Source organism: Drosophila melanogaster, chromosome 2R (assembly GCF_000001215.4).
Source record: "Drosophila melanogaster chromosome 2R".
Taxonomy (NCBI): domain Eukaryota; kingdom Metazoa; phylum Arthropoda; class Insecta; order Diptera; family Drosophilidae; genus Drosophila; species Drosophila melanogaster.
The window spans coordinates 915,541-987,629 of record NT_033778.4 but is presented as its reverse complement, the minus strand read 5'-3'; the positions used below and the strand labels follow the sequence as shown (position 1 = coordinate 987,629).

General features: G+C 37.4%; 1 protein-coding gene across 5 annotated transcripts; it reads left to right on the top strand.

The window, feature by feature from the left end:
- Positions 1–36,377: 36,377 nt before the first annotated feature.
- On the top strand, positions 36,378–62,994 carry CG40498 (uncharacterized protein). Of its 5 annotated transcripts, NM_001110874.3 has the most exons (9): positions 36,378–36,503; positions 37,684–37,759; positions 40,787–40,854; positions 58,338–58,579; positions 60,060–60,274; positions 60,333–60,444; positions 60,503–60,658; positions 60,728–60,895; positions 60,948–62,994. In NM_001110874.3, the coding sequence occupies exons 5-9, from the start codon at positions 60,068–60,070 to the stop codon at positions 61,109–61,111; spliced, it is 807 nt and encodes a 268-aa protein (NP_001104344.2). In that variant the 5' UTR covers positions 36,378–36,503; positions 37,684–37,759; positions 40,787–40,854; positions 58,338–58,579; positions 60,060–60,067; the 3' UTR covers positions 61,112–62,994. The 5 variants fall into 5 exon arrangements, with proteins under 5 accessions (NP_001104344.2, NP_001287634.1, NP_001104342.3 ...); NM_001300705.1 differs by lacking the exon at positions 40,787–40,854 and having other exon boundaries at positions 60,948–61,533; NM_001110872.5 differs by lacking the exons at positions 37,684–37,759; positions 40,787–40,854 and having other exon boundaries at positions 60,948–61,533.
- Positions 62,995–72,089: the final 9,095 nt, after the last annotated feature.

Below are 72,089 nucleotides of genomic sequence, written 5' to 3'. Positions count from 1 at the left end.
AAGGGTTTTGGGCTTACGCGAAGCGGGGCTTTAACAGTTTAAAGGTGGCACGACTTATCTCTTCGGAGGTTGAAGTGGCACTGATTGTGTAGTTTATAATGAGTATATATATGTATATATAGGATAAGTTTTTAATTGCTTAAATATATATTTTTGTTTTTAATATAAATTTATAAAAAACTAACTTAATATATTTGCAAGATAAATTTTAAGTCGTGGATTCGCATTCGAGATTCGCGGACGTGTTTCTTTCAAGCTACGAATAGCAAGTTCTAAAAACTACAACAGTATAGTGAAAGTTAAACACAAAGTGTAAAGTGCAGTTTGCACAACTAACAATTATTGACTATAGTAATTATTTACTAAAATAAATAATTATTCCATATTGTTCTGGTAATTGTTATATGTGGACTTAGAACAATGAATCAAAACGACATACGTTCTCAGCGACAATGTGAACAAGACGAGCGCCGGCTCTCTTTACAACGCAACAATGCATACTTTTCTTTCGTCTCACCGCAAATCGGTGATCGAGCACCCTCACCTTCAACTAACTCGAAACTTTTGCCCTCAGAGAACGTCAGACCGCGTTCTTGCTCTCCCTCTCTGCCTGCTTCGGCTCACAAGTCGTGGAGCGAAGAGACCGCCTCTCCTACCCCGCTCCTCTCGCAGCGCCAAACGACCGTCCCGGGTAACTGTAACACTGCAATAACGAGTGCAGTGACCTCACTGGCAACTGCCACTGCTACCACAACATCAACTTCGTCAGCGGCCCAACTAATTATCGCTGTGCCAGCTGTAAATAATTCAGCAGCACTGACCGTTTGCAACAACAATAATGCACGTAAAGAAGAATCAAAACAAAAGCAGAAGTCGATTTCGACTGTGCAGACTGGCATGGATCGCTACATCCAAATCAAGAGAAAGCTCAGCCCTCAAAACAATAAGGCAGGTAATCAACCCAAAATCAATCGAACCAACAACGGCAATGAAAACTCTGCAGTAAATAATTCAAACCGATATGCTATCTTGGCTGATTCTGCGACCGAACAACCCAACGAAAAAACGGTAGGGGAACCAAAAAAGACCAGGCCTCCACCAATTTTCATACGAGAACAAAGTACAAATGCACTTGTAAATAAACTCGTTGCTTTGATTGGTGACAGCAAATTCCACATTATCCCACTTAAAAAAGGAAATATTCATGAAATAAAACTACAGATCCAAATAGAAGCAGACCACCGTATAGTGACTAAATACCTAAATGATGCTGGTAAAAACTACTACACATACCAATTAAAAAGTTGCAAAGGGCTACAGGTAGTACTTAAGGGCATTGAAGCAACAGTGACACCAGCTGAGATAATTGAGGCTCTGAAGGCCAAAAACTTTTCTGCAAAGACAGCTATTAATATTTTAAACAAAGACAAAGTTCCGCAGCCACTATTCAAAATAGAACTCGAACCAGAGCTCCAGGCACTAAAGAAAAACGAAGTGCACCCAATATACAATTTACAGTACTTGCTACATCGGAGGATCACCGTGGAGGAGCCGCACAAACGTATCAATCCAGTTCAATGTACTAATTGCCAAGAATACGGCCACACCAAGGCATACTGCACCCTTAAGTCCGTATGTGTTGTCTGTAGCGAACCTCATACTACCGCAAACTGCCCCAAAAACAAGGACGATAAGTCTGTGAAGAAATGCAGTAACTGCGGGGAAAAACATACTGCAAACTACAGAGGCTGTGTGGTGTACAAAGAATTGAAGAGCCGCCTAAACAAACGTATTGCCACAGCACATACATACAACAAAGTCAATTTCTACTCTCCGCAACCGATTTTTCAACCACCCCTAACTGTCCCAAGCACTACTCCAACAATTTCTTTCGCTAGCGCCCTAAAATCCGGACTAGAAGTGCCCGCCCCACCGACAAGAACTGCTCATTCCGAACATACACCGACAAACATCCAACAAACACAACAAAGTGGCATCGAAGCTATGATGCTATCCCTACAGCAAAGCATGAAAGACTTTATGACGTTCATGCAAAATACTTTGCAAGAGCTCATGAAAAACCAAAATATCCTGATTCAACTTCTTGTATCTTCAAAATCCCCATAATGGCTTCCCTACGGATATCTCTGTGGAACGCAAATGGCGTTTCACGGCATACACAAGAGCTCACACAGTTCATTTACGAAAAAAACATCGACGTAATGCTACTATCAGAAACGCACCTCACAAATAAAAACAATTTTCATATACCAGGATACTTGTTCTATGGTACAAATCATCCAGATGGTAAAGCTCATGGAGGCACTGGAATACTCATCAGAAATCGCATAAAACACCACCACTTAAACAATTTTGACAAAAACTACTTACAATCTACGTCCATAGCCTTACAACTTAACAATGGTTCAACGACTCTAGCCGCAGTCTACTGCCCACCGCGCTTTCCAATCTCTGAGGATCAATTCATGGAATTCTTTAACACACTAGGTGACAGGTTCATCGCAGCGGGTTACTATAACGCCAAGCACACCCATTGGGGATCTCGACTTGTGACGCCAAAGGGTAAGCAATTGTACAATGCGCTTACGAAGCCAGAAAACAAGCTAGACTATGTATCCCCGGGTAAGCCTACATACTGGCCAGCAGACCCAAGAAAAATCCCAGACCTGATCGATTTTGCAATTACTAAACATGTCCCCCGCAACATGGTCACCGCCGAAGCACTAGCAGATTTATCATCAGATCACTCACCTGTTTTTCTAAATATGCTAACTCGCCCCCACATCGTCGACCCACCGTATAGACTCACAAATTTTAGAACAAACTGGCCAAGGTATCAAAAGTATGTCTGTTCACACATAGAACTAACGACGGCATTATCTACATAGGAGGATATAGACAAGTCAACGGAAACTCTTGAAAACATTTTAGTTTCGGCTGCAAAGGCTTCAACCCCGCCAGTGACGTATGCAAAACCAAACTACATCAAAACTAATCGCGAAATCGAGCGGCTGGTATTAGATAAACGACGCCTACGAAGGGATTGGCAGTCTAATAGATCACCAATTACAAAGCACATGCTTAAGATAGCCACACGCAGGCTTACCAATGCTCTCAAACAAGAGGAAAAAAACAGCCAACGTTCATATATCGAGCAACTCTCTCCCACCAGCACTAAGTACCCTCTTTGGAGAGCTCACAGAAACCTAAAGACTCCAATAGCGCCAATTATGCCACTACGAAGTCCCTCTGGCACCTGGTTTCGAAGTGATGAAGAAAGAGCCTGTGCTTTCGCTGACCATTTACAAAATGTATTCCGACCAAATCCCTCTACCAACACATTTATTCTCCCTCCTTTAATAGCAGCCAATCTAGATCCTCAAGAACCCTTTGAATTCCGACCATGTGAACTAGCAAAGGTTATCAAAGAGCAACTGAACCCAAGAAAATCGCCTGGCTACGACCTAATAACTCCAAGAATGCTCATTGAACTCCCAAAGTGTGCTATTCTTCACAGCTGCCTGTTGTTCAACGCAATCGCCAAGCTTGGATACTTCCCTCAAAAATGGAAAAAGTCGACCATAGTAATGATTCCAAAGCCAGGAAAAGATAAAACGCAGCCATCATCATATAGACCGATAAGCTTACTAACATGTCTTTCAAAGCTGTTTGAAAAAATGCTACTCCTTCGGATTAGCCCTCATCTTAGAATAAACAACACACTTCCAACACATCAATTTGGCTTTAGAGAAAAACATGGAACCATCGAACAGGTCAACCGAATCACGTCAGAAATTCGTACTGCTTTTGAACATCGAGAATACTGCACAGCCATTTTTCTAGACGTCGCGCAGGCATTTGACAGAGTGTGGCTCGATGGACTTTTGTTTAAAATAATCAAGCTGTTGCCCCAAAACACACATAAGCTACTGAAGTCATACCTATATAACAGAGTGTTTGCAATAAGATGCGATACAAGCACCTCACGCGATTGCGCAATCGAAGCTGGAGTGCCGCAAGGCAGTGTACTGGGTCCAATCTTATACACCCTGTATACGGCGGATTTCCCCATAGACTACAATCTAACAACCTCCACGTTCGCTGATGATACCGCGATACTCAGTCGCTCCAAATGCCCAATAAAAGCCACGGCACTCCTATCCCGACACTTAACATCTGTAGAACGATGGCTTGCCGACTGGAGAATTTCAATAAATGTTCAAAAATGCAAGCAGGTTACCTTTACCTTAAACAAACAAACATGCCCACCACTGGTCTTGAATAACATATGCATTCCACAAGCCGACGAGGTAACATATCTGGGTGTTCATCTGGACAGGCGGCTCACTTGGCGCAAACATATAGAAGCCAAATCGAAACATCTTAAACTTAAAGCAAGGAACCTCCACTGGCTCATAAATGCTCGCTCTCCACTTAGTCTGGAGTTCAAAGCTCTTCTATACAACTCCGTCTTAAAACCTATCTGGACTTATGGCTCCGAGCTGTGGGGCAACGCATCCAGAAGTAACATAGACATTATTCAGCGAGCACAGTCAAGAATTCTGAGAATTATCACTGGAGCGCCGTGGTACCTTCGGAACGAAAACATACACAGAGACCTAAAAATCAAATTAGTAATCGAAGTAATAGCTGAGAAAAAAACGAAGTATAACGAAAAGCTGACCACCCATACAAATCCCCTCGCAAGAAAACTAATCCGAGTATGCAGTCAAAGCCGGCTGCACCGCAACGACCTCCCAGCCCAGCAATAAACTTATTAGGGCATTAATGAAAAAAAAAAAACTATCACTAAGTGAAAGTTAATTAAGTTAGATTAAGATTTGAACACTTATTGTTAGTCTCTTAACACAAAGAGAAGATTCAATAAATAATAAAAAATTTTAAAAAAAAAAAAAAAAATTTTAAGTCGAATGATTAATTATTTTATGGAAATTTAGGTGTCTGTTAAAGAAATAAAAAAAAAAGAGAGTATAGTTGAATTATTGTATTTGTTTTTTTTTTTTTTTTGTAATGTTGCCTTATTGCAACCGCCTTATTGCGTTTTGTTTTCTTTTGTTTTGAATGTTGCCTTATTGCGTCTCCAGATAGGTTATACATTGAATACGTGCTCAAAGTTTTGCATACACAACACCTACAGTACAAGCCATCAGCAGCGCAGTTCAACATACCCCATCATACTCTTTTTTCTGTATGCGTACATATGTACATATATACTGAGTTGTAAGTGTACTGGTATTGTCTGATGGCAGTTGCAGACAGTTTCGGTTCTAACCTTCAAACCCGATTACAAATGCTCGAGCTAGTACAACGTCGGTCTGAAACACGTGTTTCAACACAGGCTAACTGGTTGCATCCAGCCGACCACAGAAGCTCGAACGCACACTCACACATTTGCACCGTAACTAACTGCAAGCCACATGACGCCACTTATGAACACATTAATTTTTTTTATTATATCCCCTTTTTTTGTTATGCATTTCTCTAATTTCATATATTTACGTGTGTATATGCACTACACTTCTTGCCCCACTTAAATACATTGTACATTTGAATTACACATATACACACCTATATATTTCTTTTCTTTTATTGTATACACATACGTATACATGTATGTACATAAGTAATATGCACAATTTATATTTTAATTCCTTTGTTCGGTTACTTTTTGATTATTATACTCGTAGTACGTGTATAATACTCGTAGCATGTGGAGTACGAGCCGGCTGCGCCAGTTACCAAATTGCCTTAGGTCGACACGGTGGGAGGCTACGATGTGCGTCCATACACTTATCTATGTACATATGAATCCTTCTTATATTTGCGGATAATTTTATCGGAATCGTTTAATTTAAACGATCGACTGTTCAAGTAGATGGTACAACTCACAATGATAAAGCTTTATTGAAAAACAATTATGTATGCTTCTATGGTTGCACACTAGAGCTTTTTATCCCGTTAGTCGATGCTCACAAAGTAGAGGCGAAAGCTTTTTTTTAGATTTTTATGTATGTCACTATTGATATTTTTCGGTGCATATGATCCCGTTCGTTGATATGAACAGAGTAGAGATGAGTTCGTGATGAAAGACAAGGTTGTCGCTGTTATGGTAACTCGTGCGAAAGAACAGCTGCAAGTACACTACAACAAATCATGACACAAACAGTATCCTGGTTTGAGAGACGGGGTATCGAGATAAATAAAGACAAAACTCAACAAGTCATATACCCAAAACGACAACCCAAAAACTTCTCAATTAAAAACAATGATAATCAAATATTATTACACCCATATGTCAAGTACCTTGGACTAACTATTGATTCAAAACTAACATGGAAACAGCACATTCTAAATAAAAGAAATGAAATAAAAAACAAATTTCGACAACTTAACTGGCTAATAGGAAAACACTCAAAACTATAATTACATAATAAAATAGCAATATGGACGAATGGAACAGAACTCTGGGGAACTGCCAGTAAATCCCACTTACAGCTAATTCAGCGAACGCAATCGAAAATGCTCAGAATAATCACAAAAGCCGAAAAAAAAGTACATTAGAAACGAAGATATGCGCAATGATTTAAACATAGAAACAGTCAACTATTAAAAAAAAGCAACAAATAACACACAAATAAACTACTTAGCCACCAATACTTAATGTATTAGCGTATCCTTGCACTGGAAAGGGCCGCTTCTTTTATTTTTCACTTCTAGTCAACCAATTACTTATTGTTATATTTAAAAAAAACTGATTTTAATTTAACGAAAAATAATAAAAAAAAAAAAATTATCTCCTTGCGTGTAGCATCAAACTTAACACTCTTCAATACTAGGCCCTTGCTTTTTTTAATGCTATATTTTTTAGGCATAAGAAGGTTCGTTGGGCTATGGATTATTGACCGCTCCTTGTCTGCGTTTGGAGTTGTCGCGGAGACGTAATTAAAGAACGCGTTGTTTCGTTGAAATGAGAGCTCGTAGAGTAAAATGGTATACTAGATTCGTTGAAAAGTATGTAGCATGTAGAAGGAAGCGTTTCCGACCATATATTCCTTATCAGAATCAATAGCCGAGGCGTTCTGACCCTGTCCGTCAGTCTGTCTGTCCATTCGTATAATCGAGATGTCAGGAACTACAGAAGCGAGATTAAGCATACAGTTGCCAGAGTTTTTCATATTTTCATCAGATTTGTAAATTTCTATTGATTAGTCTAAAAACTATTGCCAAAACAGCTACGCCCACACTCTTGCTAAATGTTTTAATATATTTTTTTTTCTATGTTCTCTAAGTTTGTAAATTTCTATCTATTATCTATTAAAAAACTTTTTCCCACGCCCACTCTTACGCCTACAAACCGACCAAAACTGACACACTTTTGCAAAATGCGGTTTAGGATGTGCCCATTCGAGCAGTCACCTGATCTGATGGGGCAGGGTGCATCGTCCGTTAGGTCAAGCTAAAGCTTTTCCCAGAATCACCTTTGCAGATCACTGACTTAACTGGCCCAGGCCCATGTCGTCTCTGCCAACGGACCATCTTCCGGCTGGAATGGGCTTAGGTTGTTATGGGGACAGGATGTATCGTCCGTTAGATCAAGTCAACGCTATTCCCATTGCCGACCACTGACTCCACTGACCCTTCTAACCACGCCAGATCCTTGTGTTCTCTTGATCCCTGGATCTCTGCGTTGCTCTATTATTCACTAGCAGTGGCTGACTCCTGCTGAGCGTTTTCACTGACCGTCACATTTTCATTGTCTGTTCCCACTGACCGTCACTTTCTCCGACGTTCTGACTGCCTCGATCTGCGATTGCCGGGGGATCACTTTATTTCCCCTTTCGGATGCAAGGTTTAACTAATGTCGGATTTGTGGGGAGTTATAGGATTTTTCACATTTCCCCCCTGTTTCCGGCGGTCCTCCGCTTTGGTGTCTCCTCGCATTGGCATATCTTCATCGTTTCTCCTCTCGTCGACCCTGCTCCCTTTGTTCTCAGCCTAACACAGTCTCAGTCTAGTAGACCCTGTCGTTTGCCGTCTCGACTCGGCATCTCGATCGTTTCGCCCTTCTCCACTTCCCATCTTCTGTTGCCGTATGCTCTCTGTCACCAGCTCCAATTTTAAACCTCCCGCCTTTTTTGTCTCCAAAAAACTCCTCCTTCGGGCTTTCCTCCTCTGGCCTGCAACAGAGCCTAACGCTTCTGCCATGCGGTCTGGGCGGCAGCCGCCTCCCGTGCCTCCACCAACTGCAGGAACTGCTGCAGGGTGGCGACCAGTTCTTCCAAAAATATGAACGCATCCGACGCTCCAAATCAGAAGCGAGACCTTCAAGCTAAACAAAACAAAAACAACTCCTACCTCTCATTCAGCCACATATCAAACTACACAAAAAATTATCAAAGCTTACACCCTCAAAGTGGTGGAAGAGCGCGATCTTGCTCTCCAGCATTGGAGAGACCCAAAAGTTACTCTCAGCACCGGAGAGCAGAATGCGTGCCAAATTCATCTGCGCGTACACCAACAACAACTTCCGCTATACCAAAGACGCTGAAATAACAAGATGCGTAACGGCCATACATTGGTTAGGCACTATGCAGCCACTTTTTTGGTGACGGCCAAAATTACTCTCTTTCCGCTCACTCCCGCTGAGAGCGTAAGAAATCTAAAAATATAATTTGCTTGCTTGTGTGAGGAAAAACAAGAGACGAGAACGCGTATATGTGTGCGTGTTGTGCTAGAAGACGATTTTCGGGCCGAAATCAATTCTGATCGAAGAAACGAATTTACATTGTATATATTAGGGCAGTTTTTGCCAATTCCGTAGCAATATGATAAAATAAAATAATTTTTAAAAATTCGCGCCCTGACTATTATAATTTTAAAGCTTTTTAATTTTGTTTGCTAAAATCGCCGAATTAGCTACCGTTTACACATTTATATTTTTGTTTAATTCTAATTTGTCTTTCATCTGACAATTTTTTAAAAGCGAAATATTTTTTTAAACACTTTTAATGTTAATGTTACATCATATTAAGTCAAATACAAACATACAGTTGTTAGTTGTTGTTATTTTTTATTATTACATAAATGATTATACATTATATTCTTATTTTATACATATACTCATTTTTAATTTTCGATATTAATATGAAGAAACATTATTTTATTAATATTCTCTGAACTAGATAGATAGCAGAACGGCCAGAAGCTGTTCTTTAGAAACTTTTTAAATGTTCAATTATGTTTAGAATACAAGCTTTATGCTGAAATTATTTCATTGCATTGTGAAATTGAAATTTGCTGACTGATGCAGTTTGATTGAAGCGCAATAAGTTGATCATGGCTTGGTCTCCAAGTGGAAGTGGTGTTTACTTTAAGTTTGGTTATTTATCGGGTGGTTAAGTGTTCGCGACAACTGGTGGCTAAGTGACAAAAACAAGGGCAAAGGCAGGCTAAGTGTTGTCGACACAGACAAGGGCAAAGGCAATGCTTCAGAGATTGGAATTTGAAATCTGTTTATAAATTTTATAAAATGACGCACCCGCTTCATTATGTATTTCGCTTAAAAGCTCCCTTAAGTCTGTTAAAAATTCTTTCTTAGTATTTGGTTTTTCTAATTCTAGCCGTTCATGTTTGGTTTCAAATATAATATATCTGAATTTTATTATTAATGAAGTAATCAAATACAAAGTGATTACAATTAATAATATAAATGAAATTAATATTTTCCAATTATAAATATAATAGGTTTAAAGTATTAATGTTGTCAAGAGTAAGTTCTAAGTTGTTGAATTTTATATAATCCGATATTTCCAGATTCTTAAAGTGGTTAGTGGTTATATATACCAGTATTTTGTTTTCTAATTTAGTGTATGAAATATTATTTATTCTACTTGTGCCGTTTAACTTTCATAAAATATGACCCGTCTAAATGATAATTGTTTGCAATATTATTTCTATTTATCTGAATGGCACCTTCTTGAATGATATCTATATTCTTATTTTGCCTCGTATTTATGTGCAAATTGATTTCTCTCCATTTAGTACGCGGGTAAAACAAGTTTTTTCTTTACTTAAAATACCATAGTTATTAAAAAGTTCGTTCTTAAAATAAGAACGTATTTAAAGTATTTTCACATTTTGCGACCTTATTGCTTATTAGTAATTTTCCATCATTTTGCGAAATGGAGCTGGCATAATAATAATAAATAATTAAGAGTTATTTATGTAGTACATCTGTGAATATGGAGAAATCATTAGATCCGCAATAATTACAGGCTTTTGTTGGTGATTTTGTTGAATTTCTTTAATGTCTTAAGTATTTAACATTTTTGTATTAAATACATAAATTTTTGTCAGTGTAATAGTATCAACTATATTTTCCAAGTCGAATGTTATCAATCGTCAATTCTAGATCAATATAAGTGGTTTTAAACTGATCGGAAAGTGATTTTATCTCATTAACAATTTGGAATTGATAATAAATTGTTGGTTATTGTTTTCAATTAAGTCGTTTATTTTATTCTGTATTGTATTTTATTCTGCATTGTAATTCCAAACAGTGCCGGCATATGAGATTCATAATTAAGAACATCCTTTTTGTCCTTAAACATGAAAAATTTGTGATTGGAGTAACCAATTGTTTCTGAAGTGGCTATCATTACGAATGGTATTAGAAGTAACAGGAAATGCATTTTCTGTAATTTTAAGAGAAATATAATATTTTTTTAAGCTTAATATTGTCTTTGTCAATAATTCTGTTTCTACTACTGATTATAGATTTGTTAATTAAGTTTTCCTTAACAACCTGTTTTTTATATCTTGTTTTTAGCTTATTTATTTCTCCACGTTCCTTTTCATAAACAACTTGCCCTACATGATATTATTTTTCCTTACGACCCTCATTATGTGTTTCTTACATTTTTTTTTTTTTTTTGAGTGTTCTTTAGAATTTTTGAAATGCTTTCGTGTTCAATTTTATTATAGAGAATTTCAAAAGGTTTTTGATTTGTTGTAGAATGAATGCTTTTGCGGCTATAATAATTATTTCTAAATAATCAATGATATTAAATTCTTCATTTATGCAACGAGCTAATTCTTGTAATGTTGAATGTGCCCTTTCAACTTGTCCGTTCAAAGTACTGTGTCTGGGGTCTGCGAAATGTAGAGTTAAACCACATCTATGTGCAAAGGATTTAAATTGAGCAGAGGTGAAGCTAGGTTCATTATCAGTCATAATTACTTCGGCTTGGGAAATTGTTGAAGTAATTCCATTACTTTATTCTCGATGTTTAGTTTATTTTAAATTTCTTTTATTACAAGTTAAGAAAATAAGATTTTACGCGTAATAAATATCGAGGTGTAAGTTTTCTCCTTTATTAGTTTAAATAGGAGCTTTAAATAGGGGCTAGGAGCAATAATATTATTTTTGATTGATTTGTTTAGTAATTTTCGTCTAGTCTTCTATGAGCTGGACTATGTGTTTGTTCTATCATTATTATCTTCATAATTCTCTACGTCTTGAAGAAATATTTTGGTAAAAAGGAATTTGTTAGTAAAATTATTTTTTAAAGATAATTGGATATGATAAAGTTCTTCTAATATGCAATGAATTCCTACCGTTCTGTTAGGTGGTAAATAATAATTTAATATTCCTACTAAATTTTCTAGTGTGTCATATTCGATTATATGTCGTGTTTTATCAAAAACTCCCAATGACTCATGTATTGTATAAATTAAGTATTTTAGGCCGGCGTAATCGCGCGCGGCTATTCGAGTCTGGGTGTCGGGCGGGGCCCGGCAATAAAAGACAAGGAGTTTATATTTCTTCTTTATTTCACAAGCCAAGCGAAGCTGTGGCGTTGGAGCACGAAATCAAACTAAAACTACGAATACAGAAATTCAAATTAGGAGCTAAGATGAAAACGAAACACATTGTTGCGGTTTCATATTCGTAGCGGCCATGCAAATAAACAAAGTTTGCCAGCTACGTAATGACGTCCGGCATAATGCTTACACTGCAGAAGCACAGGGATTTTTAAAGAGGGAATTTTGCTACCCGGGGTACTCTGTTCTGGACTCCGTTCTGGTTAACGTACAGGGCTCCGTTATTGACGGCACGTCGGGCGAAGGTAACAAGGTGCGTACCATGCACCCAGATTTCAATGCCGTTGTCCACTTGCAGCCTGCCGGCCCTGTCGTTGATGATGACGATCCCCTCATCCAGGCTGCTGGGTTATATTTCACAGTGCCCCGCGCCTCCGGCATGAAGTTCTCTTGCGCATGAGCTGCCTGATGATAGCTGGGAGAAGGTGATGCTGGCGTTTGCTAGCACCGAAATTGCGATTTCAACGATGGTTCGTTGTCGCAATAAATGGTCTTTGCCCTTGGGAAAAAGTTCATGAGCTGAAGCAGCGCTGTCTTCAGGTCTTCAATCGTTCTCGAGGCGATGGGTTGTACGACGGCAAATTTAGAAAACTTGTCGACGCAAGTGGGGAAAACCTTTTTGTCAGTTGAGAAAATGTCTATATGCAACATCTCCCCTGTGTGTGACGGTATCGGCGTTTTACAGAGTTCCTGTTTCTTCGGGTGCCTGTCATACTTGGCCCTCGCACAAGTTCTGCAATTCTGCACGATCTCGTTGGCCAGCAATACCTGCTTTACATTTTCCTGCGCTGATCTGTGCGCCCTATTGTGTTCAGCAGTTAAGATTTCCCTTCTTTCTTCAACTTTGAGTACGTCCACGACGCGGTTCCTGCAATGCCAGAACTTCGTGGCTGGGAATCTCCGCACTCCGCACTACGTGTAAATCGCAATAGAAAGCGTTTACGCCCCTTGGGACGATTATGTCTACCAGTTCGTCCAATACAGACTCCCTGCAGACGAAGTTGACGATGTGGCGCCTTTTTAATCCCGAACAGAATAAAGGTAGTCTTAGATGAAGGTAGTTCAATGAAACGTACGATTCATGTGCGCCCGAAAACTCGGGCAAGCATTTGACCGCATCCAATATCCTCGCAGCGGATATCATTGCTTATTTCCATGGGTGCATAGGCTTGCACATCTGGCGGCGTAACATGAGCTGCCGCCAACTGCTGAGACATTGCGTTGACTCTGTCAAGCAGGGCCTTATTTGCAGCTACTTGCTGAGCTAAGGCAGCGGTGACAGCTGCCTGTATAACGCTTTTCAATTGGGGTCTATCCATATTTTCTGGAGTGGCGGGCGCTAAAACTGAATGTCTTGGCGCTGGAAGACGAATAATATTATCGCAATCAGAGTCCGAATCACTAGACCGACGGCGGGGGCTTCTATAGCGACGGAATTGTGAAGTCATATGCTTCCAATATAAACAACGAAACCTCGAACACAATTCTTGAGAACAGAGGCAACGAAGTTGAAAAGTTTCACGGATCGTATTGCGTTGAACGACAAAACGAAACGAACAAGACAAAGTCAGACGGAAAAAAAATAGCTCCACGTGGACAGTTGGTTAAATTATATGTTTTAATTCCGAACACAGATTAGGTAACAAATGAATATGACTTCTTATTTTATTTGAAAATTACATTTAAGGTAAAGAGTTAATGTTCCGGTTTTAAGTGTGTTACTTCGTACCATCAAAATGCAAGTGACAATGCGTCGCAAAAACTTCTTTTGCCAAACGCCGAAACGGCGCTAGGAATCGGCTACAACGCCTCGCTATAACGGTCCTTTCAAAGCAAGAAATGTAAACTGACCAATCAACGCACAATTAGGGGCTGATGCAACATTTTCGTTATGGTGAAATCTATTCCTAGAATGTTCGAGACCATGTATGCTCAAAGTGTGTGTGTAACATATGTATGAGCTTATTTTATAAGCGAACGGTCGTGTTTTTTTGCCCCACGATTCTTATTTTGTGTTTGCCAAACCAACCGTGGTTTTTAATAATCTTCTTTAATTATCATATATTTTAAACATAATTATTAAAGATCCGTTCGCTTCGCGAGTCATTCTTTTGTGATTTGTGCAGTAGTTTAAACAAATATACAAAGTATTTTGCATTTTTCATCTTTGTGTTTTGTTTACTCTCCCTTTTGTGCGTTTTTCGCAGTGCTGTATGGTGTTGTTTTTTTGCGAGCACATAAAGTGCACTTTTCGCTCTCACTCTCTCTCTCTTTCGCTCTCCCATACAAAATCTAAATTTCTCAGCGTGCAGACTGCTCTCTTGCGGTTCTTTTAACAGCTCGCTTGAAAGTTTTGATTTTGTGTTTTCCTGCACAGATTTCAGATAAATATGGAAACCGTAAATGTTGTCTGCTTTTATAAAAATTGTTGCCTGGTTATAAAACCTGAGCAGCCAAAAATGACTTGTTGGTTATGTGATAGAATGGTGCATACTAAGTGCGCTGGTTTTAATGGCCGTACAAGTGATGACCTAGCAAAGGGTAAAAATCTAAATTACTGTTGTGATGCTTGCCGTGTGGTTGCGATCGAGATGAAATCGTTTGTGCGCCAAACTAAAGGTGGCTTGAAAGAACTGATCAACAGTTTTGGCGTAGCTAGAGATAGTTTTCGTCGAGCCGATGATCTTCTTTTCGCGCTTAATTCACAGTTTAATGGCCTTAAGCTATTAGATGAGTCTCGAAAGCGCAAAAAAGCCGCTGGTGGTAGGCTTACTAAGGCCCCGCAACCACGGGCAAATGATCAACAGGACTCCACAACTGATCAGCTGCCAATCGCAGCAAATCCGCATATGTTGCTAAGATCGGCAGCTAAAAAAGATGCGGAGCAATCCGATCAATCCGCTGTGGAGGGACCCCACCCTGTGATTGCTAAAAATTCCGAATTGTCTGCACTGGTTTCTCAACCAGTGATTCCACCTGTCTTGATTAGTTTACCACCACAAGGGAACATTGAGTCCGGACTACCGGCACAAGTTGCTCTTCAGAAATACAATCTGCAGGCCCAAAATCCCTCGCGGTGGTTCTACTAAAGAAACAAATTTTCGTTTCTCGGCTTTCCCCTGATCAAACATCGTCTGATGTATTGTCTTACATACAAGACAATACAAAAGCCGAAAATAAAAAAAAGTGGAAAAATTTAACTTCTTTTACGCTAGGGACATATCATCTTTCAAGATAACTGTCCCAAAAGAGCTTTTTTCGACCATATGTTCGGGTGATTTTTGGCCGGATAGCATGGTGGTAAAAGAGTTCAAAGTTAAGATCAAAAATAGGAAAAAGAGCCCGTGGGAATTAAACTTCCCTCACGTGGCCAGACCACTGCACCATCCGCCTCTTCATATTCTTCCTCTTCAAAAAACTAACAACGAATCTTACTATCTCCTATCAAAATGTTAGAGGCTTGCGTTGCAAATTAAGCAAATTGTATTGAGATAGTCTTTCATTTGCATCCCATTTAATAGTGCTCACAGAGACTTGGTTAAAGCCGGAGATACTTAACTCCGAAGTCTTCCCAGGTATGTACACTATATATAGGTTTAACCGTCCCTCCAGACCGGGAGGTGGAGTCTTAATTGCGGTTAGATCTACCCTCGCGTCGGAGGAGTTACTTTTGGAAGAATTCCGTAACTCGGAATTCTTATGTGTAAAGCTGTCTTTTTCCGACAGATCAGTGTATATTACGTGCTCGTATATTCCGCCATCTTCTGAATTCCCAGAATATCAGAATCATCTGTCCGCTATCCAGTCCATCTTAAATAAACTGTCTGACAGGGACCAATTCGGCTTATTGTTGTCGCAAGTTAATTATATTCAAAACTCTCTTGGTCGACTGTTGGATCTATGTTTTGTAACAAGTCCTGAAAGTGTGTTTCTGTCCAGGGTAGCACCTCTTATACAACCTGAAGATCCATATCATCCTACTTTCGAGGTGGCAATCGACATAGGTACGGTATTAAAAGTAAATTCAGAGAAGTCAACAAAGCGAATTCCCTGTTTTCGGAAGACAAATTTTCGGAGGCTAAACAATTTTATAGCTGGCTTTAATTGGTCCGATCTTTACTCCTGCAACATAATGGCGGATGCGATTAATATGTTTTATACCGCAATTAAATCATTTTTTGACTTTTGTGTTCCGATGTACTATCCGTCAATCTCTAAATCTCCTTGGTTTAATAAAGAGTTGACACACCTAAGAAATGTAAAGTCCCGACTCTATATAAAATTTAAAAATACCGGTTCTCAGTCCATCCTTTGTAAATATTTAAGCGCTCGGTTAAACTTTACCGTGCTTAATGCTCAGTGCTACAAAAATTATTTAAACCGTTGTAAGTTCCAGTTTGCACAAAATCCGAAACAGTTTTATAATTTCGTTAGCACTAAGCGAAAAACAAGTTCTTACCCCTCCTCGCTGTTTTTTGAAAACACTACGGTGACATCGGATCAGGCAATAGCAGATCTATTCGCCAAGTTTTTTCAAACAACATATTCAACTTTACCTCATTCCGAACAGCCATACTCTTATGCGTTATCTAAGTCGAATCTAATATTTTGCCCCACTATAAACGAAAGCTCACTGCTTAACGATCTTCAGCGTTTTAAACCGGTCTATTCGCCAGGTCCCGATGGAATCCCTGGCCGTGTGCTCAGATTCTGTGCGGAAGCCTTGTGCAAGCCTCTACTGAAACTTTTTCCTTATCTCTGGAATCTTCACAATTCCCTCATATATGGAAGGAGTTCTGTGTGATTCCTCTTCATAAAAAAGGTAGTAAAGCAATTACAGAGGAATCTCTAAATTGTCGGCTATCCCAAAACTTTTTGAAAATGTTATCACTCCTCATTTGCAGCACCTTTGTAAATCAATCATATCACCGTGTCAACACGGTTTTATGATCATTACCTTCTAATAAGAAAACTTGATCTTTTAGGTTTCCCTGTTGATCTGCTAAATTGGATTTCAAGCTATCTGAATGGCAGGACACAACAAGTCCTCTTTAAACATTCTTTATCTTCTATTCTCTGAGTCACATCCGGTGTCCCACAAGGGAGCCATCTTGGTCCGCTTCTTTTTTCATTATTCATTAACGACCTCCCCTTAATAAAAAAAACATTCGCGTGTACTTATGTACGCAGACAATGTAAAATTATGGCTCCAGCATAAAGAAATTTCATGCCATTTGGACTATCAATACGATCTAGATAGCTTTCAATTGTGGTGCCTTGATAACGTACTAAACATAAATGGCTTCAATTGTAAAGTTATGACATTTTGTCGTGTCAACCCAATACGCACGACTTACACTCTAAATGGTTGCCCTTTGGACAGAATAACTCGAGTTTGACAATTTTTTGACCATATTATTTCGACTATTGTCATTAAGGCCAGGGGTGGGCTTGGTTTTATGAAAAGATGGTCTAAGGAATTTGATGATCCTTACTTGACTAAAACCTTATTTATTTCGTTAGTCCGTCCGACTCTCGAGTGCGGATCACCTGTTTGGAGTCCACAATACGCAGTCCACTCGGACCGCATTCAATCGGTCCAAAAAAACTTCTTACTTTTTGCCTTGCGGCGCCTAAATTGGGATGCAAACCGTATATTACCTCCTTATTCCAGTAGACTACTTTTAATTAATTCCCTAGCTAACCGTATTACTATGCTTGGAACAGTCTTTATTTGTAAGCTTATTCGTAGGGATGTTGAGAGTCCCGACTTGATTAGTCAGCTTAACTTCTCGGTTCCAAGTAGATTCACTAGAAACTATATACCCCTTATCTTAAATCATTGTAGATCTAACTATGAGTTGCATGACCCTTACAGAGTTTTATGTTCTGATTATAATAGACATTATCCTATTATCTGTAATCTTGACTCTGCCGATCTTAAAGCAATCGAATTTAACTTTTTTATTACATAATTAGATCCTACTAATAGTAATATTTAATATAGTTATTTTACATTATATTCATTTTCTCGTTCCTGTTCTCTTTTTTATATCGCGTCTATATCTTCTCGCGAATCGAGCCGTACGATACACGGCAGCGCCCCTCGGTCGGTTGGGCGGGAGGTGTGGCCGTGGTACCCGTGCGAAAAAAATTCGGTAGCCCGGGGTCATGATGTTGATGATGTCTTCATGGTTAGATGTATTGAAGATGGCTTTTTGCAAGTCTCACATATTTACATGATGAATTCATATATATTTGTCCTTAAATTACAAACTTTGTGTGTTCTTACTCGCTATAAAGTTATACAGTTTGCTGTAACAATAATTTGTGTGTTATTAATAGGCACGGAATGAACTAATTTGTTAACTGATAAATGTCTAATGTAAACATATTTAATATATATTTAATTTAATCATTATTGATTAGTGTTTAGGGAAATTAAGTTGTAAACATTTTCTTATTTTGATTTCATTACTTTTTTTGTATTTATATATTAACATAGGAACTATTTTTAGTTTCGCACTAATAACGTTTCTGCAATTTTATTTAAGCGTAACATAGTCAAATCTATATTAGTGTTTATTTTAATCGTACATTCCAACATTTTTTCTTGTTATTTACATTATTTATTTCTTTAGCAACTTTAGTTTTCTGTTTATCGTATCCATGTATGTTTGTTATTATTCAGGTTATATTTGGAATTCTCTACTTGTGTCCTAGTTGGGTCTTAGTTTTAGATTTATGAATTTTTTCTCTTTTGTTTCTAGTAAAAGTAACGCCCTCATCAGTATTGACAGTCTGTTTTGAAAATCTAGGGGTGAGCTTATTGCGTCTATTTTCCTTACGTAATACTACGCCTTCTGTTTCTACCTGAATAGCTTCATTCCTTTCTTGATTTAACTTTCCAATGTTATAAACCTTGTTGTTTTGAACTAGTTCACATAGTTTAGGGTATATCGTCTTTTGGAATTCGATCAATTTTTTTAGATAGTCATGCTCATCGTCAAATCTAATGGTTTGCTGGAATACATGTGTACGCCCCGAAAACAGTTCATAAGGAGTCAGCTTAGTAGCCGAGTGTATAGCGTTATTATATGTGATGAAGGTTTCTGTTAGAATCTCCTCGTGGTCTATCTGTACCTTTTTCTTTTCTTCCAAAATGATTCGATACACTTCAGTGAGTTTAGAATGTACTCTTTCGACTGGGGCGGGGCATTACTAGAAGAATGTTGAAAGGACGTGACATGCCGCTCTATATTATATTGTTTGCAAAAATCCTTGAAAAGGTTTGAATTGTATTTAGCTTCTTGATCGTAAACAATTTTTTTAGGTATGCCGTTCGCTACTATGAATCGCCTAATAGCGTTCACAATATTTATTGCGTCTCTTGTAAGGATTGTGTATCCAAGGGCAAACTTACAAAATTTGTCAATGACAGTAACAACATATTTTCCGTTTATCGTATATAAGTCAGTGTGTAGTATATCTAAAGGCATGGTAGGTGTTTCAGTTGCTTGGAATTGGGGGGTGGCGGTTATATTTTAAGGTGTGACAGACATCGCAATTATTTATAGTCTGAGCAATTTTTGATTTCACATTTGGAAAATAGAATTTTCTTTTCATGTGAGCAACGGTTTCGTCTGTACCTCTATGATTATTATTTATGTGATATTTGTTAATTTGAAACTCTTGGTCCTGTGTTTCTAGTAAATCGGTTAAGAAGATAGTACATCTTAAAATGTTATAAATGTTATTGTTTGAAAAGTATTTTTTATAACTCTCTTGTATTTGTTGAAAGATATCGTCGGGTGCAAATATTGCAACAGTCCTGTTTGGCTTCAAGGTTTTCTTTAAAATATCTGTAATTCGTTGTTCTGTAAAAGACAGTTCAGAAATTACTTGTCTCGTTTTTCGTTTAAATATAAATTCAGTTTTAGATTCTATAGGAGCACCATATTTCAATATTACTTGGTATTTAAAATCGTTTAAGGGTTTTTTTGAGATATGGATGTGATCATCCATGTGTTCGTCTGCTGAGTGGACTGTATCTCCACACGTCCCTCTTATTGAGTTACTATCATTTATGTTCATGTCGATTTTTACCCTGCTCAATGTATCCGCTACCAAGTTTTGAGAACCTTTCTTATACAAAATTTCGTAATCATATTGTAATAATTGCATTCTCCATCTAACTATTTTGGAGATCGGTTCCTTAAAACTCATCAGTGCCTTATGATCAGTTACTATAACGAATTTTCTTCTAAACAAGTAAGGGCGAAAGTATTTAACAGTATTTATTGCTAACATTTCTTTCTCGACAGTGGCATAGTTACGTTCTGTATCGGACAATGTTCTACTTACAAAACAGACCGGCTTTTCCGAATCCAAGGGACCTTGTGATAGCACCGCTCCAAGGGCAACGTTACTTGCGTCTGTTGTTAAGATGAATCTTTTAGAAAGGTCTGGGTATCGTAGTAGGGGATCATTGCAAAGAAGGGTTTTGCATTTTTCGAATGCATCGATATATTTCTGGTCTATTGTAACAGACTTTAAATTTCCTTTTAATTGGACTGTAAGTGGTTTCGTTATTCTGGCCATATCTTTAATAAACTTCCTATAATAGCCTTGTAATCCTAAAAAGGATTTAATTTGTTTTTTAGAACGAGGCAAGGGAAATTTTTTAATGGCGATAATCTTGTCCGGATTTGGTTTAATACCTCAGTCCGTAACAATGTGTCCTAAAAATTCTGTCCCTTTCTTAAAAAATTTTGATTTCTGTGAATGGAGCTTTAATTTTTCGCAAATTATTTTACTGAATACTTCTTTTAAGTCTGATATGTGTTGTTGCAATGAACCAGAAAAAACTATGATGTCGTCGAGATTTCCCTTTCAAGTTACCTAAAACGATGTTCATTACCCTTTGGAATGTTGCAGGGGCATTTGTCAGACCAAATGGCATTCTGGTAAATTCGTAGTGTCGAAAAATATCTAGCTCTACCTATTTTATCAAGTACTTCGTTAATATTAGGGATGGGATATCTGTCTTTAACGGTTTTTTCGTTCAGTTTTCTATAGTCAATAACTAATCTCCATTTTTGTTCTCTTGTTTCGGATTTTTCGAAACCAACCAAACAGGAGAGCTCGAAGGTGAATGGCTTTCTCTAATTATGTTTTGTTCTAACATATTTTTCATTTGGTCATTGATCTCTTTTTGTTCTTGGTAGGAGTATCTAAAGGGTTTGGCATATATGGGTATGTCGTCTGTAGTTTCTTCTTTGTATTTGTTTGTATTTGAGAATGTTAATCTATCTGACGGGTCGTGAAAAACGAAGAGAAATTGCAAACATAGGTGTTTAAGTTGGTTTGCTTCTTCGTCAGAAAGGTGGTCCGTATTGACTCGTTCTTGAAATTTCGCGTCGTTTTTCATGTCCGTTGGGGGGTCTTAGTTGCACCAATGAAAGTTCAATTCTACATATTCCTCTTAAATAAATTGGGTTTTAAATAATGGAAATTCTAAACAAATCGTCTGATCCCGATCAGAATAGTTGACTATTTCTATCCATGCGATGTAATTGTCAGCTGTATCCTTGTTGCTGCTGTCCTTGTTGAATGTAAACATTATCTTCTAATTCTACGGAATCAAGTAAAAATGGTCCCTGTTCACATTCGACTGGTATCTGCACTATCATTCCCAAACTGGCTTCGATGTTAAATATATCCGTAGCATATTTCGTTCAATATGAATGGGGATAGTTGCCGCAGGGGTTTGTAAAATTAACATTTTAATATCTATATTTGCTTTTATAGTACATAAGTTGTCAAGACCTATCAAGTCGAAATATTCGTGAAATTTGAGGATTTAAAATATAAAAGTGTCTTTTAAATTAAATTCGGAAAATGCTGGATATTCGACCTTTTCGGTGACCTGAATTTCCTTTAATACACTTTTTATGACTGTATTTGTGCTTAAGGATTCTCTCTGCTGAAGCGGAACAAATTTAGGATCGATAAAGGAATTCGATGCCCCTGTATCGATTAAAAAACGTAACTTCCTACCAATCGGTGAACTAATCAAAATATTGGGCAGTGTCGATCCGTGTTTATCCTTATAATTCTTTAGGTACCCTGTCTGCTGTCTGAGGCTGGTCTTTGAAAATTTACAGTTTCCTCTAAAGTGTGAAGTATCTGTTGATTCTGTCTTAGGTGGCATAATTGCTCTAGAGAAATTATTATCCGTAACGATTCTCGGTTGAGTAAGGAAGAGCTCTATACTGTCCTCTGCCCTGCTGGTAGTCTGAAATACGATTATTATGTTGATTTGCTGGGTACCGTCGTCTCTCCTTCATGTACTCATCCCTCTCCTGAATGGCTATATCAAATGCTTCATCCAACGTATTTGGTCTAGAAGCTTTGACCACATTTCGGACTGGTACGGTTAGACCCTTAATAAAGGTTTTCAGGCAAATAGCCATATAGAAATTCTTTTTTTCTAGAATAGCTAAAGCTGGTAGTTCCTTTGAATCGGCCATGCATGTCAATACTCGTTTTAGATCCAAAATGGTATCATACAGTTTTGTTATTGGCAGCCTTCTAAAAGGAACCTCTTGTAGTTCCTCTATTAAGGTCAGTTCGTCCCTGTTATCTAATAACTTTCTTGTTAGATTCCTCTTAATTTCATCCCAGTGTAATGGGGTATTCAATCTATCTAACAATTCACTCGCTTTGCCCTCTATTTTATTCCTGATCGCTCCTAAATACATTTTCCCTCTTGGAGTTTGGTCTGTGTCTCTAAACATAAATAAAATCTCTTCCACGCTTTTTTTGAATCTCTTAAGTGCGTAAGGGTTTCCGTCGTAGGTCGGAAGGTACTTAATAACGTCTGGGAGCCCGGCAGGCAATTCATATATGCTGGACCCCGACGTATTTTGAGGAGCGTTACTCATTCTTGAGCTTGTGGTCATGTCTGTTGGGTTAGTTTCGGTTATGTTTCTTATAAGGGTGGGTATTTTGGTTGTCTGTCTAGTAGTCCGAGTTAAATTAGAAATAGTAGATTTAGTCTTATGCTTAAATTTTGTTGACATTTAATAATAGCGTATAATTATCTTAATATACAGTGTGGTTTGGTGTGTGATGAATGCTTTTATTATAGGTTCAATACAAATTTTTTCTTCGTCGAAGCGTCGTAGGTTGTTTCCCCAGGAATATGCAATCCGCTCCTGGTTATTGGCTCCGCCAATTATAGATGGACAGTTGGTTAAATTATATGTTTTAATTCCGAACACAGACTAGTTAACAAATGAATATGACTTCTTATTTTATTTGAAAATTACATTTAAGGTGTAGAGTTAATGTTCCGGTTTTAAGTGTGTCACTTCGTACCATTGCGTCGCAAAAACTTATTTTGCCTAACGCCGAAACTGCGCTAGGCATCGGCTACAACGCCACGCTATAACGGTCCTTTCAAAGCTACAAATGTAAACTGACCAATCAACCCACAATTAGAGGCTGATGCAACATTCTCGTTATGGTGAAATCTATTCCTAGAATGTTCGAGACCATGTATGATCAAAGTGTGTGTGTAACATGTGTATGAGCTTATTTTATAATATGTGTTTATTCATGTATGTGGACTACTGAGTTGTTGTTGTTGTGGCCCTTGATGCCGTTGTCATTCAGCGGAATCTGGACGGTTTCAGGGGAGTGGTGAATGTGTACTGGTAACTCGCGCGCATTTGATAAACTGCTTTTAATAAATGTGTTTTTATTTAAATTATCATTGCAGCCAAAAGCAAACTATTTCTCGTCAAGTGAATTCACCATTACTCTCATGAATCGTTGCGCGTGTTTAAACTTTTAGGCAAAGACACTTGTAAAAGACTACTTTCATATATTTATATCTAGTTTGCAGATTTAAAAACAGCTTTAAAAAAGGTGCCCACTTACATTTTTTGGGTTATTTGGTGTAGTGTGGTGTTCTGTTGTTGTGCTGTCACGGTCTACCGTGCTGCCGTCTCTGCTGTCCAGATAGTTTGCGCGCTGATCTGGCGATATGTCGCTGCCCGAAGAGCTCCAGCGGCTTCGGTGAACGATGTACTTTGAATTAGTAGAGCTATTGCGCACCTCAGTCAATTATGACAATTGAGGAGGTTGGTGTCACTGTCGCTGCCTATAGGGGCATAGGTAAGCAATCGTTGAACGGTTCTTGTTGCTGTGCGCAACCACTGAGAACACTGCACACTTTTGCTCGCAAGTACTTTAAGCTTTTAGTATTGTCACTGAGTGGCCGTAGACTGCTCACCTTATCACTTTGTTTTAGATCTGTTCTTTTTTATTTTCGAGTCGTGGTGTAATTACCACTGGTTGGGCGCCAATTAAGTATTCTAGGCCGGCGTAATCGCGCGGATTACAGGTTCTCCAGATGCCAATCTGCACTTAGGTGGATTTACAGGTAGTTTTCAGGTGCCAACTTCCCACGTAGTTATGACAAAAATCAATGTTCATTCCCAATTTCCCAAAAAAAATTAGAAGACCAACGTTATTTGCTTGTGTCCAAACTGGAACTGAATCTTACTTTATTTTCAAAACTAAAGGTAAGTTAAAAATGTATACAAGATTTCGTGTCTGTGTCTAAACATGTACCCATGAAAACGCTAGTACGGCAGTTCTCATTTCTGTTTATAAGAACTGTCGCAATGGACGTCCTGTCGAAGTGCTGTGTCGGCACTTGCAACATTGTAATACATTCCATTGCTCAAGTGAGCAATGAACTGTGTCTCGGCGGCTTGGCTGATGGTACCGAATCGCATATACTCTGTAATGCTGTATAGGTAAGTCCTCCCCTCCTGGAATGAAGTGACGGCCACATAGATGGAATGGCCGGAACGTAATTTAAGGGAAGTTCCACCGGGGTGATAATGGTGGTGCTTCTTCTTGTAAACATCATGATAAGTACTATGCATATGATCGAAAATGCAGACAGTATGTAGATCGTAAAGAGGTGGTTCGTGGTTGACGTCTTAATTACAATGATGTCGTCTTGACTTGCTAGGGTCTGTAGATGAAGTTTGTGCAGGTTAATATCTTCGAAAGTGTTGTTAATTTTTATCTGCACAAATGACTTTACGGAGAGTTTCGTTTCTAAGTCGAATTCCATCGCTGTGTCGTCGTAAGTCAGGCTGTTGATCTTGACCGTGCAGTTGTTGAAAGTTAATATAGCCATTGATAGAGAAGGGTTTTCTGAACGACGATGTGACATTGGTGTTAATAGTGTTTAAGATAATGATGTGGCGTGGTTCAATTCCTTTTATGATTTCTTGTTAACCTACGCCTTTTACATCGCATGTTGTTGTTTGGTTATGAAGGATACCTTTGAGACAGTGGACGTTTACCAGTGTTATATGGGTTCTAGCACCCTCACATATATATGTCCTGTGTATTTTTGGACATTTTTCCTCAAGACACAGAATTTCGTTGTTTCGATCGTATAGGATGTAATTGGCTACAATTTAGTTTTGTTCAATGGTAAAGGAACAATGCGTGTAAGTGAATACATTTGTGTGTTAAATATAGGTATCTTAACATGAATAATTATGTAGGAGTCGTTAATATAAGTTTCTAAAGCTAACAATCTATATAGGTGTTCATTAGATTCTATTGTAACATTTTGATTTGATATAAATTCATTTATAGATTTAATTATTCCTTCTGATAATATAAATTTGGGAATAATATTTAATTTAGTTAGCAAAATACTTTCTGCTATGTTGTTTATGTGGTTGTGTAAAACATATAGTAGGTGTATTTCATTATGCTCATCATTTAGTGTTTTGTATATATTGTTATTATAGTGCTTAATAAAATCGTTAATTATTACTTGTTCTTGATTAATGTGTTTTGTTATGATTTCAAATCTTAGGATAGCTTCTTTGTTAAATATTGTTTGCTTGTTAATTTTTTCTGTTATTTGGTTTTCGTTTTCCTTAACAACGTTAAACCTATTATCAATAGATTGGGCGTCATTTGCGTCCATATTTCCAAGTACAACTTTTGTAAGACCGAGACCGTTTACTAATCCTCTCTTTTCTCTTCTTTTAGGTAATAAGGCATTTATCTTGGTTCTTAACTGGTCTACTTTAGCTCTTAAACCATCTTTAATTTCGTCTGAAAATCTTACTTGCTCTAGGCGATAGCCTGTTTCAAAATGTTTAGTGTTTTCAAGAAGGTTTTTTGTATTAATCTTATGAAGTAAATGTTTATATGATTGGATGACCCTAGCATCTCCCAGATTTATTTTTGCGATTTTGTCATACTCCTTCAGCGTATAGTATTCAGCGAATTTTGATAACTTGTGCAGTTACGCAGCGAAGTCTGTAAAGATTACTATTTTGTTCTTTTCTTAATTTTTGATTTGTGAATTTTTTGGTTTTTGTGTGATATAAAGGTTAGGCTTTATCTTCCCCTTAACTGTATGTTTGGTGAATCGGGGTGTCAGTTTGTTTCTTCTATTTTCTTTTCCAAACACTGTATCTCCTTCTTATTGTAGGAGTTTGAATTTTCGAATTTTCTTTGTTCATAGAAACGATTAGTTTGATGGTCTTTAGGCATTCTTGCCGGTACGTTATTCTTTCTACGTGGAGAATTGTCTCTCACGTTCGAGGGGTATTGTCTATAGTCCCTCTTACTTCCGTAATCCCTTGTTTCGTAACTAGATCTTTGATAATTCTGATATGTTCTTGGGTATCCACCCCGAGAGTCCGATTGTCTTCTGTAGTCGATCTGCCTAGTTTCTTGTTTCCTTTTATTTTCCTAGTAGTAAATGTCCCTTTCTTTCATGACCCATTGAAGATTTGTAGGTCTCATAGACCTTACTGCTGGGCCAAGTGGACCTCTAATGCCCGTTAAGTAAATATTTAAACAAGTGTCTGTAAAAATTCCTTCTTTGATCTAATTAATATTGGTTCGAGTTCCATGGTATCTATTAATTTGAAGAAAACAGATTTAATTTCGCAAATTTTTTTAAACAGGGTTTGTATTGAAAGTTGAGAGTGAGCTAAGCCATGTAGCTCGGACATAAGGGTTTGTTCGTCTCGTTTGTCAGAACAGAATAAAATTAGTGCGTCTTAAATTTCGTCCCAATTAAGACCGGCTCCAGCTGCATGAATCGCATCATCAGCCTTATCTACGATCTTGTGTCTAATTGACCTTAAGAGACTACGTCCATAAGTTGTTTTATCTGTTTCTCTGATATCTATAAGAATTTCTTCCACATTGTTAATGAAATCGCTAAGGTTTTTAGGGTTGCCATCATAAGGCGGTAGAAAGCGGATAGGGTCCGGAATTTTAAGAGCCGAATACAAGTCTGCCTGGTTTGTTGGTACCACGGCTTGGTTGGATGATGCGGAGCTTTGTGTCGAGTTCAATGACGATGGAGAGGGTAAACCTATTTGGAGTTGATGTTCTTCGGTTTCTTCCCTAATATCCGTAAGGCTGGTGCTAGATCGGAGCTTGCTCCTAGTGCATGGGAAAATTTTTTTAACTTTCCCGATAGTAGAAATTGATGACAAAAGAAAAATATTTTTACTAACAGCAACTGTCTAATGGAACAAAACGGTCTTAGTTGACAAAAATTTAGTTTTTAATAAAATACTAAAAAACAATTTTTTTTAAATTTTTTAAATTAAAATTTTTAAATTTTAAATTTTTAAATTTAACGCTGTTACAGAACTGTATCTTACAGCACACCAAAGAAATATTATATTATTTAAAAATTAAAAATTTAGGATTAGTCCTAAGTTTACTTATTCATATTATAATTATTATTAATATTATTATCATAATTATTATTATTATTGTTATTATTATGTTCGTATATACTACATCTCCCTCCTTTTGAAAAATAACGTAATAATATGAAGTTATTTTCAAGTATATAATAAATTGTTTTTTTTTTCCGATGTATATTAATATTTGAAATGAATGAGTAAAGATATATTAAAAAAAGTTTTGTATTATAATGTTTTTATTAGTTTTTTATATGTGGTTGGCCAACCTAACAAAATGTATTATAAATTAAAAATTTTTAACCTATCTTTATGGACTATCTGTTTTTTATTTTTATTTCCTATAATTGTAATGTTGTCATTATCTCCTATTTCTGAAACTAAATATGGTCCTAAATGATTATTGTCAAGTTTATGACCCGTTTCGTTTTTAAGTAATATCTTATCTCCTATTTTTAATTCAAAATTACTAATATTTCTATCATATTTTATTTTTCTATCGGCTTTTGCCTTGTCTAACATATTTTTAGCTCTTCTATATGCTATTTCTAATCTTAGCTTAACTTCTTTTGAATAGTCATCCATGTTGTAAATAGGATCTATTCTGTCTATCCTGTTAAAATCTGTGAATTGTCTTGGTAATCTTCCAAATACTAATTCATATGGACAATAATCATGAACTACCGATGGTGTTGTGTTAAAACAATAAGTAAAATATTGTATCCATATATCCCAATCGGTTTTGTCAACAGATATATATGAGCGAACATACTCGCTGAAAGTTCTGTGACTTCGTTCTATTGTTCCTAATGTCTGGTGATGGTGTGCAGTTGAAGTAATGTTTTTTATCTTCATATATTTGCACAGGTCGTCTATAATTTGGTTTTTATATTCCGTTCCCATGTCCGTTATGATTGTTTTCATTGGACCGTAATTTAGAATAAAATTTTCGAATACAGCCTTAGCAACTGATCTTGCATTTTTATTTGGAATAGGTACCGTTACCAAATATTTTGTTAAATCGCAAATGATAGTAACAGCATACTCATTTCCGTTTTCTGATCTTGGCAGTGGACCAATGGTATCTATCAAAACTATATCAAATGCTGTTGCTGGCGTTTCTGTTATTGTCAACGGTGTTTTAGTATGTTTTGTAGTCTTGGCTTGTTGACATTTTAAACATGTTTTAACATATTTACTTATTGCCTTTGTCATTTGTGGCCAATAATAATAGCTTTTTATTTTCCTCAGGGTTCTAGAAATTCCTGAATGGCCTCCTTCTGACGGATCATCATGATATTTAGACAGTATTGCTTTTATTTGAACCTTATCATTTTTATCTATCTTAGTCACCTTGTTAAATATCGCTATTTTTAAGGTTTTTAGTATTTTATTGCCCTTTTCTTTAAAATTCTTTATAGTGACAAATTCGAAGATTTGTTCACTTGGTGACAATTGTGTTTGAATGATGCTATTTATTCTTGCTTCTTCATTAAGCCTTTGAAAGAATTGATCTAAATCGATTATTTCATTAGAATAAAAATTAGTCATATCAAAACGTGTTATAATTTGTTTTCCTCTTTTCAACAAACACTTATGCTTGTCTATTTTGAGTATAACATATTTTTTGGCATCAATGTTATTGATTACCTGATAGATATTGGGCATTTTTATATTTTCTTTCTCATTTGGTTCATGCAATTTTTCACCTGCGCAGGTATTTTTCTGTCTTGTTGTTGATCTTGTTGTTACCTTTAGTATCTGTCTATTTATTGCTTTAAGTTCTCCGATTGTTATTCGGGACAATGCGTCTGCGACATGATTATCTTTCCCCTTGAGATATTCTACTGTGAATTCAAACTCCTCCAAGTCTAGTCTCATTCTGGTTAATTTTGAACTGGGGTTTCTCATAGAAAAAAGATATGATAGTGGCCTATGGTCACTTTGTACTAAGAAATGTCTACCATATACGTATGGTCTGAAGTGATTTATTGCCCAGTGAATAGCTGCTAGCTCCTGCTCTGTAGTGGACTTATTACTTTCGCCTTTTGTAAAGCTTCTTGAAGCGTATGCCACTGGTAGCTGTTGACCGTTATGGTCTTGAGATAGTACCGCTCCACATGCTTGTTTACTAGCATCTGTGGTTATGCAAAATTGTTTGCTGAAATCAGGGTACTGAAGGAGTGTTGGTTTCATTAATTCCCTTTTGAGATATTCGAATGCATCATGGCATTCGCTTGTCCATTCAAATGGAACATTCTTTTTATAATTTTGGTTACCACCTCTTCCTCTGTTTCCACTATGGTAACCACCTCGGCCTCTGTAATTGTTATTGTATGAGTTATAATTTCCTCGGCCATTACCTCTGTTTTGGTAATTTCCTCGGTAATTATTACCTCGATAGTGTCCTTTATTATTATAGAATAATACACTATTTGAATTGTCGGTCATTTCTGTACTGCAGTGTATGTATTTTTCAATCACGCTATTCATTGTGTTGAAATTTCCAGCTTCCAATATGGTTTTGAGCTTATCGTGCCCACAATTCTTGGTCATTGCAGATATGGCTTCCTTTATAGCGAATTTGTCTGCATTGTTTGAATCTAAACCATCATCTATATAGGCTGCTCCGAGCAACCCACGTAGGTTTTCTATCTCTGTGGTATATTGCGCTGCAGTTTTGCCGCGCTGTTGTGTACTAAGCATTTTCGCTTTGATGACATCGGGCGATTCGCCTTTAACTGATGCTTTTAATACATTTATTATACCGATAATGGTCTTTTAATTTTCAACTTTGTGTGATAATGGACCAAGTATCTTTGTCTTGATTACCTCTACCGCTAGCATCTCCTGATCTCCTTTTGTCAGATCTATTAGCCGGATGGCCGTGAGGAATCTATTTAAGTTTAACTTTTTGCCGTCAAACTCAGGTATTGTGGACGAAATTTGTCGCACATATTCCCTTGATGTTGCGGCAGAGTCTGTCATTTTGGCTGTTTCCTGTATACTTGAAGTATTTGAATCTGAAAGTTCTTCTTCAAGTAATTCGGGTAATGTTATTACCGCTGGAATTGAAAGATCGTGGAGATCCTCTTCTTTTATTTCTATTTCCGATTCTCCTACACTTTCGATATCCTCACCGATCTCAGCCACTATAGGTGTGTTTAAAATCGTTGGAATTGTAATATTTAGGTTATGTCTGTACTTGACGTTTAACAAGTTCTCACGGAACCTGTTTAGAAATTTTACTGCTTGTGATAAATGATTTTTTGTTAATCTTTTCCTTTCTCTGTGAATTAATTGGCGTGCTTCATTAAAGCATCTTACCAATATCTGCGCATGCTTGTTGAGAGTGTCTTGTCGCACTTCTCTATTTGGTGTCATGCATTTATAAGACTTGTCGAAAGTCGTTTTAATTTCTTTAAGTTCGTTTTTTATTTCTTGCCAGTCCATTTAAAGAATAATATGGATTTATCTGTGCAATCGAACTTTATAAATTGTTGCCTCTCCTAAAAAGGTTTCTTCAGTAATCCTTTTTTTTTCATTCTTGTTTTCTGATATTAAAAATAAAAATTTTAGATCATCTTAATTCAAAATACATTTTGGGTGTTTTTTTTTTTTTTTTGAATATGTTTATATATATTAAAGTAAATTAATTAGATGAATATTAAAGTATTTCTTTATGCATTCATCTTTTTTTTTTCATTTTATTTTTAAATTTTATCCGAATTATTCTCTGCCCTGTTTATATAACGCTTCTTTATTATCTTGTTATGCTTAACATATAGCGTTAATATAAACTGAGCGACTGTTACGATCGTCATGATCAAAAGGAGTAACCACAGTGACTGAATGTCTTCTGTATGGTCGACTATTTTTAAGTTATTGACCACATTGGCCGTATTATCTTTTGTCTGACTATCGTCAGATCCAAACCAACCCATTTTTGTATATATTTAATTTACAATATAATTTTTTCTTATTTTTGGGTTGTGGATTATTTTACTTTAAAAATATGTTGTTTTCATTTTTTTTTTTTGTATATATATATTGTTACATTTTCCTGCCTAATTGGTGTATGGCTTTACGGGCCATTCTTCTCATCGGGCAGAAAAAGTTCCGCTCAATGTTACAATATTTTGTGTAATATTAATATGCAGCGCAGTGCATCGAGGGTGGTGTGCCACGCAGGGCAACAAAAAAAAATATTTTATTTTTCAGCTCCTACTTGCTTCAGCTGCACGTCGCTGGTGTTGGCGCGCTGACACTCCCTCGATGACGTAGTGAGCGGGCTGTTCACCACGTTGATGATGATGTCCTCATTTAGGGGTTATGTGCTGGGGCTGCAATGTCTGCACGTATTTTCACAATGTGGTGTGAACAGTGGTCCCTCGCAGTCGTTCGGGCAGCTTTTCTTAAAAGCAGGCAGGCTTTTCGGATGGGGAGTTGGAGTTTTGTTAATTGTTAACGATTTTATTTGTTTTTCTGAGGGATTTTTTTCTTAAGATATTCGACACAGTGGTCTAGCTCAGCTTGTAGTTTTTTAGCTTTCGACCATTGGGGCGGTGGAGTGCTCGTATATAATAGCCACTTTATGTGCGCTATTCTCTTTTTTGCTTTATTTCGAACTCCGCCCCTGTTTTTACCAATCGCACTAACACTCTACTCACTCAGATCGCTGTTTCTCCATAATTGCCGCCGTCTTGGTGGATAAGCATCGAATGCCAGGCATGCTGATCCGAAGATTGCAGGTTCGAGTCCTGTCACGGTCGCCATGTAGTTAAATAGGAGTCAAAACGCAATCGGTCATATTTATCTTTATTTGGTTTTTATTCAGCATGTGTACATTCTTGATCTATTCCTGATTCATAACTGAACTTGGTGTGGTCTACAGGCAGATCGCTCGTGACAGCCAAGTGCTGACACTAGCAAATTCTGCAATATGTATGTATGAAGTTCATACTCGATAACCAATGGGAGTCGAGTGCGACCCCTAAAGCGCACATGCTGAATTCGCATATTTAGGATTAGGATGGACCTAAGGATCTAGGGTGGTCCTAAGTTTACTTATTCATATTATAATTATTATTAATATTATTATCATAATTATTTTTATTATTGTTATTATTATGTTCGTATATACTACAGTAGTATAGTTTTGACTTCTTTCCTTGCTTTGTGTAAGTTAATGTGCTATCTGTATATTTGTTGTTGGTATTTGTTTAGTTTAAATTTTTAGGGTTTGAATCTTGATCCGATTACGCTTCAGTGACCTATTCGAAACAGCTCCGTGGCGTCCAGAGCGTCAACGCATAGTTTGACTAGCTTCAGTGACCTATTCCACAATGAACTATTTCGCGTCGTTATATGTGATTCACGTTTGTCAGTTGTCACTTGTTTTATATTCCAAAGATATATATATATATTTTTTTTTAAATTTCATATTCCTTGTTTTTTTTTTTTTTTTGTAATAAAATATAATTTCTTTTCCTGTTTTATTTAACTTTCATTAGTTTTTTTTAAATTTTTTTTTTGCCTTATTGCCTCTCGAACCACTGTACCATGTTGTACAGCGTGACGTAGCTGGTAATTATACATGTTCGCACAAACTGGTTGAGACAACCGTCAGAACAACCCCATCGTATGCTTCAGTGACCACTTCGAACCGATTTGTGTTGCGTGTCGAAACGTCGCTTGACTTCAAACAGCAAACCATTTCGCGTCCAGCATGTCGATGCGACTGCTATAGTGGTTGTGTGCCAACCGTTGGCGTCATCCCTGTTCGTATGCTACACCGAACACGTTGTAAAGGCCAGAAGACCACATCAAACCTGTTGTTCGGTAACAACAAGCTCTCAGCGACATGTGGTCGTATGGCCTGACGCTAAGTTGGCATGAACTGTACATATTGTTTCTTTCTTTTTTTTGTATGTTTTCATTTTGCCTGCATTTTGCATTTATTTGTTAGGAATTTGTACCATGTTATATTTGTTATATTTTATACAGAGCATTATCCCATTTGTAAGAAATTCAATATTATTATTTATTATTATATTTTTTGTATTCTTTCTTCTCATTCTTAGAACATCTTTCACATCACTTATTCTATATTGACTTATTATTTACTTACAAAACTATAGTTAATACGATGTTCATCCTGTCCATGTCCTTGGGAGCTCACGGTTCGTAATACGACTGCGCCAATTACAGGTTCTCCAGATGCCAATCTGCACTTAGGTGGATTTCCAGGTAGTTTTCAGGTGCCAACTTCCCACGTAGTTGAGGAGAAAAAACAATGTTCATTCCCAATTTCCCAAATAAATAAGAAGACCGACGTTATTTGCTTGTGTCCAAACTGGAACTGAATCTTACTTTATTTTCAAAACTAAAGCTAAGTTAAAAATGTATACAAGATTTCGTGTCTGTGTCTAAACATGTACCCAAGAAAACGCTAGTGCGGCAGTTCTCATTTCTGTGTATAAAAACTGTCGCAATGGACGTCCTGTCGAAGTGCTGTGTCGGCACTTGCAACATTGTAATACATTCCATTGCTCAAGTGAGCAATGAACTGTGTCTCGGCGGCTTGGCTGGTGGTACCGAATCGCATATACTCTGTAATGCGGTATCGGTAACTCGCGCGGCTATTCGAGTCTGGGTGTCGGGCGGAGCCGCGGCAATAAAAGACAAGGAGTTTATATTAATTCTTTATTTCACAAGCCAAGCGGAGCTGTGGCGTTGGAGCACGAAATCAAACTAAAACTACGAATACAGAAATTCAAATTAGGAGCTAAGATGAAAACGAAACACATTGTTGCGGTTTCATATTCGTAGCGACCATGCAAATAAACAAAGCATGCCAGCTACGTAACGAAGTCCGGCATAATGCTTACATTGCAGAATGCCGTCGTCGTCGTATTTCATGCGCTCGACATAGCGACTTTAACTTTAGTTAACTTATACCTCCCCGTTGTTAATAATAGTTGTTGCTGAAACTTATGGGTCTCATGTATTACATTTTCAAAACTGCTTTTAGCAGATTGCTGTGTATTTGGACTTGAGCTTTATTGGTCTACATCGCTGTTTGTAATATTATTTATTTATTATATTTATTTATTAAATATTTATAATATTTGTTATTTATTTTTATTCGAGATATGGCGTCAGCTACGACATTTCTTGTTCCGGGTTTATATATTATTTTTGGTATTTATTTCTCCTCGAATATCGGTTCGAAGAGGAAGTTGCATATATATTATAGAATGCTCCTCTTCATTTTTATTCATGAATTTATTTATGAAATCTTTTATTTGATTTGAAATTATTTTAGATTATGAATTTTTTCTTTGTCTGAAAGTTCATCGACGGCGTGTTCAGGATTTGTGGATCCCAAACCTTTTAGTTTTTTTGTTGACGGATAATTCAACGTCGGCCTGCTCAGGATTCTTTGATCCCAAGCTATTAGTTTTTTTGTTGACGGGTAATTCAACGTCGGCGTGCTCAGGCTTCTTTAATCCCAAGCTATATAAACTTCCTTCACCAATTACCGTTTCGGTTTTAAATACTTTTTGTTCATCAAAGTATTTTTTTATAATATATTCTTTTAATGGAAGAGCATTTTTTTTCCAATTAAACACAAATGGTTTTTTTTCCTCATTGTCATATTATTCGAGCTTTTCTTTTTTCCCATTACATTCCACGATACCCATTTCTACCCTATTTTAGCTTCCATTTTCCTTAGTAGATTATACCCAATTAATAAGTCGGATTCTAAATATTCTATTTATTACTTATTAATTGTTTATATATAGTAAAATTTTATAATTGAGTATCCATAAACTGTAGATACTCTCTTGTAAGTTGGCAATTCTTTTTTATTTTCATAAATTCTCCACGATGTGGCTCCTGTGTCAATTAATATTTTTAGTTGTATTTTTGCCGGCCAATTATTATTCTGATTAAAATTCTGATTGTGGTTCTGATTATTATTATTGGGTGCTGGCAAAGGCAATGACAAAAACAAAGGCAAAGAAAAAAAGCCGAATTGGAATACTATGTTTACGGGTTGGTTGCATATTCAAAATAAAATTGTGATTTTTATATATGATATTTTTATATTTTTGTTGTTTATAGCAACTGTTAAATACTAACTGAGAAAATGAAAATAAAAATATCACGTAAATACAAATTTCCGGCTTTAAAAGAACATTGCCACTTTAAACATTACTATTATTTTAGCTATAAACTGATGAAGAATAATTTTCTGCCCGAGATGATAAAATAATAATAATAATTTTAGTAAATAGTTGGTTAAACGAGAACGTTTTTCAAAAGCTTTCCCTATGAAAAAGCTTTATAGTCTAAGACACAAACCTGGCAAAGTATTGCATTTTAGTAGTTTTTAGTATTTTTTCTGTTATATTATTATTTTTCTGTTATATTATTCTTTAAAAAATGTAATTTTAGGCAGCGTCCCTTCTCTAGCAAATATAATTAAATATTTAATAGAAATCAAAAATTATGTTTGCTACAATTCACTGAAATTATATGAAATTATAGATATTATATCTAATATCTCATTCTAGTGCTTTACGAATTGCGCTACCAATTGTTAGAAATCATGCGCATACAGTCATCTTTTACAATGAAATCGATAAATAATGAAATATCTACAATGTATTTTCGTGTTAAATACTGAGAGGAAGGAACTTTAAGGACAATCTTATAATGAGTTTTCAGAAAAGATTTTGCAAATCATAATAATATATTTGAAGAATTTGCTGAAGTTGACGAGTAAAGGTGAGTTTTCCATTTTGTTTTAAGGGAATGACCCAAAAAATATGGGGAGTATGTGCAACCACTTTAAACATTCATATATATGTATACATATATATACAAATATATTTATAAACATACACAACAATTATAATCTTTTTGCTTATCTTACAACCAATATATGGATTTATTATGGTTACCTATATTCATATATATTTATATACCTATTGATATTAGTATAATTTTAAATTGTTTACTTATCTTGTAAACCATTAACGGATCTCTTATGGTTACCTGTTGAATTACTGAAACAACAACAAAAATCTGCGTGTAATTTATATCAGGATTATATTCATACGGCGAAATTTTGACATTTAAGTGCAGTGAAATAGTTTTTTAAAGAGATAAATAACAAGAGTCTGAGATATAGTAGATTTAAGTAAAAATTGTTAACATTCCAATAGTTCAGAGATTATTAAAAGTATAACAATTAGACTACTACTATACATACATACATATGTACATATATAAACAAAAGAGAGAAAGCTATAGTTGAGTTCCCCGACTATCAGATACCCTTTACTCAGCTAGTGTGAAAGCGTTACGCCTGGGCGTAACAATTTTGAAACAATAGAAATTTACTAAACTACTAAAATATTATACATATCAAAACATTTTAGAAAGAAGTGGGCATGGCAGTCATGGGCGGTTTGTGTAGTACCAACATTTAGAAACAAACTTACGCGTCTGTGCCTCTGGAACTCTCTTGTATAATTATATGGTTCAAGGCAATAAAAGCAGTGAATATTTAGAAAAAAAATTTAGCACGAATGGCAATTAATTTTTAAAATTGACTGCTACGTTCAAAAGATATTCCCAAGACATGATTTACAATAAAAAATATAATAGGAAAAAAAAACGTTGTCGTAAAAACCTTTGATCTGCGTTAAAAACCAAGATAGACGAAACTTTAGCTTTACTACTTATGGAGAAGCACACCAGCTTTTAAAAGCTGCATTTATATTGCGGAAACTATGGACTGAAAGATTTGGATGATTAAGTCCTGTCCTCATACCATTTTTAACCCTATATTAGTTCCAGTAAGAAGATTGCAAGGCAGTAAAATCTCAGTTTTAATACTATATATTTGACAATTTACCAAAACGGTTGGTTTATTATCTTTGTCTGTTTTCCTGTTTCCCAGCTTGAGCACAACGTCGCAGCTAAAATCCTGAAAATACATCACACAATCTGAAAAATCAAGCGGAATATCGATTAAGGTAAATGCTTATAAGGGTGTCGAAATTTTATAAGTGCGTCTATATATACACAGCTGGAGTAACTCTAGGACTAAAATCCTGGAAATAACGTATTCTTGGGAGTCTTAAGACTGTATACAACTAACGTTTTATAGTCTTGGGCATCTGAAGACTGTCTCCAAAAAAATATAGGGATATACGTGATATTACGTCTGTGGATCAGGTCTTGGAATATTTGATTGACAAAGTTCAGCTGCTGAATTTACGAAGCCAAAAAGGAAAGTCATTCTTCCTTTGCAAAGAGAAAAAGTTCTTAAATTGGAGACAGAATAATGCGGAATAATGATGATTTTATCAAAGACACTAGAATAGATGCGTAACGGCCATACATTGGTTTGGCACTATGCAGCCATTTTTTGGTGACGGCCAAAATTGCTCTCTTTCCGCTCGCTTACGCTGAGAGCGTAAGAAATCTAAAAATAGAATTTGCTACACACTAGGTGAGTAAAAACAAGAGACGAGAACGTGTATATGTGTGCGTACTTGTGTAAAGAGACGATTTTCTGGACGAAATCAATTCTGATCAAAGAAACGGAGTTTTGGCCAATTTCTCAGCAATAATATAAAATATAATAATTGTTAAAAATTTCAAAGTTTTTAAAATTCGCTTGTTAAAATCGCCGCTCGAATTAGCTACCGTTTACATATTTATATTTATGTTGATATTTAATTATGTGTGATAAGCGTAATAATCGGTACCCAGGGAACACCACGAGGAGGCCATTACAATTGTAATGGGGTTCTATATTTACGTATATGACCGAGTCGACTTGAAATATTTTAATTAATTATTAATTAATTAATTAATTAATTAAGTTATTATTCTAACTATGGTTTTTTAATATATATTGCTCGATTTTTCAGTCGTCAATTATTTAAATATCGCTCATATTTTTATTTATGAGATAGAATGCTGAGCATAGATTGCTTTTTTTCAGCTATCATAGTCCACTTACAATGCTTAAGAAGCAAAACTTTTATAGGTTTGTTCAACAGATCTGTTTTATGTGCATAACATGCATTATTTCATAAAACCCTAATGGGAAGGAACTACTTTCACTTGTGCACTTTATGCATTGCTAAACAAAAAATTTTTTTATACACATTTGTTTTTTATTATTTTTAAAAATATTTTCAAAAACTTTAATGTGTATTTTGCAAATATTAAAAAATAGATCAGATGCTGCCTTTAGTTTCCCGTAGTCCGAGTAGTTTTTTTCATTTATAAAAAGCTCTGATGGAGCTGTTAAATGCTCGGTTTCCTTTAAGATTACCGATCTGCATTTATCGCAACTTGATCCCTTTGCAATATATCCAACAAAATATCTGCTGGAATATTTTATATTTTCGTTTTAAATTTAAGTTTTCTTTCCTCAGCATTTTAATTCGAGTTTATCTCTCATCTGACAATATTTTAAAAGCCAAATATTTTTTTTCTAACACTTTTAATGTTTTCGCGTTTTTATGGCACTGCCGACAAACTTCAACAGGGTACTGTGAGCGGTGTCTTTTTCGTGGAGGCGATCCTACATCATTTAAATCAATGTCGGCATTATGGCAACTATTATATTGTATAAGATTGCGATCTGGAATTGTCCCTTTCTTTAAATATTTAACCCCTATATCATCTGTGGAGAAATGATCTTGGCATAAGAACCGTGATGAAGTGCTCGCTGACATTGTTCGATCCCTTTTAGGAAATCTAAACAATTCAAGAGCTGGGAAATCACGCCTAGATTTCCGACAGTGGGGTAAGCTGCACTCTTTCCCACTAAAGTATTTTCTTTTTTCTTGGCCATATCCATAAGGTTATGGGCCATTAAAATGTTTTTTTTTTCACTTACAATTTATAAATTTTGACTTAAACCTTTGTCGAAAAGCAGCAGCAAGTTGTATTAGCTCCTAAAATTACGAAAATACGTAAACACTATTATTACTATTATTCACTAACACTACTCTTCACTATTTATCGCAATTACTAATTATGCTTATTTCCGTACTTTACTATTGACTTTACTATGACTTTAGTTGAATATAAATTCGATTATATAGCGAAAAGATCAAAAAATAGATTAGCTCTGCGTATAGCCAACTTTAAGCAAACGGGATAAGAGAAATTAAAAGGAAAAACAAAAAAATTGCCGCGCTTTTCTTCCCACCCAAATTGGGCGCTTTTTAAAAATATTAAATTATTTTTATTTCATAAAAATAATACTCAGTAGAAAATAAAAATTTATAAAATAAAAAAAAAATATGAAAACTGTTTATTGCAAAAGTCCTATCAAAGACGCTAGAATTATTATTGGTCATATCTTGAGACACGAAGTGCGGACACAAGCACTCAACAATCATTAATGAAAAATATTCTAATATAAAGTCATTTTTTTAATTTATTTTTTGATAATATGTACATAGATTTGGCTATTTCTAATCTATTTTCAAATAATCATAACGTTAAGGCAATGCAAAACAATAGGCGCCAATTGATCAAAAATAATATAGATTTAGATTTAAAGTCTAAGAAATTCTAAGGTGAATGGCATATTTTGTCAAATTTACAATGCATGAGCATACGTGTGCACACGTACAGTTGTCTGCTAGCGTAGAAAAGAGCTATTTGCTGTAGCGCTCTCCGCTCTCTCGCTTTCCAACAAAATTTTGAGAGAGCCTGGAGCTAGAGCTACGGCGAAAAAATCGTTTGTCAAAAAAACGTATGGCGTTACGCATCTTGTTATTCTGGTGTCTTTGGTTTTATGTAGGCAACAGAAGCTCGTAGACTGACATTATTCTTTTTGACTACAACGACTACAATGGCTTTGTTGATGCTGAATTTCTGCTCAACTAGTTTTTTATTATGAGACCAACGGCCACACGTCTCGCACAACCGACCGAGGGGAGCTGCTGTAAAGAAAGGAAGTACATCGTTATCTATGCAGATCAGCTCGTTAGTATCTAAGCTCACCATTCTCACACTCTTTCTCTTTCTAGAACTCTCGCACCTACACCTTTGGCTTAGAGTTCTGCTGTTCGCTATGCAATTAATTCAATTCACTTTCGTAAGTTGTGATGCGTATATGCCATCAATGCAGAAACACGTCCGCTCAAATCAATAAAATCTTATCGTTCGAATTAACTACACAGAAAACGTCTTCATTGCTCGAAAATAGCTTTTAAAAAAAGCTCATTAGCTCAGCAGTAAGATTTAGTTATGTATTAAAAAAGTAAGAATTGATTGCTTTAAGAGCTGCAAAGAGTCAATATTCCAGATAATATGATACAGTCTCTTATAGTCAAAACATTACACTGTGAAGGGGTCATGCAAGTCATACATCTACAATGATTTAAGATTAGGGATTACAGAAGTTTAGCCGAACAATTAAACGTTTTTTTTGAACCGATTCAATGGTTTTGGTCACGTAAGGATGATCAAATTTCTTTGACCACCTTTTTTAGAATACCAAGCACACCCCTGGCATTTTTGGCACTAGTCAAAATATTGTCTGGTAAGTTTAGTTGAGAGTCCAAAACAACACCAATGTCATCAACCCGTGTTATTCTGTCCAAAGAGCCCCCACTTAGAGTGGGTTCCCACGACAAAAGGTCATAACTTAAAACTTGGAGCCATTTAATTTTAGTAAGTTATTACGGCACTATATTTAAAAGCTGATTAGATCGGATTGTAAGTCCAAATGGACAAAAAATTGTCCTTATACTGGAGATACAAATTAACATCCTCCGGGTACATAAGTACACGCGTACTTAGTGTTAGATCTTTAATAGAAGCGGACAAAGGTGGCTCTCTTATGAGCCACCGGATGTGATTCGTTGCGTAACTTAACTTACGATCCAACTTAAGATCCAATTTAGAGGATCAACAGGAACACCTAATAATCTATTTTGCCTACTAGACGATAATGATTGACTGAGTCAAATGTTTTACTAAAGTCACTGTAGATGACATCTGTTTGAAGATTATTTTTTAAACTCTGTATTACAAAGGAAGTTAGCCCCAAAAGGTTAGTAGTTGCTGCAAATGAGGAGTGATAACATTTTCAAAAAGCTTAGGGATAGCCGACAATTTAGAGATTCCTCTGTAATTGCTTGTATCCAATTTGCTACCTTTTTTATGAAGAGGACTCCTTCCATATATGAAAGAACTGTGTAGATCAAGATGCTGGCACAAGGCTTTAGAGTGCGAAAAAATATTAAATTCGACTTTAAGACAGCGTAAGAATATGGCTATTCGGAATGAGGTAACGTAGAATATTTTGTTTAAAAAAGCTTGAAAAATAGATTGGCTATTTCCCGATTCGATGTTACCGTATTATTTTTAAGAAATGGCAAGGGTAAGAAATTTGTTTCGGATCCAGTACGAACTGGAACTTACAATGGCTTCAATAATTCTTGAAACACTGAGCATTAAGCACGCAAAAATTTAACCGAGCAAATTCATATTTAGAAATGATGACTGAGAACTGGTATTTTTAAATTTAGTATAAAGTCAGGACTTTAAATTTCCTAGGTGTGTCAACGGATAGTACACCGGTATAAAATATATTTATGGCAGGAGTATTAAGTTGAGTCATTATATTGCAGGATTAAAGAGCGGACCAATTAAAACCAGCTATAACATTATTTAGCCACAGAAAGTTTGCTTTGCGAATACTTTAAATTCGTTTCTCTTTTATTACGGCACCTATGCGAATTGCCACCTCGAAAGTAGGATGATATTGATCTTCATGTAGAGTAAGAGATGCTCCTCTGGACCGAAACACATTTTTAGGACAGGTTACAAGACATAGATCCAATAATCTATCAAGAGAGTTTCAAATATAATTACTTTGCGACAACGATAAGTCTAGCAAGACGTTAATAAAGTCATGTTGTGCTATAGGTAGATGGATATTCGATTTTTTTTCTGTGGACCACGTGGTACCAGGTATTTTAAAATCACCATCACTCCAATTGCTTCCTATCGGAAAGCCTATTTCAGACGGATTGTATAGCGGATTTGGATATTCTGGGAATTAAGAAGACGGTGGAATGTAAGAGCACGTAATGTAAAAAGATCTATCGGAACTATTTACATTACCGGTCCTCTTCAAAAATGACCCCATCTTATCTCATTTAGACTGCACCTCCCCGTCTGGAGGGGGGACGATCATGCATGTATACTGTGTACATACCTGGGCAAGCTTTATAGTTACGTATCTTCGGCTTTAACCAAGTCTCTGCCTTTGTCTTGTATGTATATACGACAATACATCAGATGTTGTTTTATCAGTGAAAAGGCGAGACTCGAAAACTTGTTTCTTTAGTGGAACCACCGTGAGGGGTTATGGCACTGCAGATTGTATTTCTGAACGGCCATCTTGTGACGGTAGCTAATAGGACGGATGGAATCACTAGTTGAGAAACCAGTGCAGACAAATCAAATCTCTAACAATCCCAAGCCGGACTCCCTCCACAACGGATTGATTGGATTGCTCTAAATCTTTTTTGATTGCCGATCTTAGCAACATTTGATGAATTGCTGCGATTGACTGATAAGCTGTGGAGTCCTTATCAATAGCGGCTTTCTTGCGCTTCGGGGATTCCTTTAATAGCTTAAGGAGATCAAACTGTGAATTTAGCGCGGAAGGAGATCATCGGCTCGACGAAAACTATCTCTTGCTACGCCAAAACTGTTGATTAGTCCTTTCAAGCCACCTTTAGTTTGGCGCATAAAGGATTTCATCTCGTTCTCTCGTAAGAAAGCAAAGAATTTATTCTTTAAGCATTTGAATTTGAAACATTAATGTGCTAGTATCCCTTTGAGCGTATCCTTCATATTTTGGGCTGTTTATTAAATTTCTATTGGCCAGATTGATTTTATTTACTTTCCAATGATAACCCTATTAAGAATGACCTGGTTATTGTTGTTAGTTAAAGCTAAATTTATTTTTTCTTGAATTATTTGAAAATCTCTGCTATCTGGGGATCCAGGCTGTCTGGTTTATTTTATTAATTGTATTATCATTTTCCTTTATGTCAATAATGTGGATTAATCGAAAGATCCCAGTTTGAACCTTGGCTAGCCCTGTAGTCAGTGTCACAATGTCAGAATTAGTGTAGTTTGTTATTAGTACGTCCGCAGCGCACACAGTCAGAAGGGCTCTGTAAGTGACGGTGTTTAATTTAACTTAATTTAAAATTATTCTCCCGCTTTCTGGTAGTACTGTAGTGTTTCTGTTTTCCTTGAAAATTTCTTTTTTGTATCTGGCTGACAACTTGGTGCCTAATCTTTTATTGTTTTGTATGAATATTTCTTGTCCAGGACAGTAGTTTTTTATCTGATTCCTACTTTTATTATGGTGAGCTAAATCTTTTTCCTGCGTGAGCTTGATTTTGTCCGTAATTTTCTGTCTTTTGTGTCTGTAGTAGTTTAGGGTCAAGAGATACTTTTCTGCCAACGAATAAATCGACCGGTTTTCTGTTTGTGGTTGAGTGTATTGAATAATTATATTTGACAACTGATCTCTCTATAAGGTCGTTTAATGAACTGTGTAATTTCTCGGCTTTTTGGCATTTAATAATTTCTGAAAGAGTTAAATGAAAGCGTTCGATCTGACCGTTGGCTGAGCTGTTGTAGGGTGGTGCTTTATAGACCTTTATATTGAACTGGTCCTGTAGCATCCGCATTATGGGACCTGATCCAAGGCACTTTTCGTTATCTATTATCACTACTTCAGGAATACTGAAGTTTATTAATATTTCTTTCAGGGGTTGTTTAATGTCTTGGGTTGCTCGTGAATTGACTATTTTAGCTTGTGCGAATTTAGAAAATTTATCTATTGCTGTGAGGTCTACTTGTTTACATGTGAGATAAAAGTCGACGTGAATAATTTGCCCTGGGTATTGTGGTATAGGTGTGCTTTGTAGCTCTGGCTTATTTGGGTGTCTTTCCTATTTTTGTTCTTTGCAGGTTTGACAATTCTTCGTTATTTTTGTGATTTTAGCCCTAATTTGTGGAAAATATACTTTTTCTAACAGCTGCTATTTGTTTTCTCTGCTATTGCGGTGTGGTGTCCTGTGTTCCGATATAATAGCGTTTTCTTGGTCATTTTCGTCGGTCAGATCTGTAACCATTTTATTAGAGAATCTGGTTTCGTAATTATTAAATAGTGGATAAATTTCTTGTAGTTTCCCTAAGGTTTCCTCGTCGGTGTAGATTCCATTTATGACGGACCGATTGAGTCTTTCTTTTAGAATTTGTAGAATGTTGTCTAAATTGAGTATTGGTTCTGTAATAGTGTGTCTGTGATAAGTTGGAAAAAACAATTTCCCATATGTAAGATTTATTTCCTAAAGATAGCAGTATTTGATTTTTAAAAACATTTATTGGTTCTTCCGCCATAGGTATTAGTTTTTCGGGAGAGCTGAAGCTACTGTGCACGGTCTCTGTCATAGCATTTAGTTCCCCATGCGTTTGCAATGGAGGTCTACTCAATGCATCGGCAACCACGTTTGCCTTGCCAGGTGTGTGCAAAAGTTCGTGGTTGTATTCTTCTAAAATTGCTTTCCATCTTTTCATTTGATCGTTACGGCTTTTTGGATTGGTTGGGTGTGTGAGAGACTCGTGATCTGTGAATATCTTTATTTTGGTCGGACCATACAATAAATTTCGAAGAGGTTGTATTGTCCAAATTATGGCCAGCATTTCTTTTTTGTTCGGTGCTTAACTTTCTTCTGCCTTACTTAAAGTTCTAGAAATAAACATTATTGGTTTGTCCTCCCGAGCTAATACGGCTCCTATGGCATAATCGGAGGCATCGGTGGTCAATTGGAATTCTTTACTATAATCTGGATAAGCCAGCATGACTTCTTCGGAAGCTAGAGTTTGTTTTAGTTTATTGAATGCTTCCCTAGCGTTTACGTACAGGTAGATTAGCGTTCTGTTTGAGGCATTTTTTGAAATACGGCCTCGACCCTCTTCCCCTCTTAAAAGGGCTGTAAGGGGCTTTGCGAGTTTCGCATGATCTCTGATAAAGCGACGGTAAAACCATGAGAGTCCTAAAAGGAACGAAGATCTATGAGGGTCTTTGCCTAGGGAAATTCTACGATAGCCCTGACTTTTTCGGGATTCTTTTTTATTCCAGTATCGGCCAATAAAAACCCTAAGAATTCCACTTCTTTTTTGAAGAATCCGCATTTGTCAAGCTGGATTCGCATATTTGCTTCTTCTAGAATATTAAATATTATCTTTATGTCTTTTAGATGGTTTTCCTCATTTTTGCTAAAGATGATGATGTCATCGATGTATACGAAACACCTAATTCCTATATGTTCTCTAAGGATATCGCTCAGCGTCCGTTGAAAAAATGAAGGAGAGTTTTTGAGGCCAAACGGTAATCTGGTAAACTCGTATTTTCCCTGGTTAACTGAGGATTATTGGATTTCCTTAGTCCATTTCCATCCATTTCCGTCCATTTTTTTTTGGGACAATCCATATTGGGGAATTGTATAGAGATCGTGAGGGTCTAATTATGTCGTTTGCGAGTAGCTCCTGTATTTGTTTTTCTACTTCTGGTCTATTGGGCTCTCGTTTGTACTCCTTACAGTGGCTTCTACTCTTCTTGTGTACGTTAGTTTTTCGTCCGGGTCTCCAAAAAGATTTTTAAACTTTGAGCAAATAGTTCTTAAATGTTTCTTTTGAGCTTCTGTAGCGTGTTCTACTTGAGTATCTAATTTGTTGACTTCGCGTGAGGTTTTCTTTTATTTTAATTATTTTTTTATTCTGTATTGAAATATACCCCTTTTCCATATTAATTTTGGCTTTTACTTCGCGCCGTGTATTGTTTCCGATAATGGTATCGATGGTCTTTAAGGAGGGTAGTATAGAAAATTTAATAAAAGTATTTTTTTGGGTCGAAAGGATTGGCGATTGTATGGTGTGTTATAAGAATTTTTCCTTTTTAACAAAAAAGGGTTGGTTGTTTTTGATTGGTTTGTTAGCTAATCTTGGTTGGATGTAATTTTTATAATTTTCTATCAGAATGTTGCTCATCTCTCCATTACCTGCTTTAGATTGGATGTAGGGTAACGAAGAGTTCTACTCTACTACTCTAAAAAATGTAATTCAGTATGTTCTGCCTCGTCTGTATCCTGATCGAAATCTGAGATTTCTGAATAGGTGTTCATTCTGTCTCTTTCCTACTGTCCAAATCTGGGTCTCTTAATGTAGTTAACTTGTTTTGTCTGCATCTTCTATCTATGTCCATAGGCTCTGGCCTAGGTTGCGGCTTTGGGCCGGTGGTCTTGGTGGCAGTGTTGGTAGGTTGCCATAGTGTTTTTGGTAATTCCTTCCATATTGTTGCTGTGGTACATAATGAGTTAGTCTAGGGGTCTGTGGAACATAAGCCAAGTGTGGAATGAATGGTTGTCGACCTGGGTTTGAGAATTGTTGTACGGATTTTCTTGGTAGGGGTGGTCCTGTACCAGGGCCTTCGAATTTTCTTAAATGGGTTTGGCTATTATTTGCGTAGTTGGTCCTAAATTTTTGGTTTTCCAACTTCTCGCATGGCTGAAGTGCTGATGGGAGATCTGCGGGCTCTTTGGTTCCCAACAGTCGGGGCAAGTCGGCAAACACTTTACTATATCTGGGATTCGTTTTAGTTCACTCATATTAACATTATTGATATATCAAACCTGATCAAGTAGTGGTGCAGTGCCTGAGTTTAATTTTTGGTTCCAAATTCTCTCTACTATTTCCTATTTCCTATTTTCCCTGCATATCGGCTACGTTAAGGGCTTGGTTTACTTTGGGGCCTGTGTTAATATTGAGTAGGGCAGGCCTAATTAGATTCTTTGGTTTTGCCATTATTATTTATAAAATATTTTTTTCTTAATATTTTCTTGTTATTGTTTTCAGAAAATTTTTTTTCTGTATTTTCTTGTAAAGATTTTGTATGTTTTTAATTTTTGTTAGAAAATTTTATATTTTAGAGTATTTCTCATATAGATTTTTGTGTGTTTTACAAATATTTTTTTTCTTTAATTTTGTTTTATATTTTTAGATTAGTTCTCATATAGATTTTTGTATGTTAAAAAATTTATATTTTCACGTTTCGTATAGATTTTGTATGTTTTTCAGTTGTATTTTCTCTTATTTCTTAACTTGCTTAACTTACAGTACAAAATACATCCTGAACCGGTTATTTGGTATTCTTCCTTTTTGCTCCTGGGGCTACTGGGGTACCTTCGTAACACTCCCGTCCAGTCGTCTGCGCAATAGCCTTCAGGCCGATGTAAGTGAGTCCTTTCTTTGCAGGATCCGTCCCACGGTGATCTTGGCAATTTGGGTGCTCTTACAGATTTGTTGTTTTTATCGTTCGGGAACCGGGGCAGCCTATGGGGTGCTCTTACAGGTTTGCGTTTTCGCTTATCGTAATCAGGGCAGCCTATGGGGTGGACTTACTGAATTTTTTTTACGACGAAAGATTTTTTTCGCGGCAGGACCCTTTTTTATATTGGGCGCCAGTTAAAGCAAACGTTTGTTTTCACGAGAAGATATTTAGAATCTAAATTTAAAGTACAAAATTGGGTGGTATTTATACCCCCCAGCACCGTCGCTGCTTCTGCTAGCGTCAGTGCCAACTCCGTTGCTGACTCTGCCATCGTCGCTCCCACGGAAGCGCTCAAGACGCTGATCTTGCATTTATTGGCTACTGCAGGTGCACGGTTACACGCCGGATGTGCGTGTAAGCCTTCGCAGATTGTTGTTGTGAATTCTTTTGGTGTTAACTATTTGTGTAAGTACTTCATTTATCTCGAGAGTTAAGTATCTATCTGATATGGTTATTTTATACAGTTTACGGTTATCAATATCAATGGAATCTTTGCGTCAGGAGAAATCTACCTTTTCTCCTGACGCAAAAAAAATTCTAAAATGTTTTTATTTCCTAGTATACTTTTGTAAGCTGATACTGTACCAGTACTGGAAAACCGCTGTAAATAATCTTCAATCAATGTGAAACGTTCGAGAAGTGGAGAGAAAAATTAATTTTTAAAAAGAAATGCCTAATGAGCTCAAGGTGGACCAAGTAAGGATCCTAATACGGGCAAGAAATTTGGCTACCTCAAGTACCAAAGCACCCGAGCTGAGCTAGTGCAGCGGCTCATAGAGCATGATCAATTAGACGACATAGAGTTGCCAGAAGCATTTAGGCTCTCGATTCATCAAGAAGATGTCACAGGCACAGAAGATTTCACAATTGAAAAGGGAAATGACGGAACTGAAAAATATAATGACGCAGTTAGTGAGCATGCAAGCGCGAAACGCAGCGGTAACGGCTCGAGCTAACCAACAACCAAATCAGCAGCTGGATCAGAACAGGATGGTAGACACAGAAGTTATCAGCAACGATCGTAGCCATGATAGGTTACCAACAACTTTATGAGACTAGCATCGGTCAAGTAGATCGCACTTTGCCTGATTTTCATCCCAGCAATGTTAACTCCATCTCTTCGTCGATCGTGTCATCAAAGGTAGTTGATGCACACCGGTGCGATGAAAAATGTCTACTGCTCGCTATATACTCACGGCTTAGTCCAACCAAGATGTTGTTTGATTCCTCACCAATTCTTTACAACACGTGGAACGTCTTTGCGAATGCTATTCGAGTCGAATTTGGATCAAGCTCTGACGAGGCTGATGTGTACTTGTATATGGCTAGTGCAAGAAGACTATTTAAAGCAACAATAAATGAATACTGTTAATGCAATTATTCTTCTAAATTTCCAAATCGAAAATGAGAGAGATAAATAATGCAAACTGTTTTCTGAGATGTTTTCTCTGCTATATTGCAAGGCATAGGAAAAACTAGCATCGTCTAAGCAAACATTATTGTTGAAAGGGGTTAGGTGGTATCTCAAGCTCCTCATCTAGTATCTGAGCCAAAGAAGGAAATGGTATGCAAAATGGTGGACTAGCTGTTGGAGCAAGACACCCACATCAGAGTATGCGAGCCCAGTGGTACTCAAGAAGCTTAACGGCGGTGATCAAATGTGTGTCGATTACCCCAATTGCCTGAATAAGCTAATCAAGAAGGAAAATTCCCCAGTGCCAAAACGATTCAAATACTTTTCTTCCCTGGATTTCAACGGTGGATACTATCAGATTCAGGTAGCACCTGAAAGCAGAAAGTTCACGGCATTTATTGCCACAGATGGATTGTTCAAGTTTAAGCGACTACCGTTTGGTTTGAAGAACGCTCCTTCTGTCTTTAATCGACTCATGGCAGAGTTGCAGAAACGGAGATAAAGATAATAAATTGATAAAGAAATGTATTGTTTCCGATAATGGTATCGATGGTCTTTAAGGAGGGTAGTATAGAAAATTTAATAAAAGTATTTTTTAGGTCGAAAGGATTGGCGATTGTATGGTGTGTTATAAGAATTTTTCCTTTTTAACAAAAAAGGGTTGGTTGTTTTTGATTGGTTTGTTAGCTAATCTTGGTTGGATGTAATTTTTATAATTTTCTATCAGAATGTTGCTCATCTCTCCATTACCTGCTTTAGATTGGATGTAGGGTAACGAAGAGTTCTACTCTACTACTCTAAAAAATGTAATTCAGTATGTTCTGCCTCGTCTGTATCCTGATCGAAATCTGAGATTTCTGAATAGGTGTTCATTCTGTCTCTTTCCTACTGTCCAAATCTGGGTCTCTTAATGTAGTTAACTTGTTTTGTCTGCATCTTCTATCTATGTCCATAGGCTCTGGCCTAGGTTGCGGCTTTGGGCCGGTGGTCTTGGTGGCAGTGTTGGTAGGTTGCCATAGTGTTTTTGGTAATTCCTTCCATATTGTTGCTGTGGTACATAATGAGTTAGTCTAGGGGTCTGTGGAACATAAGCCAAGTGTGGAATGAATGGTTGTCGACCTGGGTTTGAGAATTGTTGTACGGATTTTCTTGGTAGGGGTGGTCCTGTACCAGGGCCTTCGAATTTTCTTAAATGGGTTTGGCTATTATTTGCGTAGTTGGTCCTAAATTTTTGGTTTTCCAACTTCTCGCATGGCTGAAGTGCTGATGGGAGATCTGCGGGCTCTTTGGTTCCCAACAGTCGGGGCAAGTCGGCAAACACTTTACTATATCTGGGATTCGTTTTAGTTCACTCATATTAACATTATTGATATATCAAACCTGATCAAGTAGTGGTGCAGTGCCTGAGTTTAATTTTTGGTTCCAAATTCTCTCTACTATTTCCTATTTCCTATTTTCCCTGCATATCGGCTACGTTAAGGGCTTGGTTTACTTTGGGGCCTGTGTTAATATTGAGTAGGGCAGGCCTAATTAGATTCTTTGGTTTTGCCATTATTATTTATAAAATATTTTTTTCTTAATATTTTCTTGTTATTGTTTTCAGAAAATTTTTTTTCTGTATTTTCTTGTAAAGATTTTGTATGTTTTTAATTTTTGTTAGAAAATTTTATATTTTAGAGTATTTCTCATATAGATTTTTGTGTGTTTTACAAATATTTTTTTCTTTAATTTTGTTTTATATTTTTAGATTAGTTCTCATATAGATTTTTGTATGTTAAAAAATTTATATTTTCACGTTTCGTATAGATTTTGTATGTTTTTCAGTTGTATTTTCTCTTATTTCTTAACTTGCTTAACTTACAGTACAAAATACATCCTGAACCGGTTATTTGGTATTCTTCCTTTTTGCTCCTGGGGCTACTGGGGTACCTTCGTAACACTCCCGTCCAGTCGTCTGCGCAATAGCCTTCAGGCCGATGTAAGTGAGTCCTTTCTTTGCAGGATCCGTCCCACGGTGATCTTGGCAATTTGGGTGCTCTTACAGATTTGTTGTTTTTATCGTTCGGGAACCGGGGCAGCCTATGGGGTGCTCTTACAGGTTTGCGTTTTCGCTTATCGTAATCAGGGCAGCCTATGGGGTGGACTTACTGAATTTTTTTTACGACGAAAGATTTTTTTCGCGGCAGGACCCTTTTTTATATTGGGCGCCAGTTAAAGCAAACGTTTGTTTTCACGAGAAGATATTTAGAATCTAAATTTAAAGTACAAAATTGGGTGGTATTTATACCCCCCAGCACCGTCGCTGCTTCTGCTAGCGTCAGTGCCAACTCCGTTGCTGACTCTGCCATCGTCGCTCCCACGGAAGCGCTCAAGACGCTGATCTTGCATTTATTGGCTACTGCAGGTGCACGGTTACACGCCGGATGTGCGTGTAAGCCTTCGCAGATTGTTGTTGTGAATTCTTTTGGTGTTAACTATTTGTGTAAGTACTTCATTTATCTCGAGAGTTAAGTATCTATCTGATATGGTTATTTTATACAGTTTACGGTTATCAATATCAATGGAATCTTTGCGTCAGGAGAAATCTACCTTTTCTCCTGACGCAAAAAAAATTCTAAAATGTTTTTATTTCCTAGTATACTTTTGTAAGCTGATACTGTACCAGTACTGGAAAACCGCTGTAAATAATCTTCAATCAATGTGAAACGTTCGAGAAGTGGAGAGAAAAATTAATTTTTAAAAAGAAATGCCTAATGAGCTCAAGGTGGACCAAGTAAGGATCCTAATACGGGCAAGAAATTTGGCTACCTCAAGTACCAAAGCACCCGAGCTGAGCTAGTGCAGCGGCTCATAGAGCATGATCAATTAGACGACATAGAGTTGCCAGAAGCATTTAGGCTCTCGATTCATCAAGAAGATGTCACAGGCACAGAAGATTTCACAATTGAAAAGGGAAATGACGGAACTGAAAAATATAATGACGCAGTTAGTGAGCATGCAAGCGCGAAACGCAGCGGTAACGGCTCGAGCTAACCAACAACCAAATCAGCAGCTGGATCAGAACAGGATGGTAGACACAGAAGTTATCAGCAACGATCGTAGCCATGATAGGTTACCAACAACTTTATGAGACTAGCATCGGTCAAGTAGATCGCACTTTGCCTGATTTTCATCCCAGCAATGTTAACTCCATCTCTTCGTCGATCGTGTCATCAAAGGTAGTTGATGCACACCGGTGCGATGAAAAATGTCTACTGCTCGCTATATACTCACGGCTTAGTCCAACCAAGATGTTGTTTGATTCCTCACCAATTCTTTACAACACGTGGAACGTCTTTGCGAATGCTATTCGAGTCGAATTTGGATCAAGCCCTGACGAGGCTGATGTGTACTTGTATATGGCTAGTGCAAGAAGACTATTTAAAGCAACAATAAATGAATACTGTTAATGCAATTATTCTTCTAAATTTCCAAATCGAAAATGAGAGAGATAAATAATGCAAACTGTTTTCTGAGATGTTTTCTCTGCTATATTGCAAGGCATAGGAAAAACTAGCATCGTCTAAGCAAACATTATTGTTGAAGGGGGTTAGGTGGTATCTCAAGCTCCTCATATAGTATCTGAGCCAAAGAAGGAAATGGTATGCAAAATGGTGGACTAGCTGTTGGAGCAAGACACCCACATCAGAGTATGCGAGCCCAGTGGTACTCAAGAAGCTTAACGGCGGTGATCAAATGTGTGTCGGTTACCCCAATTGCCTGAATAAGCTAATCAAGAAGGAAAATTCCCCAGTGCCAAAAAGATTCAAATACTTTTCTTCCCTGGATTTCAACGGTGGATACTATCAGATTCAGGTAGCACCTGAAAGCAGAAAGTTCACGGCATTTATTGCCACAGATGGATTGTTCAAGTTTAAGCGACTACCGTTTGGTTTGAAGAACGCTCCTTCTGTCTTTAATCGACTCATGGCAGAGTTGCAGAAACGGAGATAAAGATAATAAATGGATAAAGAAATTAAAAAGAATTTCATACGAATGTTCCCGAAGCCAACCAATGTCACTGAAGTGAGAAAATTTATAGGCCTCAGCCCATATTTCCGAAAACTTAAATGTTGGCTGGACACATGAGCCTTAAGACAATTTCTCGAATTAAAAATCTGTTTTGGTTTCCTCGAATGCGAAACTTTGTAAAGAGCTACATAAAAGCAAGCGTTGGCTTGCACTTTATCAAACTCTAGGCGGACGACAAGAGGGTCAGTAACATTACGATGAAATCAATCCGATCCCTTTCTCCACTATACACATGGACCATTTGGGACCTTTTTCGAAGAGTTCCCGATGAAATGAGCATATTCTAATGATTGTCGATCCATTCACCGAATTTACTGTCGTACGAGAATCATGCCAGATAGAATCATTACTGATCACCTTTTCTTCGAAGGATTTTGAAAAATATTGCAAAGCGAATATTGTGAAGCACATACTCAATGTAGTAAAAACACCAAGAGTTTCAGCTCTTTTATGGTTATGAGCCACGGGATATTCTTAGAAATATCATGACAAACATAATTCAAAGTCAGGACTAAAAGATGCTAACAGATGTAGATCTGCCTAAACTTAGAGCGTCGTAACAATCAACGATCATCAAGCTCCAGCCAGGAAACGTCACGAGGCCAGTTTAACCAATCGTTCATCGCCTTGCTGGTAGAAAATGAGCCGTTCAGCACTGAGACGTCACGAAAACTTGAGCCTTTCTACAAGAGACCTTTTATTATCACGAAGTTGATGCCAAACGACAGATATCTACTAGAAGACATCCCAAATTCCACACGGAAACCAAGACCGACCACCGATGCCAATGCCAAAATACATTTTTTAATTTTCTTATAAGTCCTGTCCATCGATTTGACAAAATCTTTAACGCCTCCAAACCGTAAAAAAATGGCACTTTAAAAAAATTAAAATTTTCATATACATGTATATATGTATATTATTGCCAGTAAAAATGTTGAAATTTCACTGTTCCTTGTTTTTTGTTCTCCTGTTTTTTTTTTGCTAGTTTTAATTTTATCATTGAATTCGTTTAAACTATCGTTGCCCAATTTGGCATCACAGCAAATAAGTTGCACTCTTTCTAAAACTCTTTTCGTCGAAATTGTATGCTACATTTTTGTCGCTTTACCCCATCTGGTCAAATACCAGGGTGTTTCTTAACATGTTCGAATCGAGGTCTACTTATATAATTGACCATTCTGGGCCGTACACTGAAATCCATATCCATAAGTTCTCTATAATTAATAAAATGAATGAATCTGAAAAAATGCATAACTTGTATCGAAGTAACAATAAATAACATATCATACTATGAATTTGTTAATAGTAATTAATCAATTAATAGTAATGGAGTCTTGTTGGTAGAATTGGTGCCTGTCTATTATGAATTGGATGCTTCGAGAAGCTTCGATGTGAAGGCCAGGGGGTCTGATTCCTTAAGTTTCTTGTTTATCCTATGATTTTGGCGTGTATGCTCTAAATCTTTGATTTTCTAGTTTTAGGCAAAGGTGTAGCGCTGAAGGAAAATCTACGGGCTTTCTAAAAAGCCAAGGCGATTCGCCTTGAAACCCTAGGTCAAAAATGCCCAAAACCTTGTATCAACGATTTCATTTATGATAAAGGGTTATGATAAACGGTTTTCTGAAAATCTTCCACTGATTGGTTATCAGATTGAATTATCATGGTCAGTTCGTACTCTAAAGTGTTTATGTCACATTCGTCCGGGTAGCGGAGATTTAAACATTTCGAAATTTGCTGGCCACTCTAACGGCGTATAATAGGACTCTAATGCCATGTCGGCATCATGATGCAAATGCTACCCAGGAAAGCACTGCACGAATCTAAAATGCAGTCTACTCCCTTCCATGAGTTAAATTCGGACGTATATAAGACTTACAGCTTATTGATGTCAGCTTAGCTAGGTAATTAATAATTGGTTATAAATTAATACAAAAACCTTGAGAGGATTATTTAATTGACGTCCAGGAACCGCAACCAGAACATAACGATTAGTAATTTAGCGGCTTGCAATTAAATTTGCAACAACCGACCTTTCGCGAGTGCAGCAAACTATCTTTTCGTTCAAACAATTCCGACAAATCAAACTTTGCTTGGTCTTTTTTAGCACTGGTCTGCAAAGATCCCCAGTATTCAGAACGACAAACCAGATCGGCGGAGGGAGCCACATCTATGTGGGATCTGAACTAGGCGGGCTTTCTGGATCTGGTCAAAGCTATATGGCAACCCACAGTCAGATCGCTATATAAAATGCCAAGCAAAGCACTTGTGCATGATATAACGCGGTAGTAGTTGTGTAGATGGCACAGATAAATAAAGAAGTAGAGAGAACAAGTGACAAAAAATAACTTTGTAAAGCCAAATATATATACGTTTTATGTTTAAAGATATCCTAATAAACTATTGTACGCGAACATTAATAAATTCCTAGATCTATAAAACTATCTATAACACTGAGAGATTACATAACCAATAATATAAGATCACAACGGTGACTTATGTAAATCCCACTTTACGATTCCCCAAAGGGATCTTTTAAAGTATATGGAAAACCCATGTATTGGGCATAAAACAAACAAAACTAAAATAACAACATTTTATCACAACAACCAGGGTTACCGATTGGTGCCCTTTGGCGATCATCTTGTAATCGCATGTACTGATGGGAGCGGAAGCGTTTGAGAAACAAACCCACAAACCGCCAAAAACTGCCCCGCTCACACATTTCAGAAAAATTTCTTTGTCTTTTTAATTTTTGTATTATTCTTGTCAGTTTCTACGTGCAAAGCAACTTTTTTCCATGCCTACTCTAACGCCCACAAACCGCTCAGAACTGCAACGCGCATACTTTTAAAAAACGTTTTGACTTCTCTTCGTTATATTGTTTGCCTATACAATTTCGACTACTATATATACATATGTATATAAAAAATTAAAATCTGCTATAGCTGACAGTTGACAGTAAGGATATGGTACACCAGTCGAAAGGGTGCAAAAAATAAAAGGATTGGATACCGACATAAAAAAACAAGAGCGAATGTTATAGTCGAGTTCCACGCTTATCAGATACCTGTTACTCACTGTTACCACGTACTCAGCGAATTAATTAATGTTAATGCTTAATGCTATGTTTATTTTGTACTGTATATTGTTGACGCACAAATCACGTCGGGATCACCACTAATAGCTATTTTTGAAAGACGAGGTTTATTTATCGATTTCGAACGATATTGGGCTTAGCAAAAGAGATTCCGCACCGATGCGATATGTATAGGTAACGAAAAGCGAATAATAATGAGCGACTTAATTGCAGAGCGAATAGCTGAACGATAAGCCAAGGGCGTAGGTGCGAAACTAATAGAGTGATCGTGAGAGAGGGGAGCTTAGATAACGAAGATATTGCTCCACAGCAGAGGTGAGGTGCCGCAGAGTTTAACTGTCTTCAAAATTTAAATTTAAACATTGCTAGCTTCCCGATAACTTTAATCTCCCATTTTACTCTCTAATTTTTTTTACTCCTGTGAGCCCTAGGTCACAAGCCGTACAAAACTCTCACGCCCACACTTGTGAAAATTGTATTTAATTTATTGTTTTCCCTAAATTCTATGGATATTTGAGAAAAGTTTTAAAATGTTATATTAATATTAAGAAAAAATATAATGTACTCAGCCCGTTACTCAGCTAATGAAAGGGGTAAAAGGTAATTAAAATTTATTTACCATAGCGATGGAAATGTGTTAAGTATAATAATAGGAATTGGCTAGACAATTAATTAAAGAAAATAAAATCAAAAAATTTTCAAAAATGTCATAAAATATTGGGGATTAAAATAACAGTGGGTGGTAAAGTTCTGAAACAAACTTTCACAGCGTTGGCGTCATTAGAATCTGAATGTCTACATTAATATAATATCACTTTTTTATACTCCAAGATTGAAGGTTCTTCTAAGTCATTAGAATAGATGTATGTATACGGAGGGATTTTGGGTCACACTTTTATGATTAAATGACTTCTTGGTTTTGCTTTTAATTTTGGCATTTTCCCACTTTTTTGTGACAGTGACAGTTTTACGAGAAACGAGCTACATTGCTCACTTTTAGTTATTAATGTGAACGATGGATTCGGTCGAGGAACGCAACTATTAACTTTCTGTTAAAAAAAAACTGGCATTAACCCCCTTAACTGCAATAGAAATGAAAAAGGCGAATAATTTATATAATGACTTACGAAACCACCCAGAAAGGTTCTTTAGCTATGAGCGGATGTCTATTTCGACTTTTGATTATATTGTTAATTAGTCGTTTGACCAAATTTTGTTAAACACCCCTTACTGCCTTGTCAAAAATTGAATTATAGCACAGAATACAACAAGCGAGCAAGTTGAGGAGATAAAGCAGGTTGCAAACTGCTTTCTCGCTTTAGCTCGCAACTCGCTTTGCTCTCACTCTGACATCTTTCGAGCGATTGCACTTAAATATGCACGCAGTGGTTTATCGCTCGTTCTCGGCCAATATTATCACTTCGCTTCTCGCGGGCACTTTGCCGTCATCCTAATAGCTAAGCAGAGGGTATATTGATTTCAGTCAAAAGTTTGCAAAGCACTTAAGGTGACATATGTAACATACATATGCCGAGACTCAAACTTTTTAAAGATTTTTTTCTATTACAGGTAGCATATGAATCGGGACAGGTCGGATGGAACTACAATATCACATGGCTGCCCTAGGCATATTTTTTAGCAAAAGACCAGCTAATTATATCTGTATATACGTAGTTAAGGAAATTGCATAGCTGAAGTGCCGTACAGCATAATTCTGATATTGAAGTAGTTAGCTTACTAACTAAATAAATTGACGATATGGAACGGCGGGCATTACCAATGTTATAGACGCGTGGAAGCCAACAACGATTGTGATTACCTTCACTTTCTTTTTTTCCTGAGTTTTAGTTCTTTGGTTTCAGTTTATTGGGAATGAGAAAATCTTTCGTTTCCATTTTTGATTAATTTTTGTAGGTTATAGATTCGTTTAAAAGTATGTAACAAGCAGAAGGAATCGTTTGCGACCATATAAGTATATACAATATATTATTAATAAGGATAAATGGCCGAGTCGGCATGCCCATGTCTGTCTGTCTGTCCGTATGAACGACGAGATCTCAGGAACTATAGAAGCTAAAGAGTTCAGATAATGCATAAAGTTGCCAGAGACATAGACGCTTGTTGATTCATTTTGCCACACCCACAAATCGCCCAAACCTGCCACGCTCACACTTTACAAACATTTGTTGATCTTTTTTCATTTTTGTATTGTTTGTCATTTTTGTCTTGTCGGCTTCTACCTGCAAAGAAACTTTTTTCCCACAAACCGAACAGAACTGCCACGCGCAGCGTTTTGAAAAATGTTTTGATCAATATCCGATCTGGCCTTGTCCGTCTGTACGTTTGTCTGTCTCTCCGATTGTCCGTATAAACGTCTCGAGGTTGAGAGGTTGAGATTCAGCATACAGATTCTAGAGCCATACATTTTGTTAACCCATGTTGCCACGCGCACTATAACGCCCATAAACCGCCCAAAATTCCACGCCCACACTTGTTATAGTTGAAATGTGTTCTGATATTTTTTCATATTTTTATTAGTTTTTTAAATTTTTTACGGACTTACCGAAAAACTTTTTGCCCAGCCCACTCTAACGCCACCAACCGCCCAACACTGATACGCCCACACTTTTGAAAAATGTTTTGATATTTTTTCATTTATTTATTATCTGTGTAAATTTCTATAGATTTCTCCAAATTAGTAACAGGTATCTGATAGTTGGGGAAGTCGCCTATAGCATTATCTCTTTTTTTGTTAACAGTGGTAGTTTGAGTTTAATAATTTGCATAACAAAATACTTTTGTACGTTAAAAATTAAAAAAAAAAAAAAACAAGACTATAATATTCCTGTTTGTTAGATAGTAGAACAGATTTGTGAGGTTTGTGGATGGACGTTTATCGCATATCCAAGGAAAATGGCAACACTAATCATAAAGTAAAAAATTATAGAGTAACCGTGGCAAACATCTAAAAACTAGCACACATTTGGCATACTTAGAATATGCATGTATAATATTAATCTTCTTGTGCTTATAGCTGAGATCTTGATGTAAATACGGGCAGGACATGGCCAGATGGACTCGGTTAGTGATTCTTATTAAGAATGTATATACATTATAGGATGGGAAACACTTCCTAGGTAGAAGGATAATAAGTTATCCAACGAATCTGGACAACGAATCACCTCATCGTAATCCTTAATTAAAAATGAAACTAAAATTTAATATTTTATTTAACATTAAAATGTAAGAAAAAGGTTTTATAAACATTTTATGTTAAAAACAAAATTCTAGGAACTAAAATGCATTCAGTGGGCATTCATTCCGCAATGGCGATCAAAAGGCAACGGAAACGTCGAGATGAACAAAAAAGGGCGCGAGAAAGACGCTATAGCACGCAAAGTTCTGAGAGCGGCGAAACATTTCATTCTCCAACAGGATCCGTGAGGCGAAAATACCACCATCCTCGTAATGCAGTTAGTTCTGGCACCGGAATGCTTGACAGCCAGGTTTATGTTTAAGAAAATAATAAAAGGAAAATTTGTGATATTTATCGTTCAAATATAGGTAGTTACTAGTATTGGCATGTTGCATATAGGTATTGTATTCGTTGTGTTTGGAGTTTTTCTTTGCGGTGCTGGTATTATTCCAGACGAAACTATGTCATGGAACGTATTTAGTAAGTAATTTTAACAAAATATTCTTGTTTTATTTGCTGCATCTAATCGATTTCTTAGGCTCAAGCTCAGCCTGGTGGAATGAAGTTACTTGCACAGGTTTATTTTCTCTGGGATTGGGACTGTTTTTACTAATTTTAAACTGTCTTATAAGCCGAAAAGAGGAGGAGGATCTTGAAGACTATGTGCAACGTCAACTAACTCGATCTCGCTCTGGTAATATAATATTACTTATATAATAATTCTTATGTAAAATATTTATTTAAATAAATACCCAATTTTTAGGACACCGACTTGAAAGAGATGTTGAAACTGGTGTTTTGACAACGCGCCATGCTCGCAAAGCTGTTGCCTTACAAAAGGGCGGACGTAATAACTCTCCTACAGATGTTTCCGTTGTAAATTGCGGCTCTTCAGAGAATATGAGCAATGGAACGATAGTCAGCCATAATGGTAAAATATTTAGAACCTGCTTATAGAAAGCAGTAATTAATATAGTTTTTAGTTTTAAACAGTTCTGATGCTATCCTTGAAAAAATTGTGGAGGAGGATAATACTTATTTAAACGACCGCAGCTCCGGAATATCTCCAATTGATTTAGAAAATGATAAGAAACTGCTTTTAAGAAGAGAATCTCTAAATGACGCAATCAGTATAACACGTATTTAAGAAACTTAATTTTTTACTCCTTACAAATAGTACATGGACAAAAGAAATAAATTTTTTAATATCCAAAGGCTTTATAATACAATAATCATATATCCTCTTTGTCACTTACGATTGAATACATATAAAAACACTGCATAATCATTATAACATAAAACCCAAATGCATGTTTTAGTAAAAAACAAGAGAGAATAGTAGAGTTCTCCGATTATCAGATACCCGTTTCTCAGCTAGTGAAAATGAGAAAGCGAAATTTCATAAATTTTCTGGGATTTCGATAGATATTGGGGAATAAAATTAGAAAATATTTAAAAATTGTTCCAAAGTGTGGGCGTGACCAGCTTGACCGCTTTAGGGCGTGGGTGGGCAAAAAGTTTTTTTCAAATCGATAGAAATTTACAAGACTAATAAAAATGTTAAAGAATACCAACACATTTTTCTAAAGTGTGGGCGTGGCAGTTTGGGCGGATTTGGGGTTGATAGTTGGCGTGGCAACATGGGTCAATAAACTTGCCTTGCGTCTTTGTCTCTAGAATCTGTATGCTTAACGTTCTAGCATTAATAGATCGTGAGATCTCGACGTTCATACGGACAAACGGAAATGGCCAGATGGAGTCGGCTATTGATCCTGATCAAGAATATAGGTACATTTTATGGTCGGAAACGCTTCCTTCTGCCTCTTACATCATTTTCAATGAGTTTTATATACCCTTATTAGTTTCGCACCTACACCCATGGTTTATCGTTCAACTGTTCGCTCTGCAATTAAGTCGCTCATTATCATTCGCTTTTCGTTACCTATACATATCGCATCGGTGCGGAATCTATTTTGCTAAGCCCAATATCGTTTGAAATCGCTAAATAAACCTCGGCTTTTCATTGCTTCAAAAATAGCTATAAGTATATATATACAGTACAAATCAAACATAGCATTAAGCATTAACTTTAATTAGTTCGCTATTGTTGCTCAGAGCGTTGTTCAACAACAATTTGGATCTGCAATATTCAGACAAATTTAAGGCAGTGGAATCTGAACTTCGCAAGATTGCATGTACATAAAAGCTCAAGGCGGCTGCACTTTATATTCGTGTGAAACATTTAGCGGACTCCCTATTTAAATCTCCGTTAATTTCGTTTAATAAATTCGTTCTTCATGTGAGGTTGGAGCTGATCAATGAGCTTCAACAAATATTCGGATTCGGATGAAATCAAAAGTGATTTGGCAGATAAATTTGATGACATTCTCGTAACGCTTAAATCCTCTATTTGGGGGGAGATTTTAAAAAAGTGCTCGCAAATGCACTCCCTCTCAACTATTGTTGATATCATTGCTCCGTTTGATTGTGTCCAAAAGCATCGTTCACTCAGGAATAGGGCACCGTCGCTGCCCCTTCTTGAGCTTCATAAATTTCCTGGAGGCTATGCTGACTCGGTCAACATGGGTCCACCTACCAGCACGCTACCGCACTCCCTAATGCTTCGGGACTGCCAAAGCGGTGGATCGGCGCATATATCGCAGGACAAAAGAATAAACGAGCAATGCAGCAACAGCCCTTGCAGAAGCAGCCTTCCTCGTATCAACGATCACATTCCCATCAGGACCCCGAGCACCCCGTGCTGCGGCACCTCGGCTGTGCAGCAATATCTTCGGGTTCTTAGATCCCCTCTCTCACGATCACTCTATTAGTTTCGCACCTACACCCTTGGCTTATCGTTCAGCTGTTCGCTATGCAATTAAGTCACTCATTATCATTCGCTTTTCGTTACCTATACATATCGCATCGATGCAGAATCTCGTTCGGTAAACCCAATAAAACATATCGTTCGAAGTTACTAAAAAATCGCGTCCCTTTATTTCTTAAAAATTGCTAATGAAACAACTTATTAGCTCAATAGCCAAAAAAAAAAACGTAAGTAATATTACAAATCAAGCACGTGTACTGAAATTCGCAACCTAAGTCTATACGTGTTCACACTTTTTTATGCGCATTTTTTGTATATGTATGTATGTTTATTTTTACGTATCTTTATATGTATAAGTTATGTATTTCTCTTCAGTGTCCAGAATTATGCAAGTTAGGTATTTCTCTCCAGTGTCCAGAATTATGCAACTTAGGTATTTCTCTCCTGTGTCCAGAGTTACGTATTTCTCTCCTATGTCCAGGGGTCTTCCTTCTCAAGATTAGGTATAATTGCTGGAGTTAGGAAGATTACGTTGGAGGGCTTGACTTCGCCCCCTTAATTATCTTGCTAGCCTTGTGGCTTAGCAATCCAATGAAAATAAGTACAAAGTGATTTTACGGCTATGCGCCGGAGTCGTGCTGTGTTTTATTGAGCAGCCTTTCTAGAACTGAAGCACAGACAATATTCTTGCTTAGTCTACCCTACGCGACAATGCATCGCGCCACCAAGACATGAGCGGTAAGCCGACTCAGCATTCCTTGCGGCACAGCGCGACACTCCAAATGGGAAGCGTCGGACTTCTACCGCCGAACGGTCTCAGAATAGAGCGCTGAACTTCATTATGGCGCGTCAGCATTACTTTGCGAGGTTACTTAGTTGCTAAGGAAATGTGAACTTGATGATTTGTTAACTATCCTCCCCTCAGGTTTTTGACCGTCCTCGGTCAAGCTGTATTTGTCGATGGTCCGATGCATCTCCACGAATGCTCGTCTTCTCCTTAACGACATGTAAAGTAAGAAGGAGCCCATCAGGCCAACGTTCAAGATGACACCAGCTGCGAACCAGACCCTAGGCGAGCCTGCAGATTCTTATTGATTGTGTCGGTTAGTCTATTGATTTGTTTCTGGGTCTCTGAGTTGATGATTATCTGCCTAGATTCCATTTTTTACAAAGACCTGTTCGCCTACCTCAAATATGCTGTTTTGTCTGGTCGGGTTGCATCTTTCGATGTTGTCCTGTTGGGCTTTAACCAATCTGGCCTTGATGTTTAGGCAGCGCTCGTGGGTCCCTGAGTGTATAACCTCAATTGGCCTTTCACGAGCTACTGAGTGCACGGTTTTGTTATATTCTACCGTTGCCCTCAGGATTAGTTATACTGTGTCATTTGTCTTTTTGTCCAACTTCAGACATCTGCCAGTGTTTTGAAAATTTGTCTGTGTCGTCGGTGTTTCCTCGAGCTCTTGCTTCTTCGGGTGCCTGTCATACTTTGCTGGGTGCAGACCCTGCAATTTGCTACCACTTCCTTTGCTAAACTCCCCATTTTAGGAAAATAATAGTCACGAAGAACTTGTTTAATACTTGTTTTTGCAGTGACGGAATTGGGTAGATGGGAAATGCGTAATGAGGTCGTGTTGAAAACTTGCTAGGGTAGGCAAATCGCAATAAATCGCGTTTACGACGTCACTTTTTTTAGGGCTTGCAATAAATGACTCTTGTCAGTGAAGCTGATCAAGTGGCGAGTTTTGCTTCGGAACAGGACTAAGTTTCGCTTGAGCGGAAACCGTGCTGCTTCCCGAATGATCTGGTTCCTAAAGCAATTTAAGGGTTTATCAGTAGTTTCGACCGTGTAGGTCAGGGACAGCTCGCTGTGGATAGTCGCAGCGTCTGTTTTGGGTTTCGTTTTGTAAGGCATTCAGATTCTGCCTGATAGGGCATCTGCCACGAAATTTTCTTTGCCAGGTTTGTAAAAAACCTTGGCATTATGCTGGTCTATATAAGATTTCCACCTTTTAATTTAGGCATTCGTGTTTCTATCGGCAACAGCGAATGTGAGGGGTTGGTGGTCGGTAAAAATATTGATTTCCCTCGAGCCATACAGAAAGTTCTGCAGCATACCTAAGGCCCATACAATCGCCAGCAATTCTCTTTCGTTTGTTGCTTAGTTTTGGTCGGGCGGCTTAAGGGTACGAGAAATCATGGTGATTGGCCTGCCCTCTTGAGACAGGACTGCACCGATTCCACTTGCGGACGCATCTGTGGTAAGGTCAAAGGGCTTCTTGAAATCGGGGTATTTGAGTATATCATCCTCGGATGCTAGAATATTACTCAGCCTTTGAAATGCGTTCCGCTGAGTTTTGTTAAACTCAACACGAATCTTTTTGGACATGTGTCTACTCACCGAACCATTTTCTCCTTTCAGGATATCTGTAATTGTCCGGGCTATGGCGGCAAAGTCTTTGATGAAGACTCTGTAGTAGCTGGCTAAGCCAAGGAAAGATCTAACTTTATAGACGCTGTCTGGTTCAGAGTATTCCTGAATGGCCCTCACCTTTTCCGGATCGGATTTTGTTCCGTCCTTGCTTAATATAAAGCCGAGGTATTCTACACTTTCCTCAAAGAATCTAGACTTTTCCTGGCTTACTCTCATATTGGCATCGATTAGGCATTTTAGCACAGTATCGATGTGGCGGACGTGGTCGAATTCGTTTTCTGAGAAGATTATTACATCATCTACATAGACGTAACATATCTTCCCAATCTGTTCTCTTAATACGTCGTCTAAGGCTCTTTGAAAAATGCTTCTTGCATTTCTTAGGCCGAACGGCAAACGGCAAAATTCGTATTTGCCCCCATTAACCCAGAACGACGTCTTTTCACGGTCATTCTCCGCAAGGTATATTTGGTATTACCCTGACTTAATATCAAGGGTAGTAAAGAATTTTGTCTTGCCCAGATTCGCTAGAATCATGGGAATGCTAGGCATGGGGTAACGATCCGGGATGGTTCGCTCATTGAGGTTCCTGAAATCTATGACCAACCTCTTTTTCGGGTTACCGAAGGCGTCGGTGCCCTTTTTGTCAGCAACCCACGTCGGGCTGTTGTAGGGTGACCGTGATGGCCTGATAATGCCATCGTTTAGCAGTTGTTTGATTTCGTTGTTCACGAAGTCAGAAACACCCATGGGGTTTAAGTAAGCTCTCGAGTACACCGGTTCGTTGTCTACCGTACGAATTGTGGCGGTGCCCGCAGTGTTGAAGGGGAGAGCTTCGTGTGAGATATAGAAGGTCTTTTTCCTTCTCCAGATTGTGTCCTTGAACTCCTTTTTAACGGATGCAGGCACCACAAAGTCATTCACGTCTGTGAAGTTTACACTAGGGCAGCTGAAATAGTGAAGCTTTTCACAAACGCCCTGATACTCCAGAGAGTCCTCAGATAGGTTCAACTTGACTCCAGCCTGTGTTGAAAGGGTAGGCCTATAATAGCGTCGATCGAGTTGAGCGAATTCAATAGGAAGAATGGGGAGGTGTGCTTGAATACCTTCATAAAGCACTTTTGCTTGATTTCGGTGGAGCCATGTATTGAGCTCACCGAGAACGGACTGGCAACCGGCATTACATTTTTTAGCTCTTTTACGGGCTTTATGTAATTCTTTGCCGCGCCGGTGTCAATGAACATCTTTAAAGTTCTCCCAGCCAACCGTCGTTCAATGAACGGCAACCAAAAAATTCAGTGAGTCGTCGCTTGGAGCGTACTCATTGTCACTGTCGATATCCTCGACTGCAGCCTTTGCTGCATTCTCATATTCCTGCTTGGGGTCTTTTGCGCTAGGGTCTTTAGGCTTGGGGTTTTCTTGCACAACAATATTGATGCGCTGGCGTCTTGGACCTGTCAAACGGTCCGAGGAATTTCTCCTTTTATAAGTATTGGGCCCGTTAGGGTTATTTCTAATGTATTCGGTTCGCTGCCTGAACCTGGAAGACGCGTCGACCTCCATGGGCTGAGGTGCTTGCGCCTGGTTGTCATTATTATTCTGCGGAATGGTATTACCTTTTGGTCGCCTGACAAAGTGTGGGTTTCTGTCCTGGCGTTATTCTTCTCGGTTGTCTTTTCCTTGTCTACCCTGGAAGCGGCTCTTGCCGTTTCAAGACGTTTGCGCTCGTTCCTCTATAGCCTTGGCGCTCGTTCCTCAATGCTTGCTTCCTCTTCTCTGGCCAGAGTCATGGCAGATGGCAAGTCCTTAGGTTGAGCCGGGAAGACCACAGCCCTAAGGGACTGTTTGAGGCCCGAAGTGAAGGCATGCAGGGCATCGGCTCTTACTTCAGCGTTGAGTAAGTCAGCGCCCGTGTGTCATCACAATTTTGTTGGTGACGAGCGTAAGTTTTTTTTCGACTTCGTCGTAGTACTGCATCAATGGCATGTCCCCTTGCCTGATCATCTCTAATCCCTGCCTCAGTAGGCGTAGGGATGTCTTGTCTGAGTACGTGCAGTCTAACCTAGCCAAAATGGCATCGAAATTCAACACAGTATTGTGAGATACGAGTAGGGCTCCAGCTGCGCCTCGAATTTTGTTTCGTAAGATGGCTAAGGCTTGGTAATGAGCACTTCTACCGTTATAGGGCTTGAATAGGTCGTAAGCGTATATGGCCGCTTGCCTCCAGGCCACATATTCTTCTTGGGTGCCACTAAATTCTGGCACCGACTTGATAATGTCTAGTGGTAAGTCACACCTAACCTCAGGATTTACAGTAATCTTTTCGTACGTGATGATTTGCGGTGCTTCCACCTGCAAGCTTTGCACTCGAGCAGCTAGGGAGTTTATCTGCGTTTGAAACTGGGACTGTTGTTGTGCTAATGCCTGTCTGACGGCATTTTCGACAAGTGCTTGGATCTGAACGGGGTCCAGATGCTGTTTATGGGGGGACTAGCTAACGGCTGATCTACTATCGGACTTGCTAGTTCCTCCTCCCAACTGTATGTATTAAACTTTTATGTCTCTGTAAGTACCCGCCCAACTCATTGGTTGGTTGACACAACAAAAATGTAAGCTTTTGCCGAGCACAAGCGATCGGCTTATTAAATATGGCAAGAAACGGTATGCAATATAATAAGTTATGTTGGGTATGCATCGCAAATTTATTTCGTCAAGGTATGCAGTATTATTTTATGAGTTAGGCAATAAAAAGTATTTATTTTATAAGCTAAAAAATAAAGACATAAACCAGCACTCGAGCAGGTACCATGACAGGCTGGAGCGCCACAGAAATCGGCTGGCCCACCAAGGAGGCTCAACAGAAGGCAACCGAGGGATCTCATTTCCCGATCTCCTTTGACAAGGGTCAGCAGAAGCTGACGCTTATCAAAAAACCTATTTGTTATATGTGTTTGTTATGTACTGTATTATTATTGTAAACTAGAAAAAGCTAACTATAGTTAGCCGGCGCTCCCAAATGGGCAGAAATAATAGAAAAGAAGGACACAAAGGGGCTCCAAGATTTCCCTGTATGCCTTAATAAATAAATTAATTAAAAAAAAAAGAAAATAAAGGGTATGCAAAGTTTATTTCCTTAAAAGGGTATGCAATAAAAATTGAATTTGGCGAAAGTATGCAATGAAAATTGGTCAAACCGAATTTCACAACTTTACGTGGCCAACAATGAATTCTGTTTTTTCTTTAACTTGTTTTTAGAGACACTTGATAGGTTGCCGAGTGAATAGCTTGTCAAACTTACATGTTCTGTAGCTTAACTACCCTGTCGACTATTAGTGGTCCTTGATGAAGTTGGGCGCCAGTTATGTATTTCTCTCCTGTGTCCAGAATTATGCAACTTAGGTATTTCTCTCCTGTGTCCAGAGTTACGTATTTCTCTCCTATGTCCAGGGGTCTTCCTTCTCAAGATTAGGTATAATTGCTGGAGTTAGGAAGATTACGTTGGAGGGCTTGACTTCGCCCCCTTAATTATCTTGCTAGCCTTGTGGCTTAGCAATCCAATGAAAATAAGTACAAAGTGATTTTACGGCTATGCGCCGGAGTCGTGCTGTGCTTTATTGAGCAGCCTTTCTAGAACTGAAGCACAGACAATATTCTTGCTTAGTCTACCCTACGCGACAATGCATCGCGCCACCAAGACATGAGCGGTAAGCCGACTCAGCATTCCTTTCTACCGCCGAACGGTCCCAGCATAGAGCGCTGAACTTCATTATGGCGCGTCAGCATTACTTTGAGAGGCTACTTAGTTGCTAAGGGAATGTGAACTTGATGGTTTGTATGTCCGTCCGTCCATATCAGCGTCGCTCAAATCTCTTTTTACTATATAATTTTATGCAGCTGTGCGCAGTCAACGAGTCCACTTGCGTCTGCTTTGGCTTCTCCACGATTAATGCCCTCACACCAGTTTCGTGCAGCCTGCTTTGTCTCTTCTCAATTTTTGGCATTCCCTTTTCATTATATAGTTTTCCCTTTCTAACCAAGCAGCGCAAGTGGCCACGTTCAGCAACAGCTCTATCGCTCTCGTTTTTGCAAAATCCCGTTCATAGATAATTCATCTATTCATCCTCACACATTGACAATAAATAGGAACACGCATAATAGCAAAGGGAACATGGAGAAGAAGTAAACGGCGACTACACGCATTCATTATTTTCGCCACGTGTTCATAAATAGGAACACGCATAATAGCAAAGGGAACATGGAGAAGAAGTAACTACACGCATACTCATTATTTTCGCCACGACACGTATTTATGTTTGTATATTAACAGTTCTTGTGCCAAATATTTGACCAATTAAACAAATTTACTATAGCGATAAATATTTATGAACGTGATAGTTTTGCAAGTGAACGCTAGTTAGTTTTGCAAATTAAGAATAATTCATCTTTTATTAACTAACTGATCAGGCAGACGTTGTGCCTCCCAAAATTCGTATATAAATAGTAGGCTTTCTCGACTTCTTTCAATAAATGGAAATTGTTGAGCTAATAATCTTTTTTTGTCACTCCCACTTTAACACTCCCACACTTCCCAAAACTGTAATTTTCAGACTTTTGAATAATTTTTAATTTTTTTTTTTTAATTTTCTTGTTCTTACCGATACATTCATCAAAAACAAGGGGATATGTGAAGAAAATAATTGTGACTTCTTATTTTATATTTCGCGGTTAAACTAATTCTAATTTCCATGATTTTATAAAACATTTTAGTTAAGACATTCAAAAGAAAAATCACCGAAGTCAAGAGCCTTACAAATTAAATACTCGTTACGCACATATTAATTTTAATACTCGTTACTCGTAGAGTAACCAGTTTTTTGACCCCTGTTGCCACTAAGGTCACACTTTTGAAAAATGTTTTGATATTTTTTATGTTATTATAGGTCTTTTTAATTTCAGTCGATTTGCCAAAAATATATATGCCACGATCAGTCTAACGCCCAAAACTGCCACCCCACTCCTTAAAAAAATGTTTTCATTTTTCATCGTCTTATTGTTTGTCTTGCCAATTTCTATTGGGCAAAGCAATTAGTCCACGCCTCTCCTTACACTTACAAATTTTACAATTTTAAATTTTTTTCTCGTTTTATTACCCAATATCTAATAAAATCCCAAAAAAATTATGAAATTTCGCGTTTGCATTTCCAAAAGCTGAGTAACGGGTATCTGGCGGGGAACTCGACTATAGCATTCTCAATTTATAGTTTCAAGAAGAGCCAGTTTTCTTAATAGAAGTCCAGGATCCCTTACCGGAGGAAACATGGAGACCTTTGGTCAAGTCCTTAAGAAGGTTTTTTTTACATCGAAAATTTTAGTGCTTTTATTTCTAATGCTTAATAGCATTAAGAGTTTATTCCATTTATTATGGTAATATATATATTAATAAAATTATATAATATAACAAATCGGAAGAGAATTATTAAAAAATAAAATTCTTATGGAATTTCAATTATGGAATAATATTATTGTAGTGGACATTTGTAATAACAATATTATCGTTTCTACAAATCAATTTTCCAACTTGCGGGACGAGCTGTTTAAAATCTATTATCAAATCTAAAATCTATTATCAATAAATATATCTATAATCATTTGCCTGAGATGGTTCAATCTTGATCTGAGTATGATTCGATCTTGGCTAGATTTTGTGATCGAAAATACTCAAATTGATCGCTGAAGCTTGCAAACGTGTTAATAGCGTATCGGCCACTAACCGATAATATTTAGTCTTTTGTTATAGGTTATGATTAAATGGTAATTAAAAATTTATGTTCTCAATTTGATTCGGACTTGTTCATGATCTCTTAAAGTCTTATTTATACTGAGTGTTTTGTGTGCCTTTTATTTGCCTTTGCTGTGACAGTAAGTCACTCCCGCATAAGACGGAAAGTCTAGGGTGTAGCATTATGGGTATATCTCGTGGTTTCTTCCATTGATTTTACATATTTTACAATTTATTTCCTTAGAAAATTATTTATGGAATCGTGTTCGCGGATTGCCCTACCCTACCATTAACCACTTTCCTTAAGAGCGTGGCTCCAGTGGCCCCTTCAATACCATACGTCCGGAGAAACATTAGGCGAGGTGTAGGCCATCGGCGGAAATCACGATCAGCTAAAACCCACTATTTTTGCGATAACCGAATTATCCCAAAACTTTCCGGGTGCAGCTGATAAGGGTTGCATCCCTTCTTGTCCCTCGACAAACGATACCATACGAGAACGGATATTATATCGCTTCTCGTTATCGTTGTGCTTAATTTTCATCTAATCAGCAGCTTGCTTCCGCATTATCTCGAAAGAACCGTGCCTGTCGAACTTCAGTGAACGGTCATCCAAAAGATTTCATCGTCTTAAACTCGTATACGTCGACCCTGAAGTGATCATGTGTTGCCCAAACTCCCCTTCAGTACCCTACGTCCGGAGAAACATCAGCCAGGTGTAGGCCATCGGCGGAAATCACGATCAGCTGAAACCCACTCCGACACCGGTTGCGATAACCGAATTATCCCAAAACTTTGCATCCCGTCTAGTATATTCCAGCTACCTAATACTGCATTTAGTATGACCCTAAATTAGTGTGTCACAGCTGACCGCAAGCTCCCTGGATTATTTATCGGGAACTATATTATTTACAGCTTCAGTCGCCTCTACAATGCCGATATCACCAAGAGTCCGAAGATGTCAATGCCCGATATCTACGAGCGTGTCAAATAATTTCGAATAATTATATGATAGAAGGAGCGCACACAAATACCGAAGATTTTTTAGCCATTCTGGAGTTGGGAACAACTATGAGGTCAGCTGGATT

Coding starts and splice junctions, on each gene's coding strand:
- CG40498 (NM_001110874.3), top strand. CDS start 60,068: ATGCATTCAGTGGGCATTCATTCCGCAATGGCGATCAAAAGGCAACGG. Junction 60,275..60,332: donor CCGGAATGCTTGACAGCCAG/GTTTATGTTTAA, acceptor GTTCAAATATAG/GTAGTTACTAGTATTGGCAT. Junction 60,445..60,502: donor TATGTCATGGAACGTATTTA/GTAAGTAATTTT, acceptor TCGATTTCTTAG/GCTCAAGCTCAGCCTGGTGG.